The following is a 72,089-nucleotide window of genomic DNA, read 5'->3' on the forward strand; positions in this document are numbered from 1 at the left end:
TCGGGTTAAATTCGGGTTTTGATGGGTTAAAACGGGAGTGGGTCAATTTCGGTTCAAGTCGGGTTCTGTGCAAGTTAATTAAATTGGCCGTTGTAAACCGGTAAATTGGTGCAAGTTGTAAACCGGTAAATTGGCCGTTGAAAAGCAAATTGAATGGTTCCACACACCCAATTGGACTTCCGGAGGGAATTAGGGACCATGGTAAACATTTCGGCAATTTTTATTTGTGGGCGAAAAAAGTCTAAAAATTCCAAAATTGAAAGCTAATATCCACGTTTTTTAAGAAATTTTGGAGGTTTCAGTGCCCAGTGTTGAAAAGTCTTGAAATACTATGGGATAAATCTCGGGGTCATATCATGCCGTTTGGAACCATATATGATCATTATTTGTTGTCATAAATATTCGTGGTAGGCTTGAATGAATGAAATCGGAGCAATATGTAAACCGGTAAATTGGACGTTTAAAGGCAAATTGAATTGTTCCACCCACCCACCCAATTGGACTCCCGGAGAATATTAGGGACCATGGTAAATATTTCGGCAATTTTTATTTCCTGGCGAAAAGAATAAAAAAAAATTCAAAATTGAAGGCTAATTATCCACGCTTTTTGAGTAATTTTGGAGGTTTCGGAGCCCGGTGTCAAAAAGCCTTAAGAATTAGGGGATACATATCGGGTTTATATAATGCCATTTGGAACCGTATATGATCATTATATGTTGTAATAAATGTTTGTGGTAGGCTTGAGTTAATGAAATCGGTGCAAGTTGTAAACCGGTAAATTGGTCGTTTAATGGCAAATTGGATGGTTCCACCCATCTAATTGGCCTCCCGAAGGGTATTAGGTACCATGATAAACATTTCGACAATTTTTATTTTTGGTCAAAAAATTCCAAAATTTAATGTTTGTTGAGAAATTTTGGATATTTCGAGGCCCAATGTCGAAAAGACTTGAAATTTTAGGATTACATCTCGGGGTCATATAATGCCATTTTGGAACCATATACGATCATTACATGTTGTCATAAATGTTCGTGGTAAGCTTGAATTAATGAAATAGGTGCAAGTTGTAAACCGGTAAATAGGTCGTTTAAAGGAAAATTGGATGGTTGCACCCACACAATTGGAATCCCGGAGGGTATTAGGGACCATGGTAAACATTTCAGCAATTTTTATTTTTGAGCAAAAAAAAGTCAAAAATTGAAGGTATCCACATTTTTTGAGAAATGTTTGGAGTCTTCGGGGCTCGGTGTTTAAAAGTCTCAAAATTCAAGGGAATACATCTTAGGGTCATATAATGTCGTTTGGAACCATATGTGATCATTATTTGTTGTCATAAATGTTCGTTATAGGCTGAGTTAATGAAATTAGTGCAAGTTGTAAACCGGTAAATTGGTCATTTAAAGGCAAATTGGATAGTTATTTCCACCCACCTTATTGGACGCCCAGAGGGTGTTAGGGAATATGGTAAATATTTCGGCAATTTTTATTTCTGGGCGTAAAAAAGTCATAAAATTCCTAATTTGAAGGCTAATATCCACGTTTTTTGAGAAATTTCGAGGGTTTTGGGGCTAGGTGTCGAAATGAAATACGATTTTATTAGATACACCTCAGGGTCATATAATGAAGTTTGAAACCATAAATGACCATTATATGTTGTCATGAATGTTCGTGGTAGGGTTGAGTTAATGAAATAAGTGTAAGTTGTAAACCGGTAAATTGACCGTTAAAATGCAAATTGGATGGTTCCACCTACCTGATTGGACTATTGGAGGGTAATAGGAACCATGGTAAACATTTCAGCAATTTTTATTTTTGCGCGAAAAAAAGTCAAAAAAATCAAAAATTGAAGGCTAATATCCACGTTTTTTGAGAAATTTTTGAGGTTTCGGGACCTGGTGTCGAAAAGCTTTGAGATTTTACGGGATACATCTCGAGGTCATATAATACTATTTTAAACCATAAATGATCATTATATGTTGTCATAAATGTTCGTGGTAGGCTTGAGTTAATGAAATTGGTTCAAGTTGTAAACCGGTAAATTCACCATTTAAAGGAAAATAGGATGTTTTCACCCACCTAATTGGACTCCCGGTGGGCATAGGGACCATGGTAAACTATTCGACAATTTTTTATTTACAGGCGAAAAAAAAGTCAAAGAATTCCAAAATTTAAGGCTAATATCCACGCTTTTTTAGAAATTTTTAAGGTTTCGAGGGCCGGTGTCGAAATTCCTTGAGATTTTAGGGGATGCATCTCGGGGTCATATTATGCCGTTTGGAACCATAAATGATCATTATTATATGTTGTCATAAATGTTCGTGGTAGGCTTGAGTTAATGAAATAGGTGTAAGTTGTAAACCGGTAAATTGGTCGTTTAAAGGCAAATTGGATGGTTCCACCCATCCAATTGGACTCGGGATGGTATTAGGGACCAAGGTAAAAATTTCGGCAATTTTTATTAACAGGCGAAAAAATGTCAAAAAATTCCAAAATTGAAGGCTAATTATCTACACTTTTTGAGATATTTTGGAGATTTCAGGGCCCGGTATCGAAAGTCATTAAATTCTAAGGGATATATCTCGGAATCATATAACGCCATTCGGAACCACTACTAGAAATGGGCCAAATTCCGACGGAATTATGCCGACGGACATGATTTTCCGTCGCAAATCCTATAATCAACGACGGATTTAAGTTTGACGCTAATTTCGGTCGGAAAACATAGTTTCCGACGGAAATTTCCTCGCAAAGTTTCCGACCGAATTTAATTCGGTCGGAAAATATAGTTTCCGACGGAATATTCCGTCCTAAATTTATTTACGACGGAATATTCCGTCGGAAACTATGTTTTCCGACCGAATTAATTTCGTCGGAAAATTAATTAGACAAAAGTCAAGGGTTTTGATGTTGGTGTCCATTTGCTACGAATTCGAAAGAAAGAGAGAGGAAGAAACAGAGAGGAACGAAAGAAAGAAGAAAGAAAGATCCGCCGCCGTCGAAGAGTCAACGTCGCCCAGCCGTTCGCCGCAGTCGGAGATCCGTCTTCCGTTGGTCGACCCGCCCTTCCGTTGGTCGGACGCCGGTAAGTGTAGGTTTTGTTTTTTTTTTTTTAAAAAAAATATATAAACACGCCTCCAATACAATTAACCACCGTCTGCAACAGCCACCACTGCGCCGGTCAGAGGTCCCGCGTCGCCCAACCACGCTGTTCTCCGCCGCCGGTAAGTGTAGGTTTTGTGTTTTGTTTTTTTTTTTAATTTTATTTTTAAATTTTAGTCTGACAAATCCTTTGAACAGCCACCACCGTCGGCGCCTTTACAAGCAGCCACTACCGCCGGTTCCTCCTCCATTATTGTCCTCGCTCCGACCAGAACCACCACCATCTTCACCACCCGCCGTTCTACAGCCGGTAATTGTAAATTTATTATATATATATATATTATTTTTTAAAAAATAATTGTACCTTTATTATAAAAATTGACATATTAATTTTTACTATTTGTAGGATTTGAGCATTTACTTGTTTTGAATCTCAATAAATAGTGCAGATCTTGAGGTTAGTGACATGAAATTTTTAAAAATTCTTAGTTTAGTTTATTTTGTGATAATTTTAAGTTACTTTAGTTTGATTTATTTTATTATAATAATGGTTGATATGTTAGTTTAATTTGGCTTATCATAATAATGTAAGACATGACATGTGAAATTATAATAATGTAGGGGCTTATCATAATAATGTATGACATGATATGTTAGTTTAGGTTGGTATTTTATTATAATAATGTACGGGATTATATGTTAGTTTATATTGATTTTGTTTAGTATAATGATGTATGTTAGCTTAGTTTAATTTGTGATAATTTTATAATGTATATTAGTTTTGTTTTATGTAATGTAATGTTCACTAGTTTTGTTTAGTTAATGTAATGATTAATAATTTTTTGTATCAATTTAATTATGAATATAAATTGTTTACATATGATTATTTATATTAATTAAATGATGATTATGATATATTTGGTTTACTTATAATTATTAATTTAATTTAATTAATTGTGTTCTTTACTTTATAATGGTTGTGTTATTTGCTTGAAATATTTTAAAATGAGCGTGTTATAATGATGGATGTGTTATAATGAATGTGTTATAACAATGGATGTGTTTTTGGCTTTATATACTTTCGAATGAATCATTTGCATAATCATTTGCCTAGATACCCGTTCAAGTCATACTCATTAGGAGTATGTCTTGAATAGTCCCCGGTTGGGACTGTCCTAAGACGTTTATTCTCACTTAGGTGGTGAATGTATGCCTTGTTATTGATTCTAGGGATTATCCTGCTTTGTCATTTCTCTACAATGTTCTCTGGGTACATATGACGGGTTATCTAATACCCTTGATCGTGTACTTGGAGAACTTAAGGGAAATGCTACCGGATTTTCCATAGAATTGAAAACCTAGCATACATTCGCTAGTGAGATTAAATATCCAAGGATGGGTTAGGTTGGAGTGATAAGGACCTTTGGACATCATTTAAAATATTATTTGCATATTCATAACATTTTTATGGATAATGAATATTCAATACGCATTGTGACTAATGTAATTATACATATTTGTGAGTTGTGTAGAAGTTGTAATCATGAAACGAACAGAACGTAGCTGGATGTATGAAAGGAAGGTTGGACATTCTATTAATCCGGATTTTGTGAAAGGGGTAGATGAATTCCTTAAATACGTGGAAGATCATCCCGAGAGCAGCAACCCGAATGAAGTTAGGTGTCCATGTTTTAAATGTAAGAACAAGCGGCTATGGGATGCGAAAACGGTTAAAATTCATTTGTACCGCAAGGGTTTTGTGCCTAACTACTATGAGTGGATGTGTCATGGGGAAGGGTTTCCGGGAGTTCCTGAAGGGCCGTCAAATGAATATCGTGAAATGGTTTTCGATGCTTTTGGTCATAATGAAGATCAAGGGCATTCTGAAGAGGCAGAGGAGGAGCCTAATGCACAAGCTAAGCATTTCTTAGACTTTTTAAAAGCTTCCGAACAACCATTATACGAAGGGAGTTCGTTGTCTGTCTTAGAGATGGCTGCCCGAATTACTAGTCTTAAGTGCGAGTATAATTTGCCCCATAGATGTGTTCATGGGTTTGCTTCTTTGGTCAATGAGGCTATTCCTAACAACAACCATATGGCCGATACATTCTATGAGGTGAAGAAGATTGTAAAGGGGCTGGAGTTGCCTCATGAAAAGATTCATGCATGCCCGAAAGGATGTATGCTATTTTGGAAGGATGATGTTCAGCTATCTTCATGTCGGGTGTGTGGTAGCGACCGATACAAGAAGACTTCCAAAGGTAGCTTAGTGCCTTTGAATGTTTTAATTTACTTTCCGATCACACCGAGATTGCAAAGGCTCTATGCAACCAAGAACATTTCGGAGGAAATGACATGGCATTCGAAAAATCCTCGAGTTCAAGGCACAATGGCGCACCCTAGTGATAGTGAAGCTTGGAAACACCTTGACAATTGCTTCCCAGAATTTTCCAATGAGCCTCATAATGTTCGACTTGGCTTGTGTACAGATGGTTTTGCTCCTCATGGTAAGTTTGGGGGACAATATTCTTGTTGGCCTGTCATATTGACCCCTTATAACTTGCCTCCCTCAATGTGTATGAAAAGAAAATTCATGTTTCTTTCATTGCTTGTTCCTGGTCCTAAGAACCCTAAGGGCAATTTGAATGTGTATATGCAACCGCTGGTAGAAGAGTTGAAGCATTTATGGGAAGTTGGCGCAAATACTTATGACATTTCAAGGAAACAAAATTTTAATCTTCGAGCAGCCATCCTGTGGACCATTAGTGACTTCCCAGCTTACGGTATGTTGTCTGGTTGGACCACAGTGGGTAAGAAGGCTTGTCCTTATTGTATGGATAAAAGCAAAGCATTTTGTCTTGAACATGGTGGCAAAGTTTCTTGGTTTGATTGCCATTGCCAATTTCTTCCAACAGAACACCCTTTTCGAAAAAGCAAAACTGCATTTTGTAAAAATAAAGTCGAAAAAGGTTCACCGCCACACATCATGTCAGGTGAGGAATTGTGGGAATGTGTGAGACAACTTCCAAAGGCAACTGATGGACCGGAGACATTGAAACACCTAAAAAAAGCAAAAAAGGGGTGGTTCAAGCAAAGCTCGTTGTGGGAACTTCCTTATTGGAAGCATTTGCTCATCCGTCACAACTTGGATTTCATGCACATTGAAAAGAACTTCTTTGCTCAGCTAATCCACACCATAATGGATGTGAAAAAGCATACATGTGACACGCCATCGGCTCGAAATGACATTGCCAAATATTGTAAACGGCCACAACTTCATATGGATGAAGATGATAGAGGAAAAGAGTTTATGCCAAAAGCCCCATTCGCTCTTGACAAGGCTCAAAGAAAAGTGTTGTGTGAATGGGTTAAACAATTGTGTTTTCCAGATGGATATGCCTTTAATTTGAGCAGATGCGTAGATTTACAAGCCTGTAAGCTTCATGGAATGAAAGCCACGACTGTCACGTGTTCATGGAGAGGTTGTTGCCCACTGCTTTGAGGGAATTGCTCCCTACCCATATTTGGAATGCGGTTACAGAGATCAGTCAATTCTTCCGTGATTTGTGTTGTTACACAATCACAGTTAGTGACATGGAGCGATTAGAGAAAAACATAGCTGAAATCCTTTGCAAGCTTGAGAAGGTTTTCCCTCCTTCATTCTTCAACTCTATGGAGCATTTACCTATTCATTTTTCATATGAGGGCAAGTTATGTGGTCCTGTTCAATATAGATGGATGTATCCCTTCGAAAGGTAAATCAAAGTCCCATTAAATTCTTTCATACAAACCCTTCATAGTCATGACCTATTTACGCAATTAATTATACTATTTTAAATGCAGGTTCCTTAATCACTTGAAACGTAAAATTGGGAACAAGGCACGAGTTGAAGGTTCAATATGCAATGCTTATCTCACCGAAGAGATAGCAAACTTTTGCTCAAATTACTTCCAGGCGTCAGTTGACACAAAAACTCGGGATCTTGGTCGAAATGTGAATGTAGACGTGGAATCCACATTGGAGAACGCTGACTTACCGGAGTTGTTCTCGGAGGATAGCGGTCGTGTCTCATCTGAGGGTAAAACCCGGTACTTAGATGAAAAGGAACTCGAGTGTGCTCATTTGTTCGTTTTACGAAACTGCGGCATTCTTGGTGAATACGAAAGGTATACGTGGTCAGGATTGAAATTTTTTCATAGTTTTGAAGAATTAAATCGGTTGAATTACTAATTTTATCTCGTGTCATTGACCTAATAGGAAGTTTGAGGACTACGTTCTTAGTACCCGGCCTTTTTGCGTAGAGAGGAAGTCATGGAGAAATGTGACATCGAATTCTCTGATTGGTTTCACCATAAGGTGATAGAATTGTTCTATCTGTTCTTTAAATATGACTTTCAGATATTGCAATTCTCTGTAATTAATTCTTCTATTCTGACGTAAATAGGTGGTTGAAGAGAAACCAAATTCGGATGTCCTCCAAGCTTTGTGCATGCGTCCTTTCAAGCGTGTTCGAACTTGGAAGGGGATTTTTGTTGGTGGATTTAATTTCCATACACATTCCTATGGTAAACACAAGTCTACGATGAATTACGGTGTTTGTGTGTCTAGTGAGGACGGTGGAGAGTACTTTGGCATTCTAGACGATATAATTGAACTTGTCTACACTGGTCCAATTAAAGAGTATAAGACTATACTCTTTAAGTGTAGTTGGATGGATTGTGGTAGGGGTATGAACATACATGAACAGTATAAGCTTGTTGAAGTGAATCATACTAAGAAATACCCCAAGTATGATCCCTTCGTATTATCTTATCAAGTGACCCAAGTGTACTACACATCCTACCCTAGCCTAAAACGGGATCGAGTTCTATGGTGGTTTGTGTTTAAAACACAAGCAAGGTCAGTGGTTGATGCTCCAGTAGACCTTCAGTTTTTGCAGGCACCGTCCCCAGAAGTATATGCAACGCTTTGTCCACCGAATGACATTCCTGACTACGACCTAGTTGAGGATGACGACGAAGACGATGATGACGACTTAATAATCTCAAGTGAATCAGATGATGAATCCAGCGTCGACTCTAGTGACAGTGACGAGGATACTGACATCGATGTGTTTTTAGATGATAGTAGTGATTAAACATGGGCACGGGTCGTGCCCGTGCCGCCGCGGGCCGTGCCTGGCCGTGCCGGGGTGGGGGCCGTGTCATGTCGTGCCGTGCCATGCCTGAATTTGGCACACCCCAGCCTGCGGCACGGCACGGCCCACGTGCCTTGCGGGCCGTGCCGTGCCGGGCCGCGGGCCAAACTGTGCCAGCTTATTTTTTTTTTTATTTTTTTTAATAAATGAAAAAAAAACGAATTAAACGATATATATATTTTTAGTACAACTTAATATATGTGATTAATTTATGTTTATGTTAAATGTTAATGTTAATATATTTTGTTTTCATTTTTTGAACAACTTTATTTTAATTTAGGTTATATAAATTATTTATCTAATTAATAATTATGTTTAAGTTTATTTAAACAAATAAAAACAATTTTATTAATTTAGCAAAAAACAACAATGCATATAATAAAAAAAAATACGAGTGCGATAATCCGAAAACACAAAAAATTGAAGAATAACTTATTTTATTATATGACGGTAGCCGGTACGAATGTACGATAATTCAATAATACAAAATAAGTAATGATAATTAAAAATCGTACAAGTTTATGAATATTGAATAACTTCATTTATTATACGGAATACGAAGTTCGATAATACAAAAAGAATACAATAGTGTATAATGTAAATATGTAATCATGTAATTATTATTGGTCGTCTTCGTCTTCGCCTTCGTCTTCATCTTCGTCTTCGTGAGGTTCAAGTTCATCCGCCAATTGAGTTGATTGAGAAGTATGAGAACTAAAAGAAGTAGACATTCCTTCATCGTCATCGTTTTGTGCATAAGTACGATCTTGAGAACGAGTTTCGGCATCCAACCAATCCTTGAAGCAAACACACATTTCAAGTGTTTCGGGTTTTAGTCTTGTTCTTCTATCGTCTAAAACTCGTCCCGACGCACTAAAAGCTCTTTCGGAGGCAACGGAGGAGACTTGGATTGCAAAAATATCACGAGCCATTGCCGACAAAATTGGATGTTTCACGGTTTGTGATTTCCACCAATCGAGGATGTCGAGGCTAAACTTCTCTTCATCGTCCATGCCTTTCATGAAGTCGTAACTTAAGTACATTTGCAACTCCGAAACATCGCTTTGTGTTCTCTTACTTGATGATGATTCCGTACCTGAAAACTTGGACATCATGTTAGCAGCTTGTGCAAATAAACCTTTGGCCCGTTTACTTACATTTTTGGATGTTTGAGAAGGGGAAAATCGAGACACGGTTCCATATTTACTTTCATAGGTGGAGTATAAAGAAAAAAAATCATTTGTCACCTTAGTTTTAAAAGCTTCAACATCATCTTCAAAATTCATGTTACTATAATAAATATCAATTAATAAAAAGGTGCCATCATATTTTTGCCTAGGATCTAAAATAGAAGCAAAAATATAAATCATAGGAATATCGGTGTAATATTTACGCCATTTTTCCTCCATGGATGGAAGATATCCACGATAAACATGTTGAGATCGGTGTTCCGCAAAAAGTTGTGCAAGTAAACATGCATTACTAAGAAAACAATGAGAACAAGGATTATATACAGAAGAAAAACAATGTGTCATACCATATAGTAATTGTAAAAACTGCATATATTTTTTACAATTAACCCAATCATCTTCTAGTAAAGCATTTTGTGGAAATTTCATATTATAAAAAAGTGTTAAATGAACCTTGTACTCAATTGCCCGACTCAACATTTCATAGGTGGAGTTCCACCTAGTTGGACAATCCGGTGCTATTTTTATGGTTTTTATCCGTTGTTTCCTGCAAAAACCTTTCCATTCTTGATATCTCATGTTAGAGCTATTAATAGACATAATAGCATTCCTTATTTTGTGATAAAATGGACCAATTGCTTGTGTTCCATCCTTCACACACAAGTTAAGAACATGACAATTGCATCTAACATGAAGTGCATCTCCATCTAATATAACATCGGTCAATTGGTTTTTGACCAAATTCGCACTATATGTCATAGAAGTTGCATTATCGAAAGTCATTGACATGATTTTATCCCTAAGACTATATGCATCAATGGCTTCCATTAAATGATGTGAAATGTTAAGACCGGTATGAGGGTATTCAAGCATTTTGAAATGAATGATGCGTTTTTGTAACATCCACTCATTATCTAACCAATGACAAGTAACACATAAATAGTGGAGTCCGTAACCACCATCCCATGCATCGGCGGTTAAAGAAACTTTAATAGGAAGATTAGCTAATTCATTTACTAATTTCAATTTGTACTCTAGATAACTCTTCATGGCAGCAGATCGAACGGTTTTTCGGGAGATTTTTTTGTGTTTTGGTTGTAGTGCTTGGTTAACATAGTTGTTGAAGGCATCATTTTCGGCGAAAAGAAAAGGTTGTTCCGCATGTACAATCATTCTCCCAAGTTCATCCCTATCTCTCTCGTAATTGTAAATGAAGCCTTGTGGATGGAATTGAGAAATTTTGGGTTGGGTTGGATCACTAGATGGTCCACCACATTTTTTTGTATGTCTATTAAGGTGTCCCGTCCCTCCCTTGGTATCGGCCGAGAAAATTTTACCACAAGTCCGACACTTGGCCTTTTGTCCATTTTTACTTAATTGATAATGTGACCAAACTTCACTCTTTCTTTTGGTTTGAGCAAAATCCTCTTCAGTACACCACTCTAATATGTTAGGATTTTGGGTGTTGGGCATTTGGGTGGATGGTTCATTCGACCCGCAGGCTTGTGTTTGGCTACCTTGGGAAGGAAGAGGAAAAGGAAATTCATGTTGTTGAAATTGGCTTTGTTGAAATTGGGTCCAAGGAGCCATATCATCCATTTGTTCTTGCCCTCTCGTGTTTTGGGATGAAAGAAAGGGGTGGAAGTGTTTGGAAAGGGCATGTTAGGGGAGGGAAAGGGCATGTTAGGGGGGGCATAGGTATTGAAGTGTTTGGATTTGGTGATTCCCTACGTTTTGACTTGGCTTTTCTAGAGGAGGAGGAAGCGTTCGGGTTTGATGCCATGATTAATTAATAATAATAACAATAAAAGTAACAATAACAATAATAATAATAATACAAATAACAATAACAATAATAATAACAATAAAAGTAACAATAACAATAATAATAATAATAATACAAATAACAATAACAATAACAATAATAATAACAATTCACAACAATAATAATAACAATTCACAATAATAATAATAACAATAACAATAAGAATTAGTAAGTAGTTTTTATATAAATTAAATTTTTAAAAATAATTATAATAATAGTAGATTACTTGGATCAATGAGATCCCAGGTAGGAGAGGTTAGGAGCGACGTTGTCCAGAGCCCAAGTCCCGCCTTAGACAGATTTCAACAATCCAAATAACCCACAATTAAAATAGAAAGTAGTTTTTATATAATTAAGTAGTTCCAACTTCCAAGAATACAATAATAATAATAATAATAATAATAATAATAATAATAATAATAATAATAATAATAATAATAATAATAATAATAATAATAATAATAATACTAATACTAATAATAATACTAATAATAATAATAATAATAATAATAATAATAATAATAATAATAATAACAATAATAATAATAATAATAATAATAATAATAATAATAACAAGATTAACAACTAACAATAACAAATTAAAATAAAGTAGAGTTAGATCTTACAATGACGCTTCAATGCTTTCCCAAATTTATAATTTCCCGAACTTATAATTTCCCGAATTTATAATTTCCCGAATGTAAATATAACAAATTTTTTTTTTTGGTAGTAGACTAATAAAGGTAATAATAGTAAAAATGTAAAATTTATAAGAGAGTAGGAATTTTTTTTTTCACAAAAGAGAGCAAGATTGTAGAATTTGTAGGAACTTGAGAATTGAGAATTTGGGAGTAAGAAAATTAGAGAATAAGAGAGAAGAGATGAGTTGATGAATTGTGAAAATTTTGGAGGAAAATATGAGGTATTTATAGGGAATTTGGGTGGGAAAAGGGGTGGAAAACTAGCCGTTTATAGCTGTTGGAAAACGGCCATAAACGGCTAGTTTTCCAACGGTATGGCACGGGCCGTGCCTTGCGGGCTCGTGCCGTGCCGTGTCGTGCCCGGCCGTGCCACGTGCCGTGCCGCCGGGTCGTGCCAGCGTGCCGGCCCACGTGCCAGCCACCGTGTCGCCCGGCGTGCCACGTGCCGTGCCCGTGCCAAATCCCACAATTTTGTTCACGGCACGACCCACAGGTGGGCCGCCGTGCCGTGCCGTGCTGGGCCGTGCCGGTGTCGTGCCGGGCCCGTGCCCATGTTTAGTAGTGATAATACCAGTAGTGATAGTAGCGATGAAAGCCACGAGTAGGAAAATGTGGTTGTTATTATAAAATAAATAGGATGCATTTGCTTGTACTTTGAATGTAATTGTCGGTTTAATTTGATTGTTATTGTAAAACCAATTATGGAGTTGGTCGTTCTATTTTATTACTTTTACATCTCATTGTACTACTAATTTTTGTAATGTTAATAATATCATAGCATGTTACTAACGTTTTTTTCAGGTTGCAATGGTGGGAGGGAAAAAAGGAGAAACGTCGAAGAGTAGAAAAGGAAAGGAGAAAAGACAGGTTTTGATATATGATGATGATGAGGAAATGGAGGATGCGGAGGACGCGGAAGATTTGGGTGACGACGAGGATCCTCAAACACAGATGCAGATTGAGCATCATGAGCAACAGCTTCAGGCGTAACAGCTTCAGGGGCAACATGCCTCGCAGTCTTCTCAGAGGGCGGTACTAGACCCTGCCACGTGCTGGTATATATTTAGTTGTTATTTCAATCCCTTTGTATCCATATTTTATATCATGACCTATGGAATACTCTAACATGAACTACTTATTTTCTTTTTGATCTTGATGTACGTTAAAATAGGTTTGATGATAAAGCCGTGGTAAAGGCCATCTCTGGTACCCTAACAGGCTACTATCAAAAGCCTTGGAGGAATTACGGAGAAGTTGATGCTAAAACAAAGGAGCATTGGTGGAACTTGTTTTGTGTATGTCATTTTATACTTACAACTATGTATTACTAATTGCGAAGTTTGAGATTTGGTTGTTAACTTTAAATGTTTGTCAATTGCAGAAGCAATGCACATGGGAACCCGAGTTGGAGGACCATGTGAAGACAACCTTCGAATCCAAGTTCGCATATCGGTTGAAGGACATGTTTCACACAATCACACACAAGATGAAAGGTCAGAAGCCGGGCTGGCTTATTGATGAAGTCCACCGGAAGATGATGAACATTGTTGCCAATGATGATACGTACAAGAAACGGTCCGAACAAAATAAGAAGAATAGAAGAGGCGGATCAGTGGACAATGTGGTTGAACCAACCCACTACCAGGGTTCAATTTCAGTTGTACAACATGCAAAAAGGATGGTTAGTTTCTTTATAAGGCATGTAAATAGGTAACAATTGTGGTTCACATTGGAATGACAAGTTTTATTTGTTTTTGTGCATGAAGGCGGCGAAAAACAAAGGGCAGTTACCTACTGCACATGAGATTTTCATGAAGACGCACTTCAAGGAGATCCTGGGAAAGGAATGGTGCCTGCCAATGTCAAATCCAAAAACATAGCGGTAACAATTTTAATATAATTTTGTATGGTTTACTTATTATGTTGGCTTAAACTTAGAAATATGCTTCTTTTATGTGATTTAAACCCATAATATGTTATAAGTATGTAAATATGAGATGGTTTGACAAAGAATGAGTTAAAAGTAAAGAAATATAGAAAATAGGCATGTAAGAAGCCATAAAGGCTTGAAATGACTTTATTTTGAGTATAAAGACCCTTAAACTTAGAAATATGCTTCTTTTATGTGATTTAAACCCATAATATGTTATAAGTATGTAAATATGAAATGGTTTGACAAAGAATGAGTTAAAAAGTAAAGAAATATAGAAAATAGGCATGTAAGAAGCCATAAAGGCTTGAAATGGCTTCATTTTGAGTATATAAACCCTTAAACTTAGAAATATGCTTTTTTATGTGATTTAAACCCATAATATGTATAAGTATGTAAATATGAGATGGTTTGACAAATAATGAGTTAAAAAGTAAAGAAATATAGAAAATAGGCATGTAAGAAGCCATAAAGGCTTGAAATGGCTTCATTTTGAGTATATAAACCCTTAAACTTAGAAATATGCTTCTTTTATGTGATTTAAATTCATAATATGTTATAAGTATGTAAATATGAGATGGTTTGACAAAGAATGAGTTATAAAGTAAAGAAATGTTGGAAATAGGCATGTAAGAAGCCATAAAGGCTTGAAATGACTTCATTTTGAGTATAAAGACCCTTAAACTTAGAAATATGGTTCTTTTATTGTTGATTGATTCCATTTTCACTTATATGTTGCTTTACTTGTAACTGATGTTGTTGCTAAATTATTAAAACCATATATAATTGTATAATGTATTTCTTGTAGGAGTCCTACCAGAAGAAGGTTGAAGAAGCCACCACCCAAGGGATTAAAAAGTGTCCCAATGAGTTGTATTGGGAGACTGTGGGTGGTCGCAACAAGAAGGGTCGAGTGGGGGGACTTGGCGAAAGCGCATCGCTGTACTATGGCGAACGGATGGGTCGGGTGTCTACGTCTTCACAACAGTACACACCATCCGTTGTTTCTCAGATGCAGGATCAGATGGAGCACAGGGTCGAGGCTCTTCGTAGTGAGATCCACAGTGAACTCCGGAGTGAAATACGGAGTGAACTTCGGAGTGAAATGGAAGTTGAGATGCAAGCTCAAATTCGAGCTGAAGTGGCCCAAATGGAGAGGAGAGCCGAGGAGAGGTGGAATGACTTCATAAGTCGATTCGGCAACAACGCCGAAGGATGTTCCACCATTCAGCCTCAGCGTCGAGACCCTAGGGATGATTCGGGTAGTGGAGGAGCAAGCCAGGGTACCCCTGCAGTTTTTTAGCTTAGCTTAGGTTTGTGTAGTATGGACAAGAACTTAATTTGATCGATTTTATGTAGCGTTTGATTATGTTCCTGCTTTTGTAGAACTTACTATATATTTTGTAGCTTTTGGATATATATAGCTTTTGAGAAAATAATATTTATTAATATTTTCGCAATTTGATAATAGTTTTAATTATCACAGGTATTTGGTGCAGGAACATACGCAATTATAATAATATTTGTTAATATTTTTGTTAGAAAAGAAAAGCAATTTGCGACGGAATTATATTGGTCGGAAGCACTTCATTTGCGACGGAAAACTGGAGTTAAATCCGTCGGAACTCACCTCCCTTTCCGACAGCATATTCGGTCGTAAACCAGCGACGGAATAAATTTCGTCGCAAAATACACTACCAGCGACGGAAATATTCGGTCGGAAAATAATGTTTGCGACGGAAATATCCGTCGTTGTAAACAGCACACCGGAAAATTCCGTCGCAAAGTAGCGACGGACTAAACCAAAAAGTCAATATGTTCTGCGATGGATTAAAATCGGTCGTAAAATCCGTCGGAAAACACCTTTCCGACGGAATATTCCTCGAAAATTCATGAATTTCCTACCAAAGGTTTTACGACGGAATTCCGTCGCAACCATGATTTGCGACGGATTTAGAGCCTTCAGCGACGGAAAATTTCGATCGGAAACAGGCCATTTTCTTGTTGTGAACCATATATGATCATTACTTGTTGTTATAGATGTTTGTGGTAGGCTTGAGTTAATGAAATTGGTGCAAGTTGTAAACTGGTAAATTGGTCGTTTAGAGGCAAATTGGTGGTTCCACCCACCCAATTGGAATACCGGAGGGTATTAGTAACCATGGTAAAAATTTCGGAAATTTTTATTTTCGGGCGAAAAAAAAAGTTAAAAAAAATCCAAAATTGAAGGCTAATATCCACGCTTTTTGAGAAATTTTGGAGGTTTTAGGGCCCGGTGTCGAAAAGTCCTTAAATTCTAAGGGATATATCTTGGGGTCATATAATGTCGTTTGGAATCATATATGATCATTATATGTTGTCATAAATGTTCGTGGTAGGCTTGAATTAATGAAATTGGTGCAAGTTGTAAATCGGTAAATATGTCGTTTTAAGGCAAATTGGATGTTTCCACCCAACCAATTGGACTCCCAGAGGTTATTGGGGAACATGGTTAACTTTTCGGCAATTTTTATTTTCGGGCCAAAAATAAAGTTAAAAAAATTCCAAAATTGAAGGCTATATCCACACTTTTTGAGAAATTTTGGAGGTTTTACGGCCCGGTGTCGAAAAGTCCTTAAATTCTAAGGGATATATCTCGGGGTCATATAATGTCGTTTAGAACCATATATGATCATTATTTATTGTTATAGATGTTCATGGTTGGCTTGAGTTAATGAAATCGGTGCAAGTTGTAAACCGGTAAATTGGTCGTTTAACGGAAAATTGGATGATTCCACCCACCCAATTGGACTCCTGGGGGGTATTAGGGACCATGTTAAACATTTCGGCAATTTTTATTTCCAGGCGAAAAAAAAGTAAAAAAATATTCCAAAATTGAAATCCACGCTTTTTAAGAAATTAGGGATGTTTCGAGGCCCAGTGTCGAAAAGTTTTGAGATTTTAGGGGATACATATCGGGGTCATATAATCCCGTTTGGAACCATATATGATCATTATATGTTGTCATAAATGTTCGTAGTAGGCTTGAATTAATTAAATTGGTGCAAGTTGTAAACCGGTAAATTGGTCGTTTAAAGGCAAATAGGATGGTTCCACTCACCCAATTGGTCTCCCAGAGGGTATTAGGGACCAATGTAAACATTTCGGCAATTTTTATTTCCGGGCGAAAAAAAGTCAAAAAATTCCAAAATTATTAGTTATTACATGCATACTATATATATAAATTAAAGAAGATAAGTGAGTCTTGGGATAATGTGTGAATCCGGAGAAAGTCTTGTATAAATTTAAATAATAAAAAAATTAGTGGAAAGTTGATGTGATAGATAGAGTCTGGAGAATAAGCCTTGGTTTAGATATCCGAAATATCATAAACAATATCCGAATCCGATATGAAAATTTTGGATAGCTTATATCCAAAATCATTTGGATCGCTTCGAATATCCATTATTCAATATTAATTAAAATTGATTATGATTATTTTCTTATTATATTAATTTTATTGCTTTTTAATCTCTAAGTTTTACAATCTATTTTAACAAAATAAAAGAAAATATATTAAGAATATTATAATGAGTTAATAACACAGGGTCACTTTCATATATATGGACATTTTAAAAAATTTATAACTTCATATATTTCACTATTTTAGCCTTTATTTTTCCTGATATCGATTTAGATATCTAATATCCAATATCTGAAACTTTTGGATATGTTTCGAATAAAGGATAACCAAAATCTTGAAAATCAATATCCAAATCTGCATATGATAACCAATTCAAAATAAAACTCAGATCGGATATCTAAAAATATGGATGGATTGCTGGTCAAATTCACAGATAGTTTTGTAGCTGTCTAGTTGTGAGTTGAGAAAATCATTAGGTACTCTCATTTCTTGGGTACATAATAGATGCTTTGACTATGTATCATATCAGAAATAGCTAACCAAAATTATTATATTTCATGATACATAATTACTAATTAGTATGACTATCGTACCTAACGTTATCTTTCATGATATCGTACCTAACGTTATCTTTCATGTCCCACCTTCAAATTTATCAATAAATGGTAAGTGTACAATAATGTTAGCTCTTAGTAAAGGCAAGACTTGTTCTTAATATATACACCACTTCCTTAAGTTCCTTTCATTGTGATTTTCATGTTTTCTTGATCTTTCTTTATCGCTTCTACTTTTACTCCATATCATTTTAGTAAGCAATAATGAACTCCTCTAGCCTCATACACGTACCGAAAACGGAAGCCAAGCTAACACAACTAAAGAGCTCCCTCCAACAAGAGATATGGTTCAATGGCAACCCAATGTACCTATACCAAGGATTTTGGACTCAAAAGTTGGAATCCTTGGTTGCTTTTCAAAACCATTTTGAAGCTCATGATGCTGATATCTTTGTTACAAGTGCTCGAAAAGCTGGTACAACTTGGCTCAAGGCTCTTGTGTATGCCATTTGCAACCGTGCAAATCACCCACCTTTAGAAAGCCCCTTACTCGTTCATAACCCTCATGAGTTAGTCACTCAGTTAGAGTCCAACACCTATTTTAAATCGAAGTGTCCGGATCTTAGTAGCCTTAAGTCTCCTAGACTTTTTGGTACCCATGTTCCTTATCCTTCATTGCCTAGTTCGATCAAGGACACTAATTGCAAAATCATTTACATTTCTAGAAAACCATTCGACACCGGATCTTTTACCAAAACAGCTAGTTTGACAAAAGTATTTACCAAAACGGCTAATTATAAATTTTAATTCTCAAACTAGCTAATTTATTAACTTGGAAGGAATTTACTTATTTCTTATTTCCTTTGAACTGGTTTGGTTCACTTTTTTTTTTAACTTTTTTTTAATTACTTAGGGATTTTTTTAAGTTGGAAAATTTAAGCAATATACAAAACTATGAACAACGTAACAGTCGCAGACTCGCAGAACCAAATTTCGATAAAAAAAATTAATTAATTAAAAGCACTAATTTTTCATCTATATCAATCACAAAAATTTGGAATTTCAAGTAGCATTGTTCTATCAAGACTACCGCAAATTTATACGACAATAAGAGATTTTAAGGTATTGTTCATCTTTTTTCATGTCTATTAATTGTATAGTCTTTGTTAATGTCGGCTAGTATGAATATTTTTTTGTTTAATGTGTATGATAAATCAAACTTACATATATATATTTCTATGTTTATGTGTTAAAAAAAAATAGTTGCATTTTTTTTTTCTTTTGTTGATTGGAAGTTTGGATCATTTTTTTGAGTGGTTGTTTATGTTGTGTAACTTTTTAAAAAATTGAGAATTGCTGCATACGTATTATGTTGATTGTTATTGTTCAAATTAATGGGATATTTTAAACTATTGCCTTAGAATTTAAATAAAACCAAAAAAAAAAAAAAAAAAAAAAAACTAAAACTAATTTTTTTTAAATAAAACCAAAAAAAACATAAAGTGAACTGAACGGGTTCAAAGAAATATAAAAATAAATAATATCCTTTCAAATCAATAAATAATTAAATTTAGCTAGTTTAGGAATTAAATTTTATAATTAGCCATTTTGGTAAATACTTTTGTCAAATGAGTCATTTTGGTAAAAGATCCTTCGACACCTTAGTGTCATCATTTTTGTTTTATCAAAATGTGGATGATAATAAGACTCTAAGGCCAGAGTTATTAGGTCAATATTTCGATATGTTTTGTGAGGGGAGAATTTCGTTTGGTCCTTTTGAGGATCATGTGTTGGGATACTGGAAGCAGAGCTTAGAGCGGCCACATAAGGTGTTGTTTATTAAGTACGAAGATTTGAAGGCGGATCCTAAACCTCACTTGAAGAAAGTGGGGGAGTTTGTAGGATGCCCGTTTTCGAAAGAAGAAGAGATGGGAGGTGTTATTGATGGCATTGTCAAGTTGTGTAGCTTAGAGAAGCTAAAAGACGTCGCTGCAACGTCGAATAAGATTGCTAGGGTTTATCCTTCAACTCAAAATGAGAAGTTCTTCCGAAAAGGGCTGTTGGAGATTGGGTTAATTATTTGAGCCCATCTATGGTTGAGAGAGACTTGAGAAGCTCATGCAAGAGAAATTTAGTGGTTCTGGCCTAATGTAAGATTGCTTGTTTTTATTTCCTCTGTTATAAATGAATTATTGTTTGTTTTAGTCCTACATGTCCCTAGAATCCTCTTTCATTAAAACTCTTTATAAATTAAAGTTAGACCATCTCCAATGGTGAGACTCAAATTTGAGTATTAAAATACAAAGTGAGTTGTTTTTTTACTTTCAATGGTACCGTACTTACTTCTCAATTTCGCAACTCATGTGAAGCCTAATTTCCCGATGGTGAAACTCTCTCAAAAATATACAAATGTATCTTTCAATTTATAGCTCACCAAATTCATTTCTTTTTTTAATTTCAAATATTATAAGATTAAAAAAAAGGTAAAACTTAAATAAATTACAAAATATATTAGAATATTGACAAGGGACCCACACTTTTTGTCAAATGAGACTCAATGTTGAGTATCTAAACTTAGCAAATTCTTTTGGAGTTGCTAAGTTTAGATACCAACTTATTGGTATACATTGCAAAAAATATTCTCTCTCTCCTAAAAATACTCAATTGAGTCTCACCATTGGAGAGGGTTTAAAGAAGATTGTTGAGGCAATTTTTTAAAGGACGTAAGGATTGATGGCAATGGGTCTAGCCGTCTAGGACTTGACCTATACCCTCTTAGAATCGACCCTATCATAGGGTTTGGGTCCTAAAATTTTAGACCCAATGGAACTGGATGGATCGGATTTGAATTTAACTTTAATGGATAAGGTTTGAATCCGAGTCTAAAAGGTTTAGACCCATATGATTTGGGTTTCTTATATTATAGAATCTTGATGATGAAATAGATGACGAAATGGAATTTAATAGTAGGGATGGAAATTTAATCCGAGTTGATTCGAATCCGATCCGATCCAAAGGAAAAAATCCGATTCGAATCCGTTTAAAATAAGTCCGAATCCGAATCCGATAAAATAGATCCGAATCCGAATAGGAGGTGGATCGGACTTGGACCTTACGCAAAGTCCGACAGAGTCCGATCCGAGTCCGAATCCGATAGTATAAGCATATGCTCTATAATTTGGGACAATTATTTGCTTGTTTTGTAGCAAAATTTTGTTATGTAACTTAGTTTATAATCTAAATATGTTATGTTTATACTTTAATTGGTATGACAATACAAGCAATTATAGGTATATGACATTACAAAAAATAAAAATAAAAAAAAATATTCAGATCATTCGGAGGTCCGTATAAATGGACCGGATTCGGATCCGAAAATTATGAGTCGGATCGGGTTCGGACTCGGATTTTTCAGATTCGGACTCAGATTCGGATCCGAGTCCATGGTTCGTTTACTAAACGGATCGGATTCAAATTTAGCCACATCCGACCCGAATCCGATCCGTTTTCATTCCTATTTAATAGTGCTATCATATGAAATGGAGGACTTAATGCACCAAAGAAGACTTGCTGCATGCTACAACTTTGTTTTTAAGAATTTTTTCTATTTAAAATATGTGGATTGCTTATGAACTAGTTTCTCCGTTCTTTTTTACTTGACCCACTTTGACTTTTACACTATTCACCACCTCTCTTTTGACTGTTTTTGGTGAATGATATGTAAGGAAAATTATATTCATATGATATCTTTTTTAATTGGTCTCAATAAGTACTATCGTAATATACAAATTTTATAATTTTTACTTAAAAAGAATTAAATTTATTGATCGCTAAAGTTTGCATTGGCAAGCGTGATAAAAGAAACAGGTCAAGTAAAAAAAACAGAAGAAGTAGTAGTTTAGTACAGTAGTATCAAGATTATTTAATGTATCTAAATTTATAGTAGTCACACTATCGTAATAGGTTAGTTTAAATATTTTAATAAATATGTGTAGTATAATAAAACTATAGTTAGACTCATTTTGGACCCAATTTAGACACACTAGACATGTGGATTTGGGTCTGAGTCTAATTGTTTTAGACAGTAGGTTTGGATCACCTCCAAAAATCTGGGTCTGGACCAGATCCGGCCTATTGTCATGCAATAGTGTAATGCCTTTTTTGACATATATTACCTCCGTTACAGGTTATGTGCAACGATTAGATATTTTTTCTCTCTACTTTATGTCAAATCGTTGCACATAACCTGTAATGGGGGTAGTATGTTTTTCATTAATGGTGCCCTAGGCTACTTTAAACACTTTTAATTGATTAAGCAAGCTCATTCTTTGTATATATTTATTTAATCAATAACTATATACTAAAAGACACACCAGCAATGACACGTGTCAGTTTCTGATGTGTCCTTAGTATTTTTTTAAAAAAAATATATTTAATAGAAAATTTATTTCAGGAAATTATTTGTAAAATTTAATTACTACTCCGTATATTAATAGAAATGTATTTGCCTTTTTTTAATATTCACATTCAATTAACTAATTAATATGGAAAATAGAATAGCAAAATATAATCTTTGTAAATATTTTCAAAAAATACAATCTTCTACTATAAGTTTTTATGTGGCAAACATAATATCCGTTTCAAGGATACAATTGAGATAGACAAAAATTAATGACTAAAAACGAGATATTACAATATATGATCACTAATAAATATATACGTACATGATTTTTTTTGTCAATAACCGTGCATGGTACGGGACCTAACCTAGTTATCCATAAAATCTTGACATTTTAGGCTTGCTTGTAAATTCAAAATTGTATGTTTTTGAATACTTTTGCTCTTTAATACCCTAAAGTGTCCCCAAAATTTCGTGTCATTATGTTTTTTTTTTCTTTACTAGAAAATACTTTAATTTTATATTTTAAAACTTTATTAAATGTTTATATTTATTTTTCCTTTGTCATATAAAATGCCTCTACTTTTACTAATTATACACTCTATCCATTACCTGGCTAAGTGCTAATTAAAAAGAATAATGTTGAGGTATAAAATTAATGTCGGACACTATATTATGGCCTATGGGACATAGTAACAATTAATTTGTCTACCGTTACGGACTACTAGAGGTAAATCAATCACGCAAGAATACATCAATAAATAAACTAACAACATGAAATTTTTTAATATTTATTTTTTTTCAGCTGCTTCACGAGGGTCTGATTAAGTAATACTACAATTAACAAGACATCATACCCACGTCCCACTCCACGACGGTCCATCCGTCCATGCATGACTTTTTGTCATTAGTAATCTTTTTATATCATTGCACAAAATCGATCATTGTAATTATATATTAAAGTACTCTTAAAAAAGAAATCAATCAATAATGTCATTTAATTAGTCCATGCTCTCTTTATATCAATATCATAGCTCCTGTATTTGCAATTGTGTATTTCATTTAAGCAATGGAAACCATTATTTCAACAAACACAGAAAAACTGAAAAACTCCCTACCAAAAGAGTTGTGGTTCGATGGTTATCCCTTGTACTTCTACCAAGGGTTTTGGGCTCCAACACTTGAATGCATAACTTCCTTTCAAAACCATTTTGAAGCTCAAGACACTGATATCTTCGCAACCAGCTTTCGCAAAGTAGGCACAACTTGGCTCAAATCCTTGGTGTTTGCCATTTGTGACCGCGCAAATCACCCACCTTCAAAGAGCCCCTTACTCACTCATAACCCTCATGAGTTAGTCCCCCAATTCGAGTCCAATATTTATGCTAAATCAAAGAGTCCAAATCTTAGCACCATTAAGTCTCCTAGGCTTTTTGGTACACACATCCCATTTTCATCCTTGCCAAGTTCAATCAAGGGCGACTCAAAGAGCAAGATCATATATATCTTTAGAAACCCATTTGACACTTTTGTGTCCTCTTGGTTGTTTTATCAAAAAGTGGATAATCACAAGGCTAATATGACGCCTAACATGTTTAACCAATTTTTTGACATGTTTTGTGAAGGGAAAGTTCCTTTTGGACCGTACCCTAATCATGCATTAGGGTATTGGAGGGAGAGCCTCAAGAGGCCGGAGAAGGTGTTGTTTATTAAGTACGAAGATTTGAAGGCAGATCCTAAACCTCAATTGAAAATAATTGCGGAATTTATAGGATTCCCATTTTCAAATCAAGAGGAGCAAGGAGGTGTCATTGATGATATTGTCAAGTTATGCAGCATTGATAATATGAAAAAGGTCGCGGTAGATAGTGAACAAGTTTATCCTCTTATTCAAAATGATATTTTCTTCCGTAAAGGGGTGGTAGGAGATTGGACTAATCATTTGACTCCATCCATGGTGGACAAGCTTGGGAAGATTATGGAAGGAAAATTCTACGATACCGGTTTAACATATATGTAAGAATGATTGTCATCATTACCTTAACTAAAATGTGCTTTAATTTGTATTTGCTTTGTGGTAAAATAATCGATCACATATGATGGGTGATCTACGCTTGTATTTATTTCTATTCTTAAATATGTTTCCTAGCGCTTGGTACCAAGTGTAAGGGAACAAGCTTGGAACGGCTTAGGGATATCCCCAACCCCCTTATTTGTATTGCCAAGTAGTTTATATTGTCTGTAACCCGAATCCCCTTTTAGCTTTTGTATTAGTTTGATTAAGAGGTTTAAATTTGCTCGTTATTGTCTAATGTTAGTTGAGAGCTAGCCTTCTTTTGACCGTTGTCAACAATAAATAAAAAAATAAAAAAATAAAAAAAAAAAAACTTCTTTTATTATTAGAGGCTAAGATCCATGATTACTTGATATAATTGATCTGGTATAAATTTATTAATTTTCTAATTACAGCTTTTGATTGAGGTGACCTTATAACGATGATTATTAGCAAAGCCGAGATCATAGACGCACACAAAAGTTTCATAACCAAACAAACCCAAAATTGGCTGCCTAATTGCCTATAAAACGCCTCACAGCCCAATATAAAACCCAAACCACAATATCACTTATCCTTTTCCCGAACATTCCACCAAAAATAGAAATTCCTGAAAACAAATCCTTCTAAATTTCCCAAATCAAACACCTCTCAAATCTCAATCAAACCCTAATTCTCTCTCATCGCAAAAATGGAGGTCACCGGAGAAAACCTCACCCTTCTCCAGAAAATCCGGCCACCAAATCTCGAAGACGCCGGCTTAGAAGACTGCGCATTACCTCCAGATTTGATCAAAGAAGCTTTTCTCAAAGCAGCCTCCGCCGTTGGCTCACGCGCCGCCTCTGTTTTCGCCGTCGATGATGACGAGATCGACGGCGGATGTGTGAGTGATCCTTGGATTGAAAAACACGCGCCGTCGGATGCATTGGTGGGGGTTGAACCTGAGAAATCGCCTCCGGGAGCATGCGCCGCCGGGAAGGGTGGCGCGTTGGTCGGAGATGGTGAGGCGGCGGGTGATGTGGTGGTTGTCGGAGAGAAAAATGGGGAGGAGGTGGAGGGTGAGGTGGTGAATGCTGGCGGTAATGACGGTGGCCAAGGCGGGGATTGTGTTGATGGGTTAAGGGGATTGGAGATTAAGGGGAAGAAAGAAGATGACGAAGAAGAACAAGATGAGAAGAAACTTACTTTAGTTGAGGGTTTTTTTTTTAATACTTGAAAAATACTCCTTAAAAGTTTTAAGGTTTTTGTATTATTTAGTTTTTTTTATGTTGTAGTTTCTGTTAATATAGAATAAATGTTGTAAAATGTGAGCTTAATGAAATGGTATTTGATTCTGTTTTTACTTGGATGTTTTTATAATGTGGTTGATGATACAAAAAAAATTAAGATTAGTGTTGAGAGGAGTGCATACTCTGTTATTAGCGTGGTAGCAAAATTACTAAAGAATACAAGCTTTGTGGCCATCTACTTAAGATGAACGCTGAATTAAATGGAAAATTTTAACCAAATATCGATATCTTGGATGGCAAAAGTTGTAAGGATACGAAAATCCGAGGAAGTTTTAAGAACCTTAAAAGAATAGAATCTCCAAACAAAGTATAGAAGCCTCAATTCGGTCTAAACATATCAAAGCTAAAGGATGGAAATCTGATCATTTTTCTGCTGACTTTGACTTGGAGAAATTGAAGCTTCCCCGGGGCATTGGGATAATGTTCGATAGGCGGTGCGGTATTTCGGGCTCACGGCTCAGCTAGTGATAACAAAGGATTTGCCCATGCTCAACTCGTACACAAATTTGCCTTAGGCCACTTGAAAAATCGTGTTAAGTTGACTTTTATATTCCGTACAAGTCTATTGTCTTCCATTGTATAATTGGTACAATTTTGGACTGTACATTATTTTGTAATTAGCTTCTATTTACAAAAGCCAATGCAACAAATCTTCTTCAAACAAAGAATAATAGTTAGCATGCAAAACAGAACAATTTAGGTACTCCATATAATGTTAGATTTAGGACTTGTTCTCATTGACTGAACTCAGCTGAACTGAACTGAATTGGTTGAACTGAATATTTTATAAGAGAAGGAAATCAGAAGCTGAACTGAGCTGAACTGAATTTTAACGTAAGAGAACAAGCCCTGACTTATATAGTGCAATTCTACAAATAAGCTATGCATATTTCCACTTGAAGAGTGAACCTTATACATCTTGTTTATTATGCTTTCAAAATAGGAAGTAGTCTTGTCAAATGCACTTTAACTTTTGTTATATGGGTTTGACACGATTATGAGTTACTCATATAAAATTAAAAGCCATTCAAATAAAAGGAAAAAGAAAAGAGAAGAAATGGATAGATAAGGGTTTGAATATTTATCAGCTAAATGACTTCGCAAGTTTTGTCCATTACTGAAAAAAAATGATACACCATAGTTAACAAACGATGGAAATATCTACATATTCTCTAATGAAAATTTTATTTGAAGAAAGAATTAAATGAGAGATCACAGACATCCAAGGAAGGATAAAAACAGCATTAGCTATCAAGTATGCGCAGACAAAAGCTCTTGGGCGGCCACTGGGAATGTTTTGAGAAACAAGCCTTTTAATTTAGCATCATTGACCTCTCTAATCAAATTAATCATAACTCTTTATCAAATTAATTTTAACCACAAATCACAATTGACAAAGTTTAAAAACAAAGTCTCTATGTAGCCTCAGAAAGAGAGTCAAGAATCATCAAATATCAGATGGTAATTCCTGTTTCGGGGTTTTCTGATGTCCTGCGGGAGAGTTACAATTCCGAGACTGGAACCGGACGCATGTACCTGCAAAATAACGGAGACTCCTGGGAGCTCCGCCTCCAACGGTCAAGTTAGTACCTGATTAAGGAGTAATTAATGCGGAAATTAAAGTAATAAGGTCTCTTTAGGTGAGAGTGTTTAATGTAGGTAATCTGCTTTGTTAGCGAGATCAGCCGGTTATTAGTGTGTTCCGTAATGTTTCTGTTCTGTTCTCCCCCCCCCCCCTTAATGAGGATTAAGGGAGGTATTTATAACCTTGGGAAACGTGCCCATCCTAGGTTTAGGTAAACCTAGGGCCGATTGGGCTTCCCTCGGAAGTTGGGCCTGGGTGGCCGGTTTTCCCATTTAGCATGGGTGGGCACGTGGCGTGTCTCAATTGGTCCGTAGAGGACGTATCTGTGATTGACACGTGGCAGGCTCCTATTGGCCTACGTGAAGGACACGTGGCGGAACCTGGTTGGTCCACTTGTCAGACGGTGATTGGTGGATAAAAATCCCCTAATCATTTGCCCCTCACAGGTGGCACGTGACTGGTCACGTGTCACCTGTGACAGGTGCCGCACGATGACAGGCGACGGCCTGCTACAGGTGTCACCTTGCAAATGGCCGAGAGATTTTCCCGCCCAAATTTTGAATTTGGAAGCGACCCTTCGCCTTCTCACTTTGCCTATATAAGGAGGTGCTGACTTCGGTCATTTTCACATTTGAGAACTTTGCGAGAACATTCGGACCCCTAAACTTGCTCTGACACTTTGGACTTTTGTTGCCTACCGCCTGCTCTGACAAGCCGTTTGCAAAGGATTTCAGAATTTCATCAGTCGTCACTCGTTCAGGTAACCGTCGGTTTTCTTATTCTTAATTTTTTTTTCTTATTATTATTTTTTGAAATGGCACCATGGAAGCACACGACACGACCTAAGTTAGTGATCAGCCGGTCACCGGGGACGGCTGAATCTAGGACTAGGAGTGCCGCCTGCCCTTTTCTGGACCCATCTTTGCCCTTTATACAAAGTCCGACTGTATCTGTGTCTATGCAGAACGTGATGGCCAGAACAAAGAAGACTGCTAGGATCTCAAATTCGGACGGCTCCTCCCAAAGGGTGCCCATTAGTGAAACATCTGACCAGGCGCCAGATGTAGATGGGAAACAAGGCGGCTGCCAAGCCGACAGTTCTGAGGGAGGGGTCAAGGTGATTCCTTCCCATTTGACCGTTGATATGTCTAACTTTTCTCCTGCTCCTTCTAAGGGAGAGGAGGCGGGCCCCTCGGGGAGAGGGGAGGAGTCGTCCTCTTCGGACTCGTCAGAGGACGAGTCCGAGTCCAGCTCTTCTGGCCACGCTTCTCCAGGCTCAGAAGAAAGAAACAGCCGCCTACAAGAGGCGAGGCTTTCTCATTTAGTTGAGAAGGGGGGCAATTGGGCGGAGCCGTCCGCCTCTTACAGAGAGGAGAACACCCCCTACTACTGCACGGTACCCCGGGGCCGGATCGCGGCCATGAAAGACAAAGTGGAGAGCTTTATAGCTAACCACAGAATGGGCCCCGGATTTTTACTGTTCGTGCCGGATCCAGAAGACACTGTCGTCTGGCCGGCTGGTACCAGCTATGATGGCGGCTACTTTGGCTGCTATGAGGCGGCCATCAAAGCTGGGCTGCGCTTCCCATTACATCCGGCTGTTCAGCGGATTTTAGACGGGTATGATTTGGGGTTATGGCAGTTAGCCCCCAACTCTTGGGTAAACGTACTCGGCTATGTGGCCGGGTGCGAAATGTACGGGGTGGAGCCAAACTTTGAGGCTTTCGCCCACATGAACTATCTCAGCCGGACCCCTAAGTCGGGAGGTACCGGCTGGTATCAATTAACAAGCCATAGGGGCTACCTCATGACGAGAGGTAAGGCGAACAAATGGAAGGATTGGCGGAACACCTTCCTTATCATCGAGGGTTCAGACACGGAGTTGAACAAACGCTTTAACAAGTGGAATAGGGATCCGCCTATTCTCGCAGGCGGCCGCAGCATGCCGCCTGTTCCCCAAAGGCTAAAAAAGAGATCCTAGACAAAGGACTCTTCAAAGTAGAGACTAGGGTGAACTCTACTTCAGGGGTACGAGAGCAAGTACCCCTGAACTGCGTCCCGAGCTTCAAGTGGCTCTATGACGAGTACTTTTTGGCCGCCTGTGGCCTCAGCAGTCGGTGCTCTAGAGGTAGCCGGCCTGACGAATACTCTGTTTTTCACGCCTTGTTTACTTGGAATTTTTACTAACTTTGCTGTTTATTTTTTGCAGCTGACGCCATGAGTAAAATAACAGCATCCAAGATTGCGGCGACCATGTTGCGGGCCTCTCTCATGCAACAGTCCTGTACCGACTCCCCCAACAAGGGGGCACCCTTGGTAGGCCTCGAAACTCTTCCTCTTTTAGGAGTTGTTGTCTTATGCATATACTAACTTTTTTTTTTTTTTTTTTTAGTCGGGCACTCCAAGAGCTTCTTCCTCGCAACAGCCGGACCCCAAGGCCCGGAGGACGACTGTTGCAAGCTCTCCTGGGTCTTCCAGGAAAACAGTGGCGGCTGAGAAGCAGCCGGCCACTTCTTCTAAAACTCCGGCGGGGCCGCCTAGAAGTATGGACAATTACTTGTAAAAACTTTCACTTGCTTCCTTCTTGAGTAGGTCTAACTTGCTTTTTTACGCTTGATGCAGCCGGCCCTCAGGAGCCTGACTTGGTAGAGGTAGCCAAGTCCATGATCAAAGCAGTTCCTCCTTCTGAAAAGGAGGCGGTCAGGGGTGTCGGCACCCTTGACCTTGATGGGATTGCAGGGGTCCTTGCTGAGGTATACTTGACATATTTTTGAGTATTTGAATTCCAGGACGCCTGTTATCTTTTTTGTTTGGAAACTGACGCCTATTTTTTTTACTTAGGCCATGCTCCGAGTTAACGGCCTTCGCAAGCCGATTGATCGGAAGAACAAGGAGGTAAAGGCTGCAAAAGCTATGGCCGCCTCTGACTGTGATAAGGCAATGTTTCAAATTGCCCAAAATGAAGTACTGACCATTGATATTCTTTATTATCAGGCGCAGGCTACCGCCGCTGTTCGGGCTCAGTTAGAGGCGGCCCAGAAGAGGAACAGCGAGCTGGAGGCGACCGTCTCCAATCTCAAGGCCGAGCTTAAACCTCTCCGCCAAAAGATACTCTCATACGATGCCATAGAGAAATCCTTGGATAATGTAAAGGAACGCCTGGTGACCCAGGAGAAGAGTCTAACTAAAGAGCTCTCGGAGAAGGCTGAGCAAGAGAAGAGAGAGCTCGTCCGAGAGATGATTGAAGACTCTTCCCAGATCCAGCGCATGACCTGGAGCCGCCTCTTCCCCAGTGCCGACTTTGCCTCTTGGGAAAGAACGTACCGCCAGTGTTCGGAAACATATAATCAAGAGATCCTGACGGCTGCTGAAGAAGAGGCGTTGGGAGAAGCGTCGGAGGAGGAGGAGGAGCCGGTTGTGGCGCTTGTGCCACTTGGGGGTAAGGCATCAAAAAAGGATGCAGCTGAAGCCGAGTCCAGCAAGAAGAGTGCTGACCAGGCGGCAGCTGCTAATACCGAACTGCCCCCTTCTTAAGCTTAATGTATTCTTTCCACGGCCTGCGTGCCGTTTGCTTTGTATTTACCCGGCCAGGGGGCCGGGGTTCTGAATATTTTTATCTTCATTAATGAAATCATTTTTTGCTTTAAATTTGTCTAAGTGTTGAATATTTGATATTGCATTGTACACTATATCGACTGTTTTGCATGGCCGATTGTAGACAGGTACGGATGATCCGCCTATGCCCCTGGACGACTGGTTGTCTGTTTCCAAGCTGGGCGATCAGTCGGCCATTTGTTCAAACGGTTTTGGTCCCGTTTAAGACTGGATTGCCTTTAGGCAGGCGGTCCTTTTATTTGTAAAATTAACCAAGGATTTTCTTTCTTGTATTTTGTAGGCTAGACTTGTAGGCAGTCTATGACTGGGTTACCTTTAGGCAGGCGGTCCTAGTAGCCGAGTGATTGCGTAGTAGAGGTATCAAACGGTGGGCACCGGTTGTTCCCCTTTATTCGCCAATGTTGGTTGGCGATTAACTCGAAGGGAAACCTAGTAGGAATAGTAGTTTGAATGCCCTTGTTTGCCAAAAAACAGGTGGCCTATTCAGACTTTTTAGGTTCCATACCAAGTTTGGGAGAGTGACTATAAGTTAACGTTGGTGTTACTCAGTCGTCCTCATTCTAGATTGAGTAGTAGAGGTACCAGGCTGGACCCCTTGATTCGCCAATGTTTGTGGCTATTAACTCAAAAGTTGTTAACCTAGCAGGAGTAGTGGTTGAGAGCCCCTGTTTGCTAAAAACAGGCGGACGACTCATACCTTTTAGGCTCCATACTAAGTTTGAGAGAGAGACTATGAGTTAACTTTGGTGTTACTCAGTTGCCGTCACTCCTGCTTGAGTAGTAAAGGTACCAGGCGGCGGAGGCCGGCTGAATCTTTTGATTCGCCAATGTTTGTTGGCTATTAACTCAAGAGGTACCCCCTGCATTTATCCCAAGTAATACAGGCGGTAATCCGACTCAGATGTCAACTGTTACCACTAGTTTGGTTAGTGATAAAGTTATCCTTGTCTCAAAAACGGCTACGTGGTTGCCCTTGGGGACAGTCGTATAGGTGCCGTGTAATTAGTTTATAGAACAATGTTCCACCCAAAAGGGAGCTGCTCTCTGCGACGAATTTCATCCGGAGGGATGCCGTCGGACGCCTGCTATGATGTTGGGACAGGTCGTATTAGTTTTGTAGATTTGATCAGTTGGCTTGGCGCCTGGCCTGATCATTCGGCCTGTGGCCTTGGTAAGTTCTTGGTGAACGTAGATGCTAAGTAAAAGGAGGGTAGCCGCCTGTTAGGCACAGGGTCGACCAGGCCCTAATCTTTTTAGCTAAGTATTAGGGGGGTGGCTATGTGTTTGGAACCAGTCGGCCATCTTCTTATGGAGAGTAGCCGACTATATGTCCAGACGACATGCCCCTATTGTGAGTGAAATACTCAATGGAGAGTAGCCGACTGTAAAGGTACAGACGGCATGCCCCTCTGAAGATAGAGTGTAAAACTCAATGGAGAGTAGCCGACTGTAAAGGTACAGACGGCATGCCCCTCGTAATACAAAATTGAATAGTAAGTGCAAACTTTTATTAAGTAGCTCTTTACTTTACATCATTCAAAAGAAATATTTTTTAAGATTATCTACATTCCAAGTTCGAGGCAACGGTTGTCCGTCTGGTGTTTCCAGACGGTAGGTACCGTCCCTGACTTCCTCATAGATTCGGTAGGGTCCTTCCCAGTTGGGAGTTAGTTTGCCAGACTCATTAGCCCTACCAACTGCTTCCATTTTTCTAAGTACAAAGTCCCCTACTTTGAGTGGACGCCTGTGTACTTTTTTGTTGTATGATCTAGTCATTCTCAGGCGATAGATCTCATGGCGCAAGACAGCATTGCCCCTCTTTTCAGGAAGTGAGTCTAATGACAGGCGCATGGCTTCCCAGTTTGCCTCTTCGTCATATAGCATTACTCGAAGAGTCGGCTCGTAGTGTTCTATTGGAATAACAGCTTCCGCACCATAAGTTAGGAGAAATGGAGTTTCTCCAGTCGCCCCTTTTTCAGTCGTCCTAATGGCCCAGAGAACATTTGGTAGTTCATCCGCCCATAGGCCGCCTGCTCGTTCAATCTTTTTCTTGAGACCGTCTGAGATGATTTTATTAAAGGCTTCTACCTGGCCGTTTGCTTGTGGACGGCCGACAGATGCAAAATAGTTTGCAATTCCTTGGTCACCCAACCAGCTTTTGAGAACAGGCGTCTAAAATTGGGGACCATTATCAAAAACCATAGACATGGGAACCCCGAACCGAGTGATGACATTTTTCCAAATGAATGAAATTACATCTTTCGTCTTGATTCCCTTTACAGCCTCCGCCTCTACCCATTTAATGAAGTAGTCGACGGCAACAAGTATGTACCTCCTGCCGCCTGTAGCAGGCGTATATGGACCCAGAATGTCCATGCCCCACTTAGCAAACGGTAGTGGGCTGTGAATGGTAGTGAGGTCAGTAGCCGGACGGTGAATTAGTTTGCCAAACCTTTGGCACTTGTCACATTTTTTTCACCATCTCCATTGCATCTGCTTCCAAAGTAGGCCAAAAGTAGCCCTGCCGCCTTGCCCTTTGAGCAAGCATCCTACCACCTATATGAGAAGCACAGTAACCAGAGTGAAGATCATCTAGTATCTCTCGTCCCTTTCCTGGAGTAACACACTTTAAGAAGGGTTGAAGGTACCCCCTCTTGTGAAGTTCTCCCTTTATCATTTCAAAACAGGTGGCTCGTTTTTTCAGTGCTGCCGCCTGTTGAGGATCATCCGGCTGTGTACCGTTTGTCAGATATGCCCTGATTGAATCCATCCAGGTTGAGCTTCTGTCTAGGATTCCAATAGGGTTTTCCTCGATGCTTCTCTTCTCCATTACTTCCCAAAAAACAGTTCGAGGAGTATCAGAGGAGGCGGATGATGCTAATTTTGACAGTGCATCCGCCTGGTTGTTTTCTGATCTCGGCACTTGGATCAGATGGAAATCCTCAAGAGAGCCGACTGCTTGTCGGACCGCCTGTAAATACTTGATCATGGCCGGATGGGTTGCTTCGTATTCGCCATTGTACTGACTCACTATCAATTGTGAATCGGAACAGGCGTCTATTTTTCTTGCCCCTGCCGCCTTGCACATGCGGATCCCGGCTAGTAAAGCTTCATATTCTGCCTCATTGTTTGATACCTGAAAACTGAAGCGTAGAGCATACTCGAATCTGTCGCCTTCTGGCGACTGACATATGACGCCTGCTCCACAACCATTTGAAGTAGAGCTTCCGTCCACATATACCTTCCATACTTGGTCTGGAACTTGAGAGTCAGGAGGACGAGTCATCTCTACAATAAAGTCAGCAAAGGCTTGCCCCTTCACTGCTTTTCTAGGCTCGAAAGTAACTTCGAGGCTCTGTATTTCTATGGCCCATTTGATCATTCGGCCTGACGACTCCATGATGGTAAGGGGCCGCTTGATAGGTTGGTCTGTATACACGACGACTGCATGTGCCAAAAAGTAGGGCTTCAATTTTTTAACAGCCATGAAGAGTGCAAGACCAAATTTCTCCACTAGGGGATACCTCAACTCGGCATTTTTCAGTACGTGACTGACAAAGTAGACCGGGAGCTGACAGCCGTCCCTTTCAGCAAGGAGAACAGCGCTTAACGCATGATCAGAGACGGCCAGGTACATGTAGAGAACCTCTTTGGGCAAAGGGCTGACCAGCCTCGGCAAGGAATGCAAGTGAACTTTTAATTTCTGGAAGGCGGCCTCAGCATCCGGCCCCCATTCAAACCTTGCCTTTTTCTTAATTGCCTGGAAAAAGTATAGGCATTTGTCGCCTGATCGGCTTAGAAATCTTCCCAAGGCCGCCAGACAACCTGTTAACTTCTGAACCTCTCGGATGGTACGAGGCGACTGCATGTCAATGACCGCCTGCACCTTCTCAGGGTTCGCTTCTATTCCTCTCTGATTGATAAGGAATCCGAGAAATTTCCCAGACTCAACTCCAAATACACATTTCTTGGGATTGAGCATGACATGGTGCCGCCTGAGTGTGGCGAAAGTTTCTCGGAGGTCCGACAGATGATCTTTCTGAAGTTTAGTCTTGACAATCATATCATCAATATATGCCTCGACGTTTCTCCCAATCTGATCAAAGAACACTGTGTTTATCATTCGTTGGAAGGTAGCCGGGGCATTCTTAAGACCAAACGGCATGACCGTGTAACAGTATAACCCCTGATCAGTGACGAAGGCCGTCTTCTCCTGATCTTTCTTCCATAAGGGAATTTGATGGAAACCAGAATAGGCGTCCATGAAACTCATCAAGGCATGGCCGGCTGTTGAGTCGACCAGGTTATCAATTTTAGGCAGAGGGTAACTGTCTTTGGGGCACGCCTTGTTTAAGTCTGTGTAGTCTACACACATTCGCCAGGTGCCATTCGGCTTTTTAACAAGCACCACATTTGCAACCCAGTCAGGGAAGTAACATTGCCGAATGAACCCTGCATCAAGTAATTTTTTAACTTCGGCGGCTGCCGCCTGACTTCTATCTTCGCCATGGTTCCGCTTCTTTTGCCGTACCGGCTTCTTTTTCGGATCCACGGCGAGTTTATGTACCGCCAGATCAGGACTAATGCCTGGCATTTCATGGACTTCAAATGCAAAGATGTCTTTGTATTCTTTCAATAGGTTGTGAAAGTCGTCACCAAGGTTTCTCAGAGCAGTCGTCCCAACTTTGACTGTTCGGTCAGGACGTGAGTCGTCTAAGATCAGGTCCGCATGCTCACCACCCGGCTGAGGGCTGAACTCATTTGGCCGCTCCTCTGCCAATGATTGCTATTTTCTTGCTTTTCTTGCGGACTCTGTCTGGGACGCCTTTCTCTTTTTGCCGCCTGCTTCTTGAACAGGCGCACTCTCCTTGACATTGTCAAGGTCTGTTTTTTCACCACTTGACCCAGTGGCCATAACAGTGGGCTTGACATCCGAGAGATAGCACTCTCGGGCCATCCTCTGATCTCCCCTTAGGGAGCCGACTGTCCCATTATCCCTCTCAAACTTGAGCAACATAAGAGACGGGATTATAACAACCTTGGAATTATTCAGGGTTGGTCGACCCAGAATCATGTTGTAGGCCGAGAGTTCCTCTACTACTAGGAACCGGACTACCATGTGTCGTCCTTCCCCTTTTTCGCCCAGGCGAATGGGTAGATCCACTCGTCCCAGTGGGCGGACGACTCCTCCTCCAAACCCTATTAAAGGGTGAGAGGCCGGATGTATGCAGTCTGTCTGATATTTCAGTTTCGACAGACATTTGCTGCTGATGAGATCTGAGGAGCTCCCGGTATCTATGAGGATTCGGCCAACTCTTTGGTTGGCCACTTTACATTCAATAACGAGAGGGTCGTCATGCGGCCCCCTTACCCCTCCTAGATCCTCTTCAGTGATGACAATCTCAGGAAATGTATATTTGGACGGCCGTTCTTGGTGAACGGAATTTACATCTAACCGCCTTATATTATCTTTGTTGCCCCTAATAGTGGGACCGCCTCCTGAGAAGCCGCCTGCAATAGTGTAGACGACTGCATCATCTGTATCAGAGTTGTCGGCCTGTTAATTCTTTTTGGCCGACTGTTTTTTCGAGGAAGTGCTCCCCTTGGATTTCTTGACAAAAGAGTCAAGATCACCTTGCTCAGCCAGGCGGTCTAGGTACCGCATGAGACTGATGCATTCGTTGGTGTGATGACCAACGTCTTCATGATAATCACAGAATTTATCTTGGTTCCGGTTGCTTGCAGAACCCTTCATGGGGACCGGCTTCTCAATAGAGATCCGTCCCTTGATTTCTTTTAGGATAAACTAGTTATCCTTGATAAACGCATACTTTGGGGAGTATGGTTTGAATTCTTTTTTCTACTTCTGGGCCGGCTGTTTAGAGGAATCAGCCGCCCAGACCTCTTTTCTTTTCTCATCTTTGTTTGACGACTGTTTCTGTCGTCCTTCTCTTTTGTCGAACCTTTTCCCGTCCGACTGTTTTATCGTACACAGATCAGTCGCCTGTATATAGGCTTCTGCTTCAATCAAGGCCTCTTGAAGAGTCGCCACCCTTTTTCGAACCAAATCAATTTGAAGGTAGACCCGTCTTTGAGACCTCTAAAAAAGTCGGTATAAGCTACCTCATCCGGTAACCCTTGAATTTGTATTCTCATCAGGTTAAACCGCCTGATGTAAGAACGAAGCCCCTCCTTCTCGCCCTGCTGAATTGTTCCCAAATCAAGGGTCGTTTTATTCGCAGGGATGTTCATGGCGAAGTTGGAGGCAAATAAATAAGCAAGCGTCCTGAAGCTATTTACACAACCAGTCGGCAGGTTGCCGAACCATTGCTGTGCGATTCCTTTGAGAGTCGCTGGGAAACACTTGCACCAAGTGGGATCATCCAACCCTTGAAGGTACATCAGGTTGGTGAATGCCATCAGATAGTCTTCTGGGTTAGTAGTGCCATCATAGGCGCCTACTAACACATTTTTCACTTTGGCCGGCTGAGCGGCTTCAGTGATTTCCTTGGAGAAGGCCGACGGCTGTTCCCCAAGTCTAAGCAACCGTAGCTGTCAGTCCAAAGGTTGGACATGTTTAGCTGCGTGTCCACCAAATGGAGGTAGCTGCATAAAATACTGTTGTTGCGGCACAAATGGTAAGTTTGGTACCGCCTGGTCGCTATGAAAACCTGACCGACGGGAGGTGCCGCCTGACTGACTCTCATGACACGACTGGGTATGCCTCATCGAGGTATTTCGCAGACTTTCTTGAAAATTTGAAGTAGAGGTTGACTCTGACAGTCGGTCACTCTTCTTCTGCTCTAACAACAGACGAGCGTCTGTGTATGTTTTCTTCGACCCGTTCGCCTGAATGTGACGAACAGGTTTCCTACTTCCTGTAGGAAAACGGAATTTTGCGAAATCAAGAGCAGGCGGCTCCTGCTTCCTTGATTTAGGATGTGGAGTCGCCTCCCGCCCTTGAACTGACTTCCTCTTCAGTGAAGTGGAGGGTTTCTTGGCCGACTGCTCCTTGACTGAAGCAGGCGGCTTCTTGTTGATCAACTCTTGAATCTCTCCCTTGAAGTCCCTCATGAAGGTTATGAGTTCGTTCCTTGTGATGGGAGCAGACCCATCAGTCGGCTGTTGCCGAACAGGCGGTGCGCCTGCCGGCTCGCTTCCTGTTTGAAGATGCTCCCGTTCCCTCCTTTCGGTATGACGGGTACGTCGGGCCCTTAGGGTCCCGTCTGAAGCTGTATGAGTTTCAACTTCAAATTCACTTTCGGTGTCATGGTCCGACTGAACTTGAGGGTCGTTTAGGGGACGCCTCTCTTCAGGAGTCGGTACAGACTTGGATGCCATCTCTGAAGTACTCTCCCCACAAACGGCGCCAAATGTTTCGGGGTTTTCTGATGTCCTGCGGGAGAGTTACAATTCCGAGACTGGAACCGGACGCATATACCTGCAAAATAACGGAGACTCCTGGGAGCTCCGCCTCCAACGGTCAAGTTAGTACCTGATTAAGGAGTAATTAATGCGGAAATTAAAGTAATAAGGTCTCTTTAGGTGAGAGTGTTTAATGTAGGTAATCTGCTTTGTTAGCGAGATCAGCCGGTTATTAGTGTGTTCCGTAATGTTTCTGTTCTGTTCTCCCCCCCCCCCCCCTTAATGAGGATTAAGGGAGGTATTTATAACCTTGGGAAACGTGCCCATCCTAGGTTTAGGTAAACCTAGGGCCGATTGGGCTTCCCTCGGAAGTTGGGCCTGGGTGGCCGGTTTTCCCATTTAGCATGGGTGGGCACGTGGCGTGTCTCAATTGGTCCGTAGAGGACGTATCTGTGATTGACACGTGGCAGGCTCCTATTGGCCTACGTGAAGGACACGTGGCGGAACCTGGTTGGTCCACTTGTCAGACGCTGATTAGTGGATAAAAATCCCCTAATCAATTCCAACTTTGATTTTAATTTCATCCTAAGCAACATAATCAAACTTGATAATTTCAAATACTAAAAAATGTAATAGCACAAAACGGCTCTGTTTAATCACTAAAAATAGACCAACAGATTCCTATCAAAATGCAAAACACTAATTACAGTGTAATCTTGGTCTAATCATAGCATCGATAATCATCACATTGTATGCTATTAACGACGTGGCATCGGACAGTAAAAAATAAAAAATAAATCCAATCACAACAAAGTTCAGATAAATGATGATAATCAAAGCCTAAATTTCAGCCCTACTCATAAAGTCACAAGTCTTACCTTCCTTTAATTGGGGAAACAGGGTAGTTTGTCCCGAAACAAGAACATTAATGCCACAAATAGAAGGTTTTATTTGAGCTAAAATAATAATTTGACAGAATTTTATAATGTTAGATTCTATTTACAAAATTATGTTCATAAGAATTTTATAAAAAACTGTACAAGTTCAGTAAACATAACTCAGTACATTCTTATGAACAACATTACAGTTCACAAACAGTTCTAGTATTAGACGATGACAATAGCATCAGCCACAAGGTTTGCTAATGAGATTGATATATTCTTAAAGAGTTATGGCGTACTACGAAGTACATCCAACAACCTTCAAAAACACCAGACTGAAACTTTGCAACCTGTATTTTAGAAAAACTATATTCAAAGACAGTTTAATGAAAGATCTCAGACATCCAAGGAAGGATATAAACAGCATTAGCTCTCAAGTCTGCGCAGACGAAAGCTCTTAGGCGGCCACTGCGAATGTTTTGAGAAACAAGCCTTTTAATTTATCATCATAGATCTCTTACCTTCTGTGCAAGGATTGATTCAATAAGATTATTTAGAGATCAAAATTTTTTTAAAAAAAAAAATAAAAATAAATAAATAAAAATTCCATGAAAAAAAATGTGAGAAGGAATTAGTAGATAAGGAGCACAATTAGCCACCCCAGCTGTGGATCCATCTCTACGGTTGTCTGGCCGCTGCTGCTTTTTATCAGTTTGATTTTCATCAAAACTAATAAAAGCAACTATTTTTTTATGCACCTTGAGTAATAATACTCCATTATTGGATTTAATTAGTGGGTATAAATCACATAAAAGGTGCGATATCATTATATTTAACTTTTCAAAGATTATGAATGTAAGTCAAATGTCTTCAAAAAAAAAAATTGTAAGTCAACTAAATTTATTGGACAGAGACCTAGGAAGGGCAGTCTATAAGCTAAAATTGAAATTTTATTACATTGGCTGTAACATTAAGGAATGTGGTGTTAAACAATAGAATATTTCATTGCAAAACAAACACAATTGGTTGCATTTCAACTAGTTGAGAGACAAATATGAAGTAAAAAGAAAAGTCTCAGACATCCAAGGAAGGATAGGAGCAGCATCAGCTCTCAAGCCTGCGCAGGCGAAAGCTCTTAGGCGGCCACTGCGAATGTCTTGAGAAACAAGCCTTATAAAAGTATCCTCATAGACCTCTTCTAAATACTTCAGAACATGAATACGGTGACTATCAACAATGGAATACAGAAGCAAATCACAATTTAGAGCCCAAACTAACACACGCAAATACTCATCAAGCTGAAGGTATGCAGCAAATGACTCGAAAATATGAAATGCAAATGCAATAGATCATCACAACCTTGGACAAACATAGTTCAAAGTCCATATCCATATAGCCTACCTAAGAATATTGCAATTAAACCCATTAGCTCTGTTCTCTAAATATAACCTTGAACGCTTTAAGCTTTGTTTGGGTAGAAAAGAAAGAAGTACAGCGCAGGGAAAAAGAGGAAGCAATGGGAAAAGAAAGGAGTATGAGATGAGCTTCATTTTCCCCAACTCTCCAATTTTGGACAGATTATTACCCAAAAGAAAAATTGTCTCCCTTATTTTCTCGGCTCTTCTTTTCCTTCCATTTCTTTCAATCCAAAGAAAGTGTAAATATTACACTCAACAATCGTATTCCCTTCAAACAACCGCATATCCTTTATATGCGAGACAGACAATTCCAATTCCTTGCTCCTTGCCTAATGCTTTGGTCAACTACAATGTCTATCGTATAGAATGTCTATTTGTCAAGCATATCATCACAAAACTACTTGCTTTGGCCAAAGTTGAAGTAAACGAAGAAGTCTCAGACATCCAAGGAAGGATAAAGCAGCATTAGCTCTCAAGCCTGCGCAGGCGAAAGCTCTTAGGCGGCCACTGCGAATGTTTTGAGAAACAAGCCTTTAGATTTATCATCATCGACCTCTTCACATACTTCAACTCGTCAATATCTTAAAAAACCATCATCACATCTCCTGATATCGTCACCGTCTACAACCTCCAAGTTCAATCACCCATCAACAAATTATTCATCTTCAATAAAATTAGCCTCAGGAAAAAAGTCTTTCATCAATATCAGACGGTAATTCCAACATTTTTATAATGTAATTCATCACTGGCCAATTTCCAAACACAATAAAACACTAGACTTCTAATTTAAAAGTAAATTCACTAATTATCAAAATTAAATACACTTAAATAAAAATATTTTTGAAAATTAATAGGGTAAAATGGTAAATTAAAGAGGTCTCAGACATCCAAGGAAGGATAAAACAGCAATAGCTCTCAAGTCTGCGCAGACGAAAGCTCTTAGGCGGCCACTGCGAATGTTTTGAGAAACAAGCCTTAAAATTTAGCATCATCGACCTCTTTAATCGAATTAATTACAACTCCTAATCAAAATTAACAAATTTTTAAAACAGAGTTTTTCATATATATTATGTAGCCTCAGTAAGAGAGTCAAGAATCATCAATATATATCAGACGGTAATTCCAACTTTGATTTTAATTTCATCCTTGACTACATAATAAAATTTTAATTATAATTTCAAAAATTAAAAATGTAATCGCACAAAACGGCTCCGTTTAATCATGGAAATAAAAACCAACGGATTCCTATCAAAATGCGAATCACTAATTAAAGCTTAATCTTGGTCTAATCATAGCATCGATAATCATCGCATTATATGCTATTAACGACGTGGCATCGGACCGTCAATTTTAAATAAAAAAATAAAAAATCGAAATTAAATTTCCCTCAGAGACCCGTTCATAATCACACACAACAGAAATAGAAGAAGAGAATAAAAAATCAGAAGACAAACCAAAAACCGGGGAATGTTGATTAAGCCTACAAAAGACGAGGTTTCCCGACCGAAATGAACGGTGGATGGGAAGATCAACGGCGGATGATGGAAGAATCAACGGCGGAGATTGGTTGAGTTCTTGAGAGATTTTAGACTCTAAACCTTCGAAATCTGTTTGTTTAAAGTGTCAGACGGCACTTCCTATCTTTTTTTGGGAATCTTTCTTCATTGGGAGAGATATTTGATTGATTGAAATTGAAAAGCCTAAAACCCTAAAACATAAACCCTAATTTGGGGAAGAAGATGAGAGGAAGTGAATGAGTGAGAGAATGAGAGGGAGATGAGGGGTTTTAATGGAGGAGGAAGAGGGTTGGGAAACCCTAATTGTGGAATGGTTTTGGGTTGGGCTGGGGTTTTTGGGCCCATGTATTTGACCTAAGTTTTCTTTTTTTTAATGTTGGTCGTCAAGCTTCATCGGTTAGAACTGCTGGACCTAATAATCCTAATATGCCAATATGGTTAACCACATGACCCAAATAACTATATTATCTTCTATAAATTAACATATATATATATTGCTCTGAAGTGGACCTCATAAGCATCAAATACACTTTAAAAAATTTGTCCTAAAAAAACCACTATAAAAATTGTTAAAATTTAGGATATCATGACAAAAACACACTAATTACAGTGATATACGCGTGTTTTTGTCATAAATTTCTAATTTTATAAAATTCAAAATTATATTAAATGCTTAAATGTAGTCTTACGGGCTATGTATAGCATTACCCTAGAGTACTAAATATGATTTCACAATAATCTTTGTGGAGAAAAAAAAATTGATTTGGATTTAAAATGTTCAGGTTCAAATTGTGTCAATTTGATTTAATTAGGTTGGAATTGTTAGGAAGTTTATGTCAAGTCAATATAATGATCAATTCTTGCATCAAAAATATAATGATCAATACTAACAAAAAGTATAAGTACATAATCAACAAGAGATGAATGTGGATACCTATTTAATTTACCCACCCAAAAAAATTGTACCTAGGACAATTAATTGCTTTAACTAGTTTTGAGGGTTGTGCCTAATTGATTCATTCTCCACGTCAATCTCGAACCAGTCACAATACATCATTTTACATACTCCGTATGAAATATTATGTTGAGAGTAATAAGTTTTGCCATTTTTTTCCCATATATTATTAGTGAAATCTTAGGCGGCGGATAATATTATTTGTTGAGGCATGCTTTAAACATGCTACCTTAGATTTATTATTATTTTTATTTAGTCTTTTCTAGCTCAGCATAGTTAGTTACAGTTTGTAACATAATGTTGTATATATAGCCTGTACCTCTCTTTCTTCCTCTTTAACTTAATGAAAAATCATTCTTACAATTTTTCTTCGATTTTTCCTCTCTAATTTCTCTGGATTCTCTGGATTCTTCTAGAAAACTTGATCAAGAAATTCAAGTTTTCACATGGTATCAGAGCAATTAGGTGCTCGTTTTCGTTGATTTCTTCTCTGATTAATTGATTTTCTCTTCGATTAATCGATTTCTTCCTTGATTTCTTCTTTGATTCTTTGATTTTCTATTCGAACCTCTGATTTTCCTTCGATTTTGAGCTGTAATGGGAGATTCTAGAGCGAATTCTACGAATTCTGGCATGAATTTCAATGATCCTTACTACCTTGCTAATGGAGATCATCCAGGTATGCAACTCGGATCTCATGTGCTTACTGGTGCAAACTTCATTAATTGGAGTAGAACTGTTAAGATGGCTTTAATTGCTAGGAATAAGCTTGGATTTGTTGATGGAAGTACTCCTATGCCTGATTCTGATAGTTTAGATTACCAAAAATGGTTACGAAATGATTACATGATAATGAGTTGGTTGCTGAATTCAATGGATAAGAATTTATCTGAGAGTTTCTTGTTTGTTAATTCTTCTGCTCAATTGTGGAATGAATTGAAGGAGAAATTTGGTCACTCGAATTTGCCTCAGTTATTTGATTTTCATAGGAGCTTAACTTATATTCAGCAAAATGATGCATCTATTGCTGAATATTTTGGGAATCTGAAAAAAGAATTTGGGATCAACTTCAGATTCTTGAAGGTTTTCCTGATTGTAGTTGTGGTGCTATGAAGAATTGTTCGTGTGGAATTCTTAAGAAGATCTATGAAATTGATCAACGTCAGAAGTTGATGCAGTTGCTTTGTGGTTTGAATAAATCCTTTGATGTTGTTAAGACTAATTTGTTAAGTGTTGATTCTGTGCCATCTATTAACAAAGCATATCATACTCTGCAACAAATTGAACAGCAGCAGAAATTTAATGGAATGACTACTGTATCTAATATTGAGATGAATGCTCTTAATGCAAATAGATCTGTTATCTCGAGGTTTAATTCTCAGAATGTTCAGCAACAGTCTGGTAATTTGAAGGGAGATCTTAAGAAGATGAAGTATGATTTGCAGTGTGATCATTGAAAAAGGAAAGGTCATTCGATTGATCAATGCTTCAAGTTAATTGGATATCCAGAGTGATGATATTCTTGGAAATTGGATATTTGAAGGGAAAATCAATTGTTCATTCTTCAAAAATGGCTGCAAATACTAGTTCTTCTGGTATTCTTGGAAGTGGACCTCATGATAGTATTGCTGGAGGTTCAAGTACTGTTGCTCCTAGTGTTGATCCTGTTATGGTTAACAGTGTCTATCATGAAGTTATCAAAATGATGAAGGCTCAAGGTGATTATGGAGATTCTGGTTTGGATAATCCTCTAGCAAGTTCAGTCAATTTTGTAGGTATTTCTCAATCAAATGGTTTTCAATTTAATAGCATGAACTGGATTATAGACACTGGTGCATCTGATCATATGGCATGTCTGTTGAGAATAAATTTCAAGCGTTAATCCCTAGCTTGAACCTCACTGTGATCATACACTAAAGTACGGTGGCGTCCAAAAGGGAAGAAGATAGAGCAAAAGAGTCGATCGCCAACAAGTTTTTTAGGAACTTGTAAACCGTTCACAAGGTGAAAGTTACACCCCTTAACGATCTAAGAGATCGTCAACTCCATAAGGTCTAGAACCAAATAAGGGTTCGGGGATGAAGGTACAAATCCAACCTAAAAGAGATTGAATCTGCCCTAATAATAGGCCTCTACTTTATTCTGATCGTATTCATGTGCGCTTTTTAATTAACATACAATCAATAAGATTAACCCTAAACCTGTTTATCTATGTTGGTTGAATTTAATGCACAAATAAAACTATTATTGGCGATCACTTGAAATTATAATCAAATTAACCCTAACAAGATTATTAATCATCTTATTAAGCGTGATTACTAGTACAAATTCCCTTTAAACACGCATAAAAAGGTGTGATCAAGCAATAAAAATAAATAATGTATCAAGCAACATAATAAATAATCATCATTATAATAATCATAATAATATTCATAATATTCATAATCATCATAAATTATAACAATTATAATCATAATCATGTTCATGTTAATATTAAAGCATAATAAAAATAGCAAGATCCTAGGCATGATACTAACAAGATTAATAACAAACCCTAGCATGTCACTAAGCAATAAAAATCAAATCTTTAACCCTAACATGATACTAACAATCATAAATATTAGGAAGAAAATAAAAGGCATCATAGCAATCATATTTAATATTAAAATTACCCTAGACATGATACTAGGAATATCATAATAACAATATAAGCATGATTTCTACATCATAATATCAATTAAAACCATTAAAGCACTTACTTTGATGCCTCGTACCTCTTTCTAATAACAAAATACACACGTTAGTAACTTCAAGGAAAATAATAAACAAAACAATTAAATAATTGAAATAGAGATTTGGGACCAAACCCTCAAAAATTAAACCTTTCACGTCTAGGGCGAAGGCAACTTCGAATATGGCTAGGTGTTTCTAGATCTTGTGAATGCGAAATTTTGTATGTAAAAGCAAGTTTAGAAAAGAGAGATGAATTAATGAATGAATTGATTAGGGAAATCTTAAGGAGAATTAGTGAATGATTAAAGAGAATTGAAAACTGATTGTAGGTGAGAATTGGTGAATGATTAAGAGAGAGTTAGAGAATTAATGATTGCGAATGAAAACTGATTGTAGGTGAATGAAAACGGAGTTTTTAATACGTTATTTATAGAGAAATCAGCCAAAAAGATAAAATATCAAAACAGAGCACTTGGCGCACGTAAAACGAGATTGGCTATATTGATGAGGAGGTATACATGACTCCACCTCCAGGGTATTCTGTTCCAGTTGGGAAGGTCTGCAAGCTTAAAAGGTCTTTATATGGTCTTAGACAGGCTTCTAGATGCTGGAACATTGAGTTGAGCAAATTTCTGGTTTCACAAGGGTATGTTCAATCCAAAGAAGATTACTCAATGTTTATCAGAAGTGTTGGGGATTCTTTTACTGTTGTTATTGCTTATATTGATGATTTACTGGTTTCTGGTAATGATTCTGGTGAGATATCCTCTTTGAAGACTAAATTGCATTCTACTTTTACTATCAAGGATTTGGGGGCTTTGACATACTTTCTTGGTATTGAGGTTACTAGAACAACTTCTGCATTTTATTGAACCAAAGAAAATATATCCTTGATATGTTAACTGATATGCAGTTATTGGATTGTTCTCTTGCTTCTTTTCCTGTTCCTAAGGGTGTCAAGTTCAACAATTTTGAAGGGGTTGTTTTGCCAGATCCCGAGGTTTACAGAAAAATTGTTGGTAAACTTTTGTATTTGAATCTTACAAGGCCAGACATATCTTTTGTTGTCCAGCAATTGAGCCAGTTTTTGAGTGAACCTAGAGATGTTCATTTGTCTGTGGTCAAACATGTACTCAGATACTTGAAAGGGACTTTTAATGTTGGTCTTTTTTATTCTGCATATGCTGATTTGAAGCTGACAACATATAGTGATGCTGATTGGGGTAATTGTATGGATTCAGGGAGATCTTTAACATGCTATACTATTTTTCTTGGGAATTCCTTGATTTCTTGGAAAACCAAGAAACAGAAAGTTGTTTCAAAAAGCTCAATTGAAGCTGAATATCGTTCTATGAGCAAGACTGCTGATGAAATACAATGGTTGGAAAGGTTGCTTGATGAGCTTGGAGTCTGTGTTCCTACTCCAATTACTTTCTTTTTGTGACAACATGGCTGCTCAACATATTGTTGAGAACCCATGTTTTCATGAAAGGACCAAGCATTTGAGGTCTAAACATCAAAAACTTGATGTTCATTACATCAGAGAAAAGGTTCAAGAAGGTCTTATCTGCTGTGTTCACGTACGTTCTGCTTTTCAACTTGCAGATATTATGACCAAAGCTCTGGGAGCTGATCAGCATCGTTTTCTTTCTCTCAAGATTGGTCTGGTCTGTCAACTAGTTCAATCTTGAGAAGGGGGGGTGTTGAGGCATGCTTTAAGCATGCTACCTTAGATTTATTATTATTTTTATTTAGTCTTTTCCAGCTCAGCATAGTTAGTTACAGTTTATAACAGAATGTTATATATAGCCTGTACCTCTCTTTCTTCCTCTTTAACTTAATGAAAAATCATTCTTACAATTTTTCTTCGGTTTTTCCTCTGTAATTTCTCTGAATTCTCTAGATTCTTCTGGAAAACTTGATCAAGAAATTCAAGTTTTCACATTATTAAATTAAATCAAGAGCTCTCAAAGTTATATACTTCAAAGTCCTTTTTCATTTCGGGCGTTTGGCATATATACTTCGGGCGTTTTGCATATCATTTCGTTACAAACTATAGTCAAAGTATTGGCCTTAAAAAAAAAGTCAAAGTATTACAAACATGATGACAACAAATAAACAATTCAAAGTCCTTTTTCATTTAATCATTCTAATTATAATGTCCTCATAGAAAAGCGCGAGTAATTTGTACATTTACAAACTTTTGAATTTTGATCTATGTATATTGTCAAGAAAATTTATAGTGTGTTTACAAAGTGTTACGAACATGCGTCTGATCAAGGATGCAGAAGACCAGTAGACGTTCCAAGCGCTATTTCTTTGATTTGGCCTTGACTATTTTTTCTACCCCGCCATTTCTTGAACAAAAAAATAAACAAAACAACCAACATTACCACTACCAATATGCTACCCCCAACAACAATTCCCACCGCGACACGATTCCTCGAAGGAGTTGGTGGTTGTGGGACGAACGAGATTGGCGATTATGCCAAATGTGGTATTGCCGGTGGCAGACGCGTTTTTTGATGTAGCGGAAGTGACATCGATGGTGCCAAGGTTGGTGGCAGCACTAAGAGCAATCTATGTGGTGCTAGTGGTTGGAAAATTATTGTTTTGCAACCACTGGTTATGAAAATTATGGTGATCCATGTCAATACAATTTAGCATAGCTATTCAATTTATCTAATGATCTAATGAATTTAAACATTAATGTTGAATTAGGTAGGCAAAAACACGGGTGTTTGTACGTGTAGTAGACTAGTAGTTGCTAACATGTTGCATATTCAAACATAATTTATTTTTGTAGTCTATCAAGTACATTTTAATTTGTCTCCCACTATCATAGTTTTGATTTTAATTTTTAAACATTATTTTATTTATTTTATTAGAGCTAAATTGAACTGAGCTGAACTGAATTGATTATAAAATAAGGAAATTAGAAATTGAACTGAATTGAAATTAAGCTGAAGAGAACATACCGTATATGAATGTGGATTAATAGTGTATGTTAAACATTTTTCAAAAGAAACCTTTTTCCTCTCTTTATTTTTTGGTTTGTTAAGCAGTGGAAAAAAGTTCTCCCAATGCTTATTAAAGGAAGTAACTTTCATCAAACTCCCTAGTCCTTATTCTTTATCCCGTCCATCATCATCCTTACACTATTATACTTTCTACAACTAAAAAAAAAAAAAACTTTCTACGACTAATTTGAAGTTTTGTTACAAGTGGAAAAACTTTTCCGAGGACAACATTTTCCGTCAAACCAAACTGAGCCTTAATCACAACGATTAGCAATTTTGTTATAATTTGAAAAACTTTCCTAAGGATAACATAATCTTTATCCAAAATGAGCCTTTAGCACAACTATGCATTTCCCTTGGATTTTGATTTTTGACTGGAAGATTAGTTAAATGTTGGTGAACTGGTGTAAATAGGGATGGCAACGGGTCGGATATCGACCGGGTCCGGATGGACCCGGATCCAAATCCGTTTTTGTATATAGGATCCAGATCCGACCCGGATCCGTCGGGTCTAGAAAATGAAGACCCGGATCCGGATCCGTCGGGTCCAATATATTTTGCCTAATTTTTTGCAATAAATGTAATGTTCGGGTCAAAAAATTTTATTTCAAACTTACGTTGTTGGTTATTAAGTTCAACCCCAAATTAACCAACTTATACACTCATATTTTGAATTAAAATTATAAACGACAAAAAAATACGATGTTACATATGAGCTAATGAAAAAACAACGATGATGTATATAATATGAGCATCCAAAATTCATCTCTTGAAAGGGTTAATCATTATTATTACTAACATTATCAACATTTTTAATTTAGAAACAAACAATTTTAGTTTTTTTTAATAGGAAAAATAAAAAAACGGGTCCACGGATCTCGATCCGGGTCTAGGGCCCAAACCCAGATCCAGATCCATTTTTGTCAACAGGACCGTCGGGTCCAAAATTTGAAGACCCAGATCCGTGAAAAACGGATCTGGATCCACAAATCCGGGTCGGGTCCAGATCTATTGTCATCCCTAGGTGTAAACAGCGCTAAATGAGAATGGGCTTTACGTGGACTAGGCTTGGTAGGGCTATAGATGGGCTGATTACGAGCTATCCATGGGCCTAAGATCTTGGACCACGGTGGAAATCCTGGTATTAGGCCTAGCAAAAACAATATTTAAGATTTCAACAGGTGATGTAAAACATAGAGTCTGAATAAAACTAACATGGATAAAAAAATCAGTGAGTATTTGGACTAAAACAAAACTTGAACATTGTTTACCAACAAAACTTGAACATTAAAAAAATATAAAGGTAAAAAAACAAAGATCATGTAGGCTCATGCGGCGGCTCATATTTTCACTAAGCTAGGGTAGGCTTTGCTATAACTAGAGGAGTGGGGGCCCAGATTGTATCTCGGCTTTCCACTAATTTATTGTAGGTAGTATGACTTTTGTTTTTGAGAAATAATAATAATAATAATAATAATAATAATAATAATAATAATAATAATAATAATAATAATAATAATAATAATAATAATAATAATAATAATAAACATGTCTAATCTCCATGCATAAATCGCCCAACTTTTTTGAGTTCTTGAGTAAGGCATAGTGTAGAAGAGTGAATCTCAGTAGAGCAAAGCAGAGAAGAGTAAATGTCAACAGAGCAAAGCAGGTGTCAGTAGATTATTAATACTCAACAGAGCATAACATAACCACAGCAGCTCAAAAGAATAGGGCCTAAAAAATATTAAAATAAATATATTTTGAAAGCAATGTAATGTAATTGAACATTTATCTAAAATCCGACTAACTTGCCGTTCAAGCAATGTAATGTAACTCACCCTGTGACCTCAAGGTCACAAGTTCGAGCCCTACTAACTACTAAATGTTTGGGAGTGACAACATTTAGAAACATTTTCCCTCAGACCTGTCGATGTGTTACTTTATTCATGGGATCGTGGTCGTGATGTATGTGTCGACTTCACAGAGTCTTCTCCTTTGACACAGACAGAACTATCTGACTTTTTTCCTGGACGGATTGTGGCTGATGCGGCTCATCGAAAGCGGGTTAAGTATGAGGCTCATTGTCGGGCGATTGGCTATGGTTTCATTCCCTTCTTCTTTTCTTCGCTTGGGGAATTAGAGAAAGAGACTGTTGCGTTGCTGAAGCGGATTCAGAGGTTCTCGACGACACAATACATTGGGGTTCGTGCTGCAGCTCATATCTTCACTAGGATAAGCTTTGCTATAGCCAGAGGAGTGGGAGCCCATATTGTATCTCGGCTTCCCACTAATTTATTGTAGGTTGTATGACTTTTGTATAATAATAATAATAATAATAATAATAATAATAATAATAATAATAATAATAATAATAATAATAATAATAATGTCTAATCTCCATGCATAAATCGCCCAACTTTTTTGAGTTCTTGAGTAAGGCATAGTGTAGAAGAGTGAATCTCAGTAGAGCAAAGCAGAGAAGAGTAAATGTCAACAGAGCAAAGCAGGTGTCAGTAGATTATTAATACTCAACAGAGCATAACATAACCACAGCAGCTCAAAAGAATAGGGCCTAAAAAATATTAAAATAAATATATTTTGAAAGCAATGTAATGTAATTGAACATTTATCTAAAATCCGACTAACTTGCCGTTCAAGCAATGTAATGTAACTCACCTTGTGACCTCAAGGTCACAAGTTCGAGCCCTACTAACTACTAAATGTTTGGGAGTGACAACATTTAGAAACATTTTCCCTCATACCTGTCGATGTGTTACTTTATTCATGGGATCGTGGTCGTGATGTATGTGTCGACTTCACAGAGTCTTCTCCTTTGACACAGACAGGGCTATCTGACTTTTTTCCTGGACGGATTGTGGCTGATGCGGCTCATCGAAAGCGGGTTAAGTATGAGGCTCATTGTCGGGCGATTGGCTATGGTTTCATTCCCTTCTCCTTTTCTTCGCTTGGGGAATTAGAGAAAGAGACTGTTGCGTTGCTGAAGCGGCTTCAGAGGTTCTCGACGACACAATACATTGGGGTTCGTGCTGCAGCTCATATCTTCACTAGGATAGGCTTTGCTATAGCCAGAGGAGTGGGAGCCCATATTGTATCTCGGCTTCCCACTAATTTATTGTAGGTTGTATGACTTTTGTATAATAATAATAATAATATTAATAATAATAATAATAATAATAATAATACCTCTGTTACATATTATTTGCAACGATTTGACATAATATGTAGAGAGGAAATAAATCGTTGCAAATAATATGTAACGGAGGTAGTAGTAATAATAATAATAATAATAATAATAATAATAATAATACCTCTGTTACATATTATTTGCAATGATTTGACATAATATGTAGAGAGGAAATAAATCGTTGCAAATAATATGTAACGGAGGTAGTAGTAGTAATAATAATAATAATAATAATAATAATAATAATAATAATAATAATAATAGTTTACACGGTTTTTTCACCATCTACCCCCGAGTTTCTTATTTATTCACCATACCCATGAATATTTTCAAATTCACTATATACCTGTAAGTTGTTACAAAAATTCACCATATACCCCTAATGACAACAAGATAAGTGGAATTTGATTAATTATGCATCGAAACCAACTTAGATCTCTCCCTCTATCCCTAAAACCACTCCTCTCCTTTATCCATTTCCTAAACCACTCTAAATCTTCGTAATCACGTCTGTATGATTGATTTTGTGGATAAGAAAAGAAAATCTGGGTGGTTTTGGGGGTAGAAAAAAGAAATGTGGGTGATTTCGAAGGTAATGGAATGTATTTAGGGTGATTTTAGGTCATAATTAACCCTAATGATTGATAAAGTTAACAATCAATAGTTATCAAGGGTATAATGGTGAATTTTTATAAAAACTCGGGGGTAAATTTAATAATATGGTGAATAAACAAAAAACTTAGGGGTATATGGTGAAAAATTCATAGTTTCCATTTTATAGCGCATAGTAGCCGCTAATAAAAGAATAAATAGTAAATTGTATATAACCTAATTCCAAAAAGATATATAGCTTAACCCTAATGAACATATAGTAAACCACAAATGAAACTAAGTTTTTATTAGACCAAGTGTACCGTACATTGTGCCACCAAATGTACCAATTAATGACACCGGTACCTTGGTGGTTGTTCAAAAGAGGTTTACTAATACAAGGCATATTATAACATCATGCAATCGAGTGCGCCCATAATTGCTCAAAAGAGGTTTATTGATACAAGACATATTCTAACATTATTATTATTATAATTATCATTATTATTATTGAAGTTGGACATGAATTGTGGCTCCCAACTACATATACAAGATCTTAACATGCTATATATGCTAACCACTACAGATACAGCCAAAATTAAGGAGTATTTGACCTCCATAACGTACAATAAATGCAATTAATAGTAACTAATTAAGTAATAACACACTCAATTTGCTGATAGTTACGTTTAGAGAAAAAGTAATCACTTATACATAAAAAATAATAATAATAATAAAAAAAAATAATAATAAATAAAAAATAAATAAATAAAATTTGGTGGCCATTCATTCATACTTTGTTCGTTTTTGTACGAAATAATGACGGCATATAAATAACGCGGGAGTAGTAAAAATTACGAGTAGCCGTTAAATATAATTTCAACTAATCGGGTCCTACACGGGGGAGGACGGCGTGATGGCTTCAAATTTCACGCACGTGATTGACTCATTTTTTATGTGTTTTATTAATGCTAATAAGTTCAATTTGATGATGTGTAATCTTAATTAATTATGTGTTATGCTATACTCTCATTTTCTTAATTTATTTTAAACATATTCACCATGTGTGAAATTATATGGCTTTAATTTTAGATAGGTAGACTTGTAACGATATTATTAAATTTTGAGATAATATGAAATGAGATTAGGCACCTGAATGAGGAGGAGGAGAATTTAGTTCACAGCTGTATACTAAAATCAATAAACTGGCTAAATTTTAAATTTAACTCAAAAACTAAACCTATATAACAATATGATTGTCATTATTGATACAATCTATATCTTTATTACTACCTCCGATTTTTTTAGTTGCAACTTTGAAATATTTCATGTCTCTCAAATAATACATGTTTCTGGAAACAGAATACCCCTCGGTGTTAGGGTAATCAAGATGTCCTAGAACTATGTCCAATGTATGTCCGAATTTCCCTCCGCTATGCCTTGCCGTCCGAGAGCTAGGCCTGCAAAATAGAAAGAAGGTTAACTGCCCCGGGGGTGTGACCCGGGAAAGCCCCTCTGATGCTTAAGTCAGCGAATGTATTTTCTAGAGATAGAAAGTATAGAGAGAAAGAGTACTTTAGAGAGAGAAAATAGAGAGAGGGTTAGATAATTAGGAAAAAGTTACCATCATTAATGATTGGAGAGCTATTTATAGATGTACTTTCAGGTGGCAAAAGTTGTACTTGTTTGGACAAATTAAGGGTAAATCCGTACTTTACTCTTATTATTGATGGGCTGGATTATGGAAAGGTATTTTCGCAATTTCAGGTCAATGGCCTTAGGACAATGGACTTGGCCCAAACAATACCCAAAGTTACAACTAAAAAAATTAGAGTTGGTATATTTTTTCGTCACATAGCTTGTAATACTACAAAAGACATGTTGTAGAATTGAAAAAGGATAAAAAAAATTCTGGAATCCTATGTAGTACCACAAATAATATGGGATACATTTAAGGGATATGTCAAAAAAGAAAATTGGGAAATACAGCCGATTAAGGGCTACAGGTATTAGTTACTCACAAAAACTTGCATAAGAAATGTTGGTGTGGAAATGTGGAATTGGTGTACAAATTAAGTAATTAATACATCAATAACAAAACAAATTAAATATAGTGACACGATTAAGTTTTCCTTATAATTTATGGTTATGGTTATGATACTTCTTATGATAAGTTGGTTTTAGGGTCTGTTCATATTTACTTAATTTCAGTTCAGTTCAGTTCAGTTTAGTTCAGTTCAGCTTCAATCAGTTCAGTTCAGTTTAGCTCCTAATTTCCCTCTCTCATAAAATATTCATTTCAGCTCAATTCAGTTCAGTTCAGCTCCAATCAGTTCAGTTCAGTTAAGCTCCAACCAGTTCAGTTCAGTTCAGCTTAGTTCAGTAAATGTGAACAGACCCTTAGTTTAGAAAATTTTATGGCAAAATTTATTAAGCATTTGTCTGGTGTAATTAATGCTTAATATTCCTACCTATGTTATATTTTCTAATGAATTATGATCAGATTTTTGAGATGTAAATCAATTAAATCATTTTGTATATAGTTAGTAATCTGTATGAAAAAGTATGTTACAAGAAATCAATTAGATCAGAAAACTAATCTCTTAACAGCTACCAACTACTTAATGTAATCATAACTAATTTTAAAATAAATATATAGAAAAAAAAAACCAAACAAACAAAGAATAAAGGAGAACATAGCATAGGACTGCACTAATTAAAATCATTCATTTCAGTATTATTATTATTATTATTATTATTATTATTATTATTTTTACCAAAACTCATTTAAGTCATTCCTAACATACTTAATCGAAGATGTTTTTTTTAACGGATCTAAGATTATTATTTCTTCCCGACAAAAAAATAAAATAAAATTTCTTTAGGTAAAAATAATGCAGAGTATTAATTATACCCTAATTATTTATACTTTCTTTGTATTTTGTTGAGAAAATACGAATTTATAAGCAAAAAGTCATACGACATTAACAAAGAAGTTTATGTCTAGTAAATACATGATAATTGAATAGATTAAAAATATTCTTTCAGCAAAACTATGATCATTGTTGAAAATCGTAGATTTTTTATACCCTCTTTTATAGTGTTGTGATTGATTTACAGCTTTCTTTGACAAGGGGTCTACTGATTCGTAATAGTCATGAAGAAATTTTTCGCCTGATTCATCTGATTATATAATAGAAGGATTAACCTCTTTTATTTCGATCATGCACAAATCTTAATCCACAAAATAATTTTATAGCAATCCATCGAGCAAAAAGCAAATCCACCTTCAAAAGAGAGAACAAAAACCCTGTCTTTCAAAAGAGAAAACTCCTCCTAAACAAGAAGCCCAATCTTTCGATGAAGAAATGTTCCTCCTAAAAGAGGAATAGTTATTAAAACTTAAAAACAAACAAAATAATGAGAAAAAACATACAAGAGACAAATATTAGGACTTTTCACCTATAAAAACCGATGAAAGTCTGGCCTCTCCAAAATTCAACAATTAAAGTTAGGGTTTTAGAGAGAGGAGAGGAGAGAAAGGCTAAGATATTTTGAATTCATTTAATTATATGATGTTAAACTACGTTCCTATATATTTACGAGTACTATTCATTTGGTTTAACTCCAACAACTTTGATTGCATTTTGTAATTATATACGAAGTAAATAAGATATAAATTACTATTTATGAGGAAAATAGTTAGATTTGATTAAGTACAAAGTATGTAGCTTCATGATATCAATTTTTAATATTTTTACATATGATATGATACTGTATTTAAAAAATTAACGGACAAAGTTGTACATTAAAGCGATTATACTTTATAAAGAGTAATTAAAAAAATAAATAAAAAAAGAGCAAGGAGGTGAAAAATACAGTCCAAGTGTGTATTGTCACTCCAAAAGGCCTAGTACAGCCTAAATTTGATCACTTGTTTTTTTGATTTGGACAGGAGCATGTAATTTGATAAATGATTGAATATAATTTAATTAGGTGCATTGAATACTGTACTTATCTAGTTGCCCAATCTTAAACGTTTCTTGTAGAGAACTTATAATTGACCTCTTTAATTGGTGGGATGTCATGGCTCTTATCAACAAGTGTTTTTCCAATTTATTTGGGATAAATACTTCACTTAATCACTTCGAATACGAAAACTATGATTAGACATGTAGATTATACTGATTCTTACATAAAATAGTAATCTTCCCCCTGCCTCTAATTATTTGCTCCATGTCATAAATAATACTTAAATTATTAGTTATTAGTTTGTTAAATTTTGTGAGTGAAATTAATAAAAGTGAAATTTGGTTGGACCAACCGATTAGTAAGGAGTACATAGTTTTTTTTTGTGAGAGAAAAATGATACACGTAGAAGATAGTCCTAGACTCTCAGTCTCAGCTCTCTTATATATTTCTCTGGGACAAGTAAAAAACGATGAAGAGATTGGTAATAATTTTCATACTTAGCTATATCAGCACCATAACATATATATGATTTTTATACCTTTTATAGAAAGTGATGCATTTATCGGGCACGTGAAGGTTATAATTCATGGATTATCAATGAAGTAATGATGAAAAAAATATTATAAATGCATAACATGTGAGATACCAAACCACCCTTATAATGAATGATGCATATAACTAACTACCCTTATAACTCTCTAAGCATTGTACTATGTATGAAAAAAAATATAAAAGAAAAACCTAGATAGTCAAATCATTGAAGTATAAAACTTGTGCTTTTCTTTGGATAACGCTCTCTTATTATGAGAAAAACTCACAAAGGACATTTGAGTTTTATCTACGTAGTTTTAAAATATCATCATTCCGCAAAACATTATTATTATTATTATTATCATTATTATTATTATTAAAAGAAAAGAACATTAAATTAGTTGACTTCAAACATATTAATTTTTTTTATTAAATTATAATAAAATAAATAAAAATTAAATTAATGACCATTAAAATTGTTCTCAACGAAAATCGCTCATAAAAAATTAGTTAAGCTCAACATAACCTAGTAAACTTTCATCGAAGTAATTAGTACGGAGTAATATTTGCAAAGTTATTAGAATAATTAGTCCCGGTTGCATATTAATGATGACTAAATCTTCCCACTCTCAAGTCTCAACTATTTTATGTCTTAATTGTTGTCATTGTCAATTAGTGGTATTAGATCCAAATCAAATTGCATGGCAAGAAACAAATCTATAAATCTCATGAATTTTTTTAACTACATATGTATATGTATGGGGCCAATGCCAGCTTAATTCTTTGTTAAAAGGGAAAAAAGGTCATGTGAGTCAATGCCTACATTAAAGTAATGTATATTTCTGAAAACAGATCTGGTTAGCCACTAAACGTCTAAACAACTTGGGTTTGCCAGCTCAAACAAAGACTTGTTATCACACACCATCATCATTCACCAACCATCATGTATTCATGTATATCGCATATGCTAATTGATACAGATAAAGGCTAACTAGCTACCACGTCATAGGACCTATTCAGTTTATTTCAATTCAGTTATGTTTTTAATTTCTTTTTCTTATAAACAATTTAATTTAGCTCACCTCATTTCAATTTAGTTCAGTAAATCAAAATAGACCCGTAGTATCTATGTTCTATTATTCTTCACATTTAAAATTTTAAGACATTTTAAGGTAGATGAAAACTTATAATTCAATGGGTTTTCCATAATTGAAAAATAGTCATATAGGATCCAGATACACTCATTATGATTTTTTTTAATTTTTTTAATTTTTTTTATTCCAAACATATACAAGTAATTTTTATTTATTTTAAAATTATTAATCCTCTCTTTATCAACAATTGAGTGTGACTTTGGTCATAGGACCTAGTATAAATTTAGTATAAATTGTCCATTTGTCCTAGACAAAAATGTACCTTTCAATTGTTTCAAAAAAGAAGCACCCTTTGTCAGAAAAAAAAAAAAGAAAAAAAAAGCACCACATACATTGTTTCTGTAAATTTAATTCTCACATAAGCCGTCTATATTAGGAGTGAGCGAAAATTCAAGGTACCCTAAATTGAAACCGGAACCTGTACAAAAGCTTTCGATTTCAGGTATTAAAATAGAGAACCTGTTGCAACATTTTTCGGTTCAGGTTCTCGATTTTTTGGAACCGAAAGCTGTAGGGTACCCTGTAACCTAATAAAAGTGTTACTTAAGCCCAAATTATATACATCAATTAAGCCCAATTTTTACTTAATATAAATAAAGTGTTACTTTTGCACTATTCATATATTTATTACTTTGACCTTCGTTGGTACATTATACGAAGTATATAAGATTAAGGGTCTATTTTGTTCACCTTATTTTTCACTTATTTTAGGTGTAATAAGTTCAAGTTTAGTTAAAGAAAAATAATGGTGTGTTCTATTCACATGATTCTCATTGACATGAGTTTATCTGAATTATTAGACCTTATTAAAACTTATTTTAGTTGTAATTTATACTTGAATAACCCTTATTAGAACTTATTAAACTTGAACTGAACTTATTACATACACCTGAAATAAGTGAAAATAAGGTGAACAGAACACACTCTGAGTTCTAATAAGGGTTATTTCAGTACAAATTACAACTATAATAAGTTTTCATAAGATCTAATATGTTCAAATAAGATCAAATTAGTTCAGATAAAAATAGGTGAATATAACACACTTTAAATATAATCATGTGGGTATTTGTTAGAATCATATCATATAACTAATATATAAATATAAACTTTTAGCCAGGCGACGAGGCAACGACACTTGGCATTCCAACTTTTCGCCAAGTGTCGTGCCACGTAGGATAGATTTATATAGAATTCAATTTGTAGGATAAAAAAGTTAATTTAGAATTTTATTTTCAATCAAATTTGGAAATAATTTTTGGATAAAATTGTTAATTTAGAGTTTTATTTTTGATAAAGTACCAATATTTCATATGTGCAAATTGAATTATAATTTATTCAAAAAATAATTAGATTATAACTCTCATAGATTATCATATAAATTTAATTTTTATATCATAATATTTTTTTGGAGCGAAGGAATTAGTTCAAAATATACCACATCCATTGTTTATAATATACTTTAATCAATTAAAATAATATACTTCACAATATATCTTAAAATTCAATAAACAACCCGGGCATCGCACGGGCACAAAACTAGTAAATATATAATTTTAAAATATAAACTTTTTACATCTTATAGTAGTTGATAATTAAAGAAATTATTTCTAAAATTTTTTGAATTGACAAATATATCAATTAAAATAGATATATTATTTTGAAACGGAGAGAATACATTATACAAGTCATACAATTCTATTTATTGGTGCAAAATTTGCATGTACACAGCACACACTATCATCCAAATAAAACAAAACAAAACAAAATAATAATAATGCTAACAGTAACCAACATACTAACCTTAAATCATTATTCTCATTTCTTCGGTAAATACATAGTACTCATGCGGAATATTATTCAATTGTGTCTCATTTATTTATTCTCTATTCAAAAGTTGCAAAACCTATGATATTTGACACTTACTAGTTACTACCGTGTACTGTAATAAGGTTGCAAAGACTATTATTCAATTGTGTCTCATATATATGTTTAATCTAATTTTTATTTAGATGAAGTGAACTTAAATTTATTGAGCTGAGATTATTTTTATTGGACTGAAATTATTTTAGTGAACATTTTTTTTAAGGTAAAGTGAAAAGGGCCTAACAATAAGTTTTAATAGTTAATTATTGTTATTTTCTAATTTTTGGGTGTTCATATCCGTGAACAAATCTATATCAGTCCAAAAAAAAAAAAAGTTCGTTAAAAAAAGTTTAATTAGTTAAATCAATTACTTTAAAGAACAAAAATAACGGAGAAGCAGTAAAAATAAGTTTTAATCAGTTAAAATAATTAAGTACAATTAAAGTAATTAAGTTCAGCAAAAATAAGGTGAATTGAACAAAGCCTTATAATACCTTATTTTATTTAAATCTTCTAACCTTGTTTAAAAAAAAAAAAATCTAACCTTAGGTTCTTTCAAAGGAGTAAATTGAACTTAATTTAACTCATTTTTACAGAATTGAATTAATTTTTGCTGAACTTAACATATTTTCTCTAAAATTTATTAACATTTTTTTTATCAATTATGACATTATTACATCTGTACATTCTTTGTCTGAAATATTTTTCGCCTAAACTTATTTATTTTATGAAATTATGAATTGACTTATTTTTTGCTGAACTTAGCATATTTTCTCTAAAATTATTAACAATTTTTTTTATCAATTATGAAATTATTTATGTGTACATACTTTGTCTAAAATATTTTTTTGCCTTAACTTATTTATTTTATGAAATTATTTTTATTTAAATTTAAGCCTTGTTCACTTCACCTTTTAAAAAAAACTTAATGTTCCAGTATAATTAATTTCAATTCAATTAAACTAAGTTCATGTAAAAATAATTTCAATTCAATAAAAATAATTTTAATTCAGAAAAATTCAATAACTATAAAGAAGAAATATAATAGAGAATTGGTAAAAAAAAAATTTCATTTCAATAAAATTAATTTCGATTTAGTAATAATAAAGTAAAATGAATAAACTTTTATTTATTTATTGAAAAATACCTTACTCATTATTTTTAAGTAGTTGGAAAAATTAAATAATAATGCCAGGTCATCTTGATCTATGTATTTGTATTTATCTACTCATCATATTAGCGCAACTTAAAATTGACCCAAGCAAGTGAAAAAAATGGAAATAAATAGGGAGGATTGCATAACCACAGCACCCATCGACCCAGAAATCTAGAGTGAGAAAGAGAAAGGGTGGGTCAAATTTTAGAGAGAGAAATAGAGAGCGTGATTGCGATCTCTAAATAGCGTGTATTCACAATTATTTACGTGTCATTTAAATCACCCTCTTTTTCTCTAAAAATTCTCCACCTTTTATTAATTTTGTTGTTTTAGATCACTTTTTGTTGTTTTGCCCAGAAGGTGTTTGTATAAATTCCTCACTGAAGCAAACAAGTTCCTGTGTTAGGCAGGAGCATCAAGAAAAGTAAAATATTTAAGGGTTTTAGATTTAAGATTAAAAAGTTTTGATTTTTAATTTCTGGGTTGATTTAATTTTTTGAAAAATGGGTAAATCTGGGTTGATGAAGGTGGTTTTGTTTAGCATTCTTTTGTTGGGTTCTTTCCTCGTATTTGTTTCAGCAAATGAGGAGACTTTGAAAGAAGTTGCTTCTGCTGAGATTGAAATTGAAGAAATTCATGTCAATTTTCTAAGAAAGGCTGTTAATTTCCTATGGCAAAGTGGTAAAAACACTTATGAACATGTTTGGCCTGTAAGTTAATTTTTTATTATTATTTTAATTTTTTTTTGGTGTTCATAAATTGATTTGATTTGGATTGGGATTGAATAAATGATGAATTTATATGTTTGAATGTCACAGGACATGGAATTTGATTGGAAAATTGTAGCGGGGTCATTGATTGGATTCTTTGGAGCTTCATTTGGGAGTGTTGGAGGAGTTGGTGGGGGTGGTATCTTTGTTCCTATGCTTACTTTGATTATTGGATTTGATTCCAAATCTTCAACCGCTATTTCAAAGTGTAAGGATTCTCTGACATTCATCTTTCTTAAATTCTTCACTTTTCAATAATAATTTCCCAGCACCTTTTTATGTAATACTATTATGTTACTTGAGCTTCTTGTAAAGGATCTGATTTCCATAAAGTTAATTTTTGCTAATTATGAATATTCTGAGTTTATCAACAGTTAATCTTTTACTTGAATTCGTTACACGAATCGGGATCGAGTTCTATGAGTGTTGTGAATCAATCAATCTAGTAACTAGATAGTATTTGAACTTTTAAGGGTTGAAGTTGATTTGAGCAACTAGTTTATAGCTTTTGTGTAGTTTCTGAAATGTTGGGTTGTTTGTTCAGGTATGATTATGGGAGCAGCAATTTCAACTGTTTACTATAACCTTAAGCAAAGGCATCCAACTATGGAGATGCCTGTTATTGATTATGATCTTGCACTTCTCTTCCAACCAGTGTTGGTTCTTGGGATCAGTATTGGAGTTGCCTTTAACGTTATTTTTGCTGATTGGATGATCACAGTTTTGCTCATTATCCTCTTTTTATGTAAGTAAAGAAAGATTAAAGTTTAATGATACAAATTAATTACTTTGTATTAAATTTGAGAAAAAGTTAATAAATTTATCACTTTGAATACGCAGTTACATCTACAAAGGCATTCCTCAAGGGTGTTGATGCCTGGAAGAAAGAAACTATCATGAAAAAGGTCCACTTTACTGATTTCTTCAACTTTGATTTTCATTTCTTACGTAGTATTATTTTTTTGTTTGTTTCATTTACTAACATTGAACTTTTTTTTTTCAGGAGGCTGCTCAACGTTTGGTATCAAACGGTAGCTGATTTATCCCTTTTCAAATTTTCGTTAATTTATTGAATTATTTGCACGTTTTTTAGAGAATTTTTTTTCTTGATATCAGGTGATAATGGTGATTACAAAGCTCTTCCAGCTGTTCCTGACAAAAGAGAAGAGGTAAGATTAGTGTTTCATTTATTAATGAACCCCCTTTCTCTAATTTTTATAATCATATATTCATATGTACTTGTTTTTTTTTTTTTTTTTTTTTTTTTTCTTGTACATAATCATGTTATACTTCGTATTATTATTATGAGAGGTTTTGACACTAAGACACATATGGTTGCACCTTGCCATATAGGTAGTTGCACTTCTCTGAATTTGCAATCCTTTGGATTTTTACTTCCTAGGAAGTGAATAAAATTGTTAGATTCATAACTAGTTGGAATGTCCCACAAAGTAGGGAATGTTGCTTACAATTTGAACCCTGTGTAGTTTCTGATGAAATACTCATCTGTTTGTTCTGCATTTTTATCAGGTATCTATCAGAGAAAATGTACACTGGCCATCAGTGGCCATATTGTTCGCCGTTTGGTTTGCGATTCTAGGACTTGAAATTGCCCAGGTTTGTTCTGAACTTTTAATGATTTCTTAAGCATTGAATAAAGTCCATGCAACTAACACCGAGTTTTGTATCTTGCAGAAGAACACCACTACTTGCTCCCCTGCATTCTGGGTAACCAATCTATTGCAGGTACCCCTCCATATTCTACAGTCTATATGCCTAAGATCTTGTAATAATATTTCAATTATTTAATCATCTCATTGTCAACAATATATCAAGAGCTAATTAAATTATGCCAATTGTGAAGATCCCTGTGGCACTTGGAGCATCAGGCTACGAGGCATATTTGTTGTACACGGGAAAGAGAGTGATTGCTTCAAGAGGCGATGCAGCCGGTTCCTGGAAAATCTACCAGCTAGTTCTTTGCCTCTTCACTGGAATGGCTGCTGGAATGGTTGGAGGACTTCTTGGTCTTGGTGGAGGATTTATTTTAGGCCCATTGTTTCTAGAGTTGGGCATCCCTCCTCAGGTTAGTCTACTTTCAAACTTGGATCACTTTCTTCGTATTAAATATGTGGCATTCTTTGCTTTGCTTCTTTAATGTGGACCAGCTCCCTGATTTGTCTCACATTATGCTTTAATAGCCAATAATTAAGGGTAGCACTTGAAAAAGTAGAAAGAAAAATATTAAGGGGGAAGGGGTACTTAGTCTATGTCATTCTTTAATCTTTATACTGTAGTAAAAAAAAAGAAAAAAAATAATACTGTAAAAGGCTTGTGATGATCTCTCAAATACAGGTGGATGCGCACTACTTGCTTAATTATTGTTAGTGCTGTATGACTTAGTATTTAGTAATGTCAATCTTCATGCTTCCCATCTAAATTTGAATTCACTTTTTCCTGATTAGCATATACCACATATCTAAATGTTAATAATTCAACAATATTTGTTGTTATGTTAGAGATGAAGGATGATGTGGAATTGTAAATATAAAACTTCAGCTACACTAATGGGCTTCAGTGTTTACATAAAGAAAAATTGGAGTATTAGCTTACATAATTGGATGATTGCTGACAGATGAATATTAGGTTCAATCATCACCCATCACTCTATCAGTGTTTTTTTTACCATTCCTGCCAAATACTAACTGCTCTAAACTCTTTTGCTCATGTCCTAATGCAAATTCTTGTCTTGGAAAATTATTTTGAGAATTTAAGGATATGGTGGACCCTTGTGGTTGTCGTGTTACTATAGTCGCCTTTTGAAAAGAGTCATTCTAGAATTATTATTCTAGAATTATTCTATCTTCATCTGTTTAATAAAATGCCAAAATGTATCAATTATTGGACTCGAGTTGACAATTGCTGCAATGTAACGTTGGCTCTCTTTTCTAACAGGTTTCAAGTGCTACAGCTACCTTTGCCATGATGTTCTCTTCATCCATGTCTGTTGTAGAATACTACCTTCTTAAACGATTCCCAGTGCCATATGGTAAGCTTTGGCCTATAATAACTTAAACACAGACTGCCAATTCATTTATCCTTTTTCTTAAGCATTTGATTTTTCTTGCAGCTGCCTACTTTGTTGCTGTCGCTACATTTGCTGCCTTATTCGGGCAGATTCTTGTGAGGAAATTGATTGCTGTAATTGGAAGAGCCTCTCTTATCATCTTTATCTTGGCATTCACCATCTTTGTCAGTGCAATTTCACTTGGTAAGTATCGAGCATACCTTCTCTTCCACATTGATTTTGGCTTCGTTCTTTTCACTGAAATACCATTATGTGAACCTGTCTGAATTCACGTGCTTATTCATTTCTACCTCTGCAGGTGGTGTTGGCATTTCAAACATGGTATACATGATTCAAAATAACGAGTACATGGGATTCGACAGCTTGTGCGCATACGACCCATAGTGAAGTAAAATTTTGAATTTTTGGATTATTTTTGTGCAAGTATAGCTCTACAAGGAGGAAGGCGAGGGGTGAAAGAATTATTAGTATGCTGTTAAGCGTAGAACCTCGTCTCGCTGTGGGAGCAAATGTGAGTTACAAGTGTTTGATGTAATTGTGTAGCTCCTCCAAATGTTGTCATTAGGTTGCTAGCAAAATTTTTGTGCTCAAGTCAAATGCACTTGTACTTCTCAGCTTATTAATTCAATAAATTTACAGCAAAAGCTAGCTTTAGCTTTCATTTATACCATCCTTGGTGCTGATATCTTCTCTCTTTCTATTATTCACATCATTTTTTTTCCCTCTTTACCTGTAAATTTATTGCTTCAGTCTTTATCTGTTCCCATAATATTTGTCACTTCACCAAAAATATTACCCTGTATAGCAATAAAAAAAAAATAATGTCAATTAAATCAAAACGTATATGAGAATGCTATACATTAATCAGTATTCCAATCATTATTTGAATTAGGGTTATCTTCATCTTTCAATACTGATACTTTTTATGTCAAAAGAAAAAAAAAAAAAAAAAAACACTTTCTACGGAGTACACATTTGTTTTTTACTCCCAACATACATTTAAAAATCATTTTTTTTACGAGATTAATTATGATTGTTTAAAACCCTAGTAAGAGGGAATGCTGAGTTAATATGTTCTAAATTACTTTAATTAACTTTTCATTTACGTTCTTTAAACTCTTCTTCATCATTTTTTTTAACAATATGAGCAAGCGCCTTAGTTAATTAATCTTTTCATCATATGTACCAAAAGAATATATTGCAAATTTTATTAAAAGTCTTGGAAAATTTAATTTAACAATAACAAACAATATGATCCTAGGACGATTAACTAAAAATAACAGAAAGTATGCATATTGTTAAGAAATCTTTTTAATTAGAAAAAAGGAATATTTCACCATTGGTGACACTTGTATTATTTTACACAAATACTTCGATGTTGAAATTACATAACTTAATTCAAATAATTATTTTCTAAAAAAAATCCTCACTTTTGTTATTTAGCCATTTAAATCTCAAATAAAAAATACAATTGAAAGTTAGTAATTGTACATTTGTACAAAGAATATGGATCTTTGGCACGGAATCATTGTAGTATACTAGTATCTCTATGTCTCATACAATTGTCTTATATAAAACGAATCAAATTATGGATCTATTTTTATAAAGCTGAAATTATTATATTTAATTAAAGGAATCATGTTCATGATCTACATTGATTAAATAAATCAATTTCTCGATGAGATCTAGAAAAAAAAAATGTTGACGTCACTTAAAAAAATAATACTACAAGTAGGAAATATCTTAAGGTAGGCGAGAAGCATGTCTCCATGATAAAATCTGAAAATTTATATAAGTTATTTGGCTGAAAAAAAAATAATAGTAATAATTTATTCAAAAAATAGAGAGTCAATTTTGTTGATAGGAATATTAGATTGTCATCACATGACATTAATGAATATTATATTTTGTATGATCCAACACGGCTTTATTAATTTATATGGAGGCTGATCGATTTGATAAGTTGTGTAATTATTCTATTTTAATTATTAGCAGTTGACGTTTTTGTCATCATTGATCAACTTGTTAATTGTATAACTTGTATAATATATATTCTCTATTCAAATAAACTAGTTCTTTGTCTTTAGGTGTAAAGACTTGTAAATTTTGTATTTGTAACATATATGTAGACAACGTAGTATTAATCGATGTTAAAAGTCTTCAACTATACTACAAGTAGCTAAATTGATGTCTGCAAAATTTCAGAATTGTAGTGTGGGAGAACTAGTTTAGAATTTGACACATAAAAACCGACCTGATCTGAAATGTGATTTAAAACCGATACAAAAATACTGGATGACTTTAAATAAAATTTATGACATAAAACCCGATTGCATTTTAAATCAAACAAATTTAAAAAATAATGTCAAATCTTACTCAACCCATGATTGATTCGATTGATCAAAAATCACTTGTAATAATACGAGATTATGAACACTTTTGTACAATAAATGTGTAACACGAAATTTGATACACCATTTTACAGTAAAATTTGACTACAAATAAACTTGTTTAGAGGATCAAATAAATCAACCAAAAGGTTAACCTAATGGTTGAAATTCACGATGGATTTATATATTCTATTAATTATTTTACGCAAATTACTTTGTATATGCTATTAAGATTTGTTTTATTTATACATATATATCACGGTCATGCTAACTAGTAGAAAAGGCGTGTTAAATTCTTCTAATATATATGCTGGGTACGGTCCACCTCAACTCGAAGTGGTTGTATAATGCATGAACAAGAAGGCTAGAAGAGTGATTTGACCTGACTCAATATTAACCCAAAATCAAAACTTAATTGACTAACATAATTTGATCTGGTTGTAATAGACAATGATTTTAATTCCAATTATAATTTGTATTCCGTGATAGAAAAAAGAGGGATGACCAACATTTATGGTCATTGGTGTGCAAGTTTGATATGAAAGATCATGTTAATTGTGTTAGAATTTTGTCAAATTATCAATCTATTAATAGTATTGAATTAATTGGAGTATTCAATAGAAAAGAAAAGAGTGGTTTAGTTAGGGCCCCATTAAGGTAACTACTATATATGAGCCTATAATTTTAAATCACATGATCTTTCAGATCAAATAATACTGGTGTAGTTTTATTTCTATGATGAAAAATTTAATGGTGAAGTGATGGGAATGTTTAATGAATTAATCCAAAGAAATAAATTAATAATTACTGCCTTGATTGAAATTGTTGTCTTTAATCTCATCCTTGCTTCAATCTTGTTGCGCACCATTTTGCATGATAATGGAGTAATTTGTTCATTAATATTCCAAGTGTTACTCGATTTATACAGTATATATATACTCATGTAATTTAATATATATATATATTTTTTAATTATTATTAATACTTAAACCACTTGACCTACACTCTATCTCGACAAGGGCTTGTTTGACAAATGGCTGTTTGCGGTTGGCTGTTGGCTAGTTCACTTAACTTGTTTGACCAGCTAGAATGTTTGACAGTTTATAATGTCTTTTGAAATTGACTGTTTATAAAAGTGTTTGGTAAATTAATTGTTGGTTGTTGGCTGTTAATTAGATTATTTGTGGGCTAACAAGCCAAAAGCCAACAAAAAAATTTACTTAAAGCAGCTTTTTCATTTTGGCTTAAAAGCTAGCTTTTTCGCTGACTAAAATGTCTATAACCAAACACATTTTTTGGCTGTTTGATCACATAAAAAAGCCAAAAGCCAAAAGCTAACCAAAAAGTCATTTACCAAACATGGCCTTGATTTGTTAATTATAGCTTATGAAGAATATATTTTAACACTCCATTCATAATGATTGACCATATTTTAAATTTTATCTGATTTATACCACCTTGTTACCTACTTCCTCCGTTCTATTAATGTTGCAACAAGGAGGAAATTACGCATCCCTATGCACATTTTATATGCTAAATATCTATAATAAGAGTAAAAATTATAAAAAGTTGATATTGTGAAAGTATTTTATGAGACGAATCTAACAAAATCCCACATGACTATATTTTTCTTAACGTATAAATCATATTATATGGTTAAATAAGAGTGATGAATAGTGCAAAAAGTCCATTGTTACAATATTAACAAAAAAGACGAAGTATAACTTTAAAACTTGATTTTATAACCCGTAATAATACGACTTCAAAATTTTATAGAAGGTTTAGGAATACTCATAATGGACTTAAAAACAAATGATACAGAAAACTCGGTAATGATTAGTTCAAAAGAAATTCATTAAAACCAAATAAACATCCACAACACAAGGATTTTTTTTCCCCAAAAGTTACATCAAAATATCAAAAAAAAAAAAAGAAAAAAAAAAGTGACGTTTAATGCTTTTGTTACAAGTGTAGGATACGATATAGGGGAGAATTGAAAGTGTTAAAAATCAATTGAATTTGTAACACGTGAAATAAAAATCACACAAAACCATCGTCTCTCTATCAATAGGGAAAGTCCAAAATGGTGTACTCGTATAATTGTATAAACTAAGGCCACGTTTATCCTCATTATTATGCTCACACACTAAATAATGTTACTACTTTATAAAGTAGGCTAATCATTGATCCCATAGATAACGAGTGTTTTTGGATGTCTTGAAGTGAACTTTTATTCTACTTATGATCAAACATCGAAAAAATTACTCAGTAAGTCTGTATTAAATAAGTTTTGTTAGATTCGTCTTTATTTTTAACTAGTAGTCAATTCATAATAGAGATTTTACTATAGTTGGGAAAGGTTTATGCAACCTTTAACTCAAAGCTAGCTAGTGGGTTAAGGTTGAAAATCTTTAACTAAAGGGGTTGATGTAAGATGACTAACCCATTTGGATAAATGAGTTACATAATCATTTTCAACTTGAATTTAACAAAGGAAAAATTGCTCCCATTAATCTGAACTTTGTCTCATCCGCCGAAATTAATCCCAACTTCAGTTTATTATCTATCACTCCCAACTTTGGGGGGTATTAATTTTCGTTGCACCCAAATGACTTGCAACCGGTTAATCAGGTAAACATGTGTGAATTAATTTTTTTTGCACACGTGTCAATATGTAATTGGTTGAAAAAAAAAAGAAAAAAAAAGAAAAGAAAAATGTAAAAAAAAAAAAAAACCTAAAACCAAACCCAGCCACCCCATAGCAGCCCGCTGCCACAAACGACCACCCCGCAGCAACCCACGAACACCTTTCCCCTCGAGCGCCGGTCGCCGCCCAGTCATCCTTCCCCTCTCCTAGTGCCAGCGACGCCCGACCACCCTCCCATTTCCCTTAAAAATCGGCCGCTGAAAACAAACACCATAAAACGCCGCACTACTTCTCCCTGAAAAAGACCACCGAAATGGCCGAAAACAGCCGAAATCGGCCGAATTCGAGTTGAATGGTTGGTTTTAACCGAAAATCGGTCGATTTCGGCCGTTCGTGGCTGAGTTCGTTAGCGGTGGCTAATTTCGTTCATGGCTGGGCGGGATTTGGGGAAGGGAAGGGGTGGGGGAGGGGTTTTCGGGGGTGGGGGAAGGGAAGGGGTGGCTGGGCGGCGGTTTACGATGGCGGGGGAGGGGTTTTCGGGGAAGGGGCCGATTTTCCGGCGGTGGGGGTGGGGGTGTGGTGTTTTCCGGGAAAGGGTAAGGGGCTGGGTTTGGTAGTTTTTTTTTTTTTTTTTTAAAAAAAAAAAAATTTGTTTTAATTTTTTTTTCTTTTTATTTTTTATTTTTCATGGACCTACCACGTGTTGAACGTGTATAGGTAACCTGCTACATCAGGTTGGATGACTTGTTGGGTGCAACGAAAATTAATACCCCCCAAAGTTGGGAGTGATAGATAATAAACTGAAATTGGGATTAATTTCGGCGGATGAGGCAAAGTTCAGATTAATGGGAGCAATTTTTCCTTTAACAAAAACTATTATTTAAACTTTACATAACGTCTACCTTTTTTTTTTTTTTTTTGCAGGTTTAAAACTGCAAATGATGCTAGAGATTTTAATTGTTATAAAATCTTTAAATAATAACCGCCATTTGAGTGTTATGATTTTATATTAACTAAAAATGTATTATTCTCGCATGATGCAAGACAAATTGATTTCACATGTCAAAAGAAAATTGCCAATTAATATCGTTGGCAGATGTAAACATGCATGTAATTAATTTTATGAATCACTAAATGTTGTACCGGTCTTAGCGAACTTATGTTTTGCGGAAAAAAACCTTCAACCGATCTTACGTGGATGATCTGTTTATTATTCATTGTTATGTTCATATATTCTTTATTTTGTGGATCATATCATTTCACATATTAAGTGTACAACAAATTTATCCTCGACTCCTCGTGTTCGAATCCATTTAAATGCCACGTATATCTTTACCCCACACTATTAGCGAAAAAGAGCCGAGGTACTAAGGCCTCGTTTGTTTTGGTGAAGAACATATCCCTAACAAACGATTTTCCTACATTTATTTCTTCATTTTCCCTTGTTTGTTTTGTTGAAAGGTAAAAACAATTTCCTATATCTACAAAATCACTTTTTAAAAAAGGAAAACCATATTCCTTTTTCTAAGAAGGTATGCTACATTACACTTTCCTATTCATTCCTCACATGTATATGTTCTTTCTCTTTTAAACCTATTCTGATTACTGAGCTGAACTGAGCGAGCTGAACTGAACGGAACTGAACTAAACTGAATAGAGGTGAAATGAATTGTTTATGAGAGAAGGAAATTAAGAATTGAACTGAACTGATTGGAGCTAAACTAAACCGAACTGAAATTAAAATAAAGAGAACAAACCCTTATATCCTTCCATTTTTCTTTATCTCCGCAAGCACTCCTATAATCAATCAAATAAACAAAAAGCCTTTTTACAATTATGTTTTCCATTGAAAATTGTTTTCTTTAAAAAATGATGTTTCCTTTAAAAAATATTTCCCCTTAAAACAAATAGAGCCTAACACGTACAATACACAATAATAACTAAAAGTAAAAGGGTTAGTACATTGCCAGTAAAAATTTACCACAACAATGA

The 72,089-nt window shown here is 35.8% G+C and overlaps 6 protein-coding genes and 1 pseudogene across 6 annotated transcripts; all 7 read left to right on the top strand.

Moving 5' to 3' along the window:
- Window positions 1-4,642: 4,642 nt before the first annotated feature.
- Window positions 4,643-8,237, top strand: LOC110703115. The gene is made up of 5 exons (XM_021880867.1): window positions 4,643-6,533; window positions 6,686-6,854; window positions 6,943-7,266; window positions 7,402-7,456; window positions 7,545-8,237. Exons 1-5 carry the CDS (start codon window positions 4,643-4,645, stop codon window positions 8,235-8,237), a joined length of 3,132 nt encoding a protein of 1,043 aa, XP_021736559.1.
- Window positions 8,238-18,061: 9,824 nt separating this feature from the next.
- LOC110703116 lies at window positions 18,062-20,049 on the top strand (annotated as a pseudogene).
- A 3,229-nt stretch (window positions 20,050-23,278) lies between these two features.
- On the top strand, window positions 23,279-25,694 carry LOC110703364 (cytosolic sulfotransferase 15-like). Its single transcript, XM_021881162.1, has one exon. The coding sequence runs from the start codon at window positions 23,369-23,371 to the stop codon at window positions 24,317-24,319; it is 951 nt and encodes a 316-aa protein (XP_021736854.1). The 5' UTR covers window positions 23,279-23,368; the 3' UTR covers window positions 24,320-25,694.
- On the top strand, window positions 25,044-25,646 carry LOC110703117. The gene is made up of 2 exons (XM_021880868.1): window positions 25,044-25,548; window positions 25,627-25,646. Exons 1-2 carry the CDS (start codon window positions 25,044-25,046, stop codon window positions 25,644-25,646), a joined length of 525 nt encoding a protein of 174 aa, XP_021736560.1.
- A 17,880-nt stretch (window positions 25,695-43,574) lies between the features above and the next one.
- Window positions 43,575-44,090, top strand: LOC110703118. The gene has a single exon (XM_021880869.1). It carries the CDS (start codon window positions 43,575-43,577, stop codon window positions 44,088-44,090), a length of 516 nt encoding a protein of 171 aa, XP_021736561.1.
- A 2,138-nt stretch (window positions 44,091-46,228) lies between these two features.
- LOC110703119 (uncharacterized mitochondrial protein AtMg00810-like) lies at window positions 46,229-47,154 on the top strand. Its single transcript, XM_021880870.1, has 2 exons — window positions 46,229-46,552; window positions 46,624-47,154. The coding sequence occupies exons 1-2, from the start codon at window positions 46,229-46,231 to the stop codon at window positions 47,152-47,154; spliced, it is 855 nt and encodes a 284-aa protein (XP_021736562.1).
- Window positions 47,155-61,339: 14,185 nt separating this feature from the next.
- On the top strand, window positions 61,340-65,743 carry LOC110703365 (sulfite exporter TauE/SafE family protein 3-like). Its single transcript, XM_021881163.1, has 12 exons — window positions 61,340-61,912; window positions 62,021-62,180; window positions 62,517-62,717; window positions 62,813-62,877; window positions 62,976-63,003; window positions 63,089-63,141; window positions 63,503-63,589; window positions 63,668-63,718; window positions 63,837-64,058; window positions 64,928-65,021; window positions 65,103-65,243; window positions 65,359-65,743. The coding sequence occupies exons 1-12, from the start codon at window positions 61,706-61,708 to the stop codon at window positions 65,442-65,444; spliced, it is 1,395 nt and encodes a 464-aa protein (XP_021736855.1). The 5' UTR covers window positions 61,340-61,705; the 3' UTR covers window positions 65,445-65,743.
- The last annotated feature ends 6,346 nt before the right edge of the window (window positions 65,744-72,089 follow it).

This window comes from Chenopodium quinoa, unplaced genomic scaffold (assembly GCF_001683475.1).
Source record: "Chenopodium quinoa cultivar QQ74 unplaced genomic scaffold, ASM168347v1, whole genome shotgun sequence".
In the NCBI taxonomy this organism is placed as follows: Eukaryota; Viridiplantae; Streptophyta; class Magnoliopsida; order Caryophyllales; family Amaranthaceae; genus Chenopodium; species Chenopodium quinoa.

Bases quoted from the DNA above. Each gene is read 5' to 3' on its own strand.
- LOC110703115 (XM_021880867.1), top strand. From the start codon at position 4,643: ATGAAACGAACAGAACGTAGCTGGATGTATGAAAGGAAGGTTGGACAT. The intron at 6,534-6,685 runs GTAAGCTTCATG...ACACAATCACAG, and splicing joins ATGCGTAGATTTACAAGCCT to TTAGTGACATGGAGCGATTA. The intron at 6,855-6,942 runs GTAAATCAAAGT...TTTTAAATGCAG, and splicing joins TGGATGTATCCCTTCGAAAG to GTTCCTTAATCACTTGAAAC.
- LOC110703364 (XM_021881162.1), top strand. From the start codon at position 23,369: ATGGAAACCATTATTTCAACAAACACAGAAAAACTGAAAAACTCCCTA.
- LOC110703117 (XM_021880868.1), top strand. From the start codon at position 25,044: ATGGAGGTCACCGGAGAAAACCTCACCCTTCTCCAGAAAATCCGGCCA. The intron at 25,549-25,626 runs GTTTTTTTTTTA...TTTATGTTGTAG, and splicing joins GAAACTTACTTTAGTTGAGG to TTTCTGTTAATATAGAATAA.
- LOC110703118 (XM_021880869.1), top strand. From the start codon at position 43,575: ATGGGAGATTCTAGAGCGAATTCTACGAATTCTGGCATGAATTTCAAT.
- LOC110703119 (XM_021880870.1), top strand. From the start codon at position 46,229: ATGACTCCACCTCCAGGGTATTCTGTTCCAGTTGGGAAGGTCTGCAAG. The intron at 46,553-46,623 runs GTTACTAGAACA...ACTGATATGCAG, and splicing joins CATACTTTCTTGGTATTGAG to TTATTGGATTGTTCTCTTGC.
- LOC110703365 (XM_021881163.1), top strand. From the start codon at position 61,706: ATGGGTAAATCTGGGTTGATGAAGGTGGTTTTGTTTAGCATTCTTTTG. The intron at 63,004-63,088 runs GTAGCTGATTTA...TCTTGATATCAG, and splicing joins TCAACGTTTGGTATCAAACG to GTGATAATGGTGATTACAAA. The intron at 64,059-64,927 runs GTTAGTCTACTT...CTTTTCTAACAG, and splicing joins AGTTGGGCATCCCTCCTCAG to GTTTCAAGTGCTACAGCTAC.